The sequence below is a fragment of the Epinephelus moara genome, chromosome 2, assembly GCF_006386435.1.
Source record: "Epinephelus moara isolate mb chromosome 2, YSFRI_EMoa_1.0, whole genome shotgun sequence".
Classification (NCBI taxonomy): Eukaryota; Metazoa; Chordata; class Actinopteri; order Perciformes; family Serranidae; genus Epinephelus; species Epinephelus moara.
The window spans coordinates 9,311,930-9,363,117 of NC_065507.1; the positions used below are offsets into that span (position 1 = coordinate 9,311,930).

General features: G+C 41.0%; 2 protein-coding genes across 3 annotated transcripts in view; both read right to left on the reverse strand.

The window, feature by feature from the left end:
- Positions 1–3,258: 3,258 nt before the first annotated feature.
- slc6a4a (solute carrier family 6 member 4a) lies at positions 3,259–27,010 on the reverse strand. 2 transcript variants are annotated; one of them, XM_050058930.1, is made up of 14 exons: positions 26,871–27,010; positions 16,512–17,444; positions 15,029–15,163; positions 13,804–14,026; positions 10,526–10,664; positions 10,146–10,280; positions 9,915–10,018; positions 9,521–9,648; positions 9,177–9,289; positions 8,286–8,417; positions 7,303–7,402; positions 6,956–7,056; positions 6,662–6,829; positions 3,259–4,987 (listed from the first exon to the last, which is right to left on the reverse strand). In XM_050058930.1, the coding sequence occupies exons 2-14, from the start codon at positions 16,981–16,983 to the stop codon at positions 4,913–4,915; spliced, it is 2,025 nt and encodes a 674-aa protein (XP_049914887.1). In that variant the 5' UTR covers positions 16,984–17,444; positions 26,871–27,010; the 3' UTR covers positions 3,259–4,912. The 2 variants fall into 2 exon arrangements, with proteins under 2 accessions (XP_049914887.1, XP_049914878.1); XM_050058921.1 differs by lacking the exon at positions 26,871–27,010 and adding an exon at positions 19,534–19,701.
- A 4,775-nt stretch (positions 27,011–31,785) lies between these two features.
- The window catches only part of blmh (bleomycin hydrolase), a 25,421-nt gene continuing 6,018 nt past the window's right edge, over positions 31,786–51,188 (reverse strand). Inside the window, exons 4-12 of the mRNA XM_050059070.1 lie at positions 49,924–50,065; positions 49,616–49,704; positions 49,414–49,506; positions 40,239–40,394; positions 39,962–40,120; positions 39,790–39,857; positions 38,703–38,820; positions 38,354–38,420; positions 31,786–32,094 (exon numbers count right to left, since the gene is read on the reverse strand). Coding sequence (XP_049915027.1) covers positions 31,946–32,094; positions 38,354–38,420; positions 38,703–38,820; positions 39,790–39,857; positions 39,962–40,120; positions 40,239–40,394; positions 49,414–49,506; positions 49,616–49,704; positions 49,924–50,065 — 1,041 coding nt within the window. The 3' untranslated portion in view covers positions 31,786–31,945. The remainder of the gene's footprint in view (positions 32,095–38,353; positions 38,421–38,702; positions 38,821–39,789; positions 39,858–39,961; positions 40,121–40,238; positions 40,395–49,413; positions 49,507–49,615; positions 49,705–49,923; positions 50,066–51,188) is intronic.

Below are 51,188 nucleotides of genomic sequence, written 5' to 3' on the forward strand. Positions count from 1 at the left end.
GGCTGTGCCACGCTGTTTAATATAGATCTGCAGTGATAAGGCAAGACAGAGAACACAGGATGTGTCCATCAGTCAGGGGAAAGGAGCTCAGAGGAAATTGCTACAATAAAGCACACACACTCACATATAGGAGCAACTCCTGGCACACAAGTCAGTGTGTGGATGCACACATGGAAAGGTGCAATTAAACCCCAAAAATCTCCATTCTGAGTTTCATCTCAACACTGGCAGATAGAAGTGCTGATGTGTGGAAACGAAGAACTGAAATAATGACACCTTTCTAAAAGTTTCTTCTCGCTACCTCACGTTATAGCCCACTGTGCTCTCTGGCTACATAATGTATGACTGCACATCTGTTGTACATTGGCTACAGCTCAGATGGGATGAGCTGAAGATCATCCTCTCAGCAAAACTAAAATCAAACGCTCATGCACCTTTTTTTTTTTACCTCACTCTCTCGTGTGTGTGTGTGTGTGTGTGTGTGTGTGTGTGTGTGCGTGACCACAAGACTGTTTGCTGAAGCTGCTGATTGCAGATTTCAGTTGTGGGATTAATCAGTGGTGACAAGGAACCATTGTGCACACACATTATCTACACACACACACACACACACACACACACACACATGGATGCAGATACACTGGTGTTGACAGAGAAACAATGATTGCCCTGACAGGTTGTGATAGCCAGCATTTAGAGAGACTCAGTGCAACACGTGATTTCGAAGCCTCTGATTGAGACAATACTCACTTCATGCTGTTGAGTCAGTCTGCTTTTAAATCAGTCGAGTCATAAAACAGAGCAGTTCATGATGCGGTCACTAAGAATGTCATTATTGTCTGCAAACACAGTATCAGTGACACACAGAGCAGTCTCACAAAGGGCCACATTTCTGCCACTTGGATTAAAACCTATTGATCCTGGTGTAGGTCCTTGTTATAGTGATCTAGTTGTGTTGAAGCTCAACATTTTACCACGTCATTATAAAGCACTGAGTCCAGCACATTGTAGTACATTTTGTCGCAGATTATCCAACAGATTCTGCTTGTTTCTGTCAAGTCTTAAATAGTAAGTTCACCCAAATTGCAAAAAACACAGCAGATCTAATGTCGTGGTGGCCATGTTGATAGTTTCAGTTTTATTTCCTGAGGTTTTGACATAAAAAAGACAGAGAATGAACTGACACTTCAAAAAGCTGCAAAGACTATGAAGAAATGCCAACATTATGGGCCTGCTGCAGATATAATGACAAGAGCTACTGTATCAGTGCAGCAAATCAAAGGTTGATAAGAGGGTTGTTTGGAGGCTGTCTCACTGTTACATAGTTTGACCAAGAGTTTTTTGGGCTGTGGGACATCCTGTGTGTGCATGTCTTGGCTGCAGTTCTTAATAGAATACATCTTAAGAATCCTTAAAATATGTCTGAGTGTGTCATATGTTGTAGAATCCTGTAAAGGTCATTACAGCATCGGCTCAGGCCTTACATGTATGTTGACGCACGCTTTCTGACATGGCTGGCCTGTAGATTATCAGTAATGTTGTAGGTGGGACTTACCTTAGCTAAGTCCCGCCCCCGGACGCAGGCTGACCAATCACAGCGGCCGGCTCAGACCAGGGTGCGACAGTAACACAGCTGTGCTCCATTTACTCAGATTTCCTTCCTTTTCAGGTTGGGTTTGTGGATTTGGAGCTAAATGTTGTACCTGGGGCACGTCGTGTATTAATGATACTCATTACCTGGAGAGGTTGGAAAAAGACATATGTTTCTTCCCTGTTCCAAAACCAAAATCAAACCCTGAGAAGTGTAGGGTTAGCTAGCTAGCTACTGAAGATTTAGCCTACTGAACACATGCTGCTTTTGCTTTTTAATGATTATAACAGTGGAAAAAAGACCGACCCTGCTGTACAGGAACCAGTGAAGAGAAGCTCCTGGAGATCCCTGCTTAACTTAACCCACAGCTTGTTGGACCAACTCAAAAGGGCGGGGCTTAGCGAAGGGCCAATTAATTAGAGTCCTGAGTCAAGTCCAAAACTTTGAGATTAGATTCCAAAAAAGTCATTAAGCACTCTTAATCAAATGCCATGCCATTTTAACAATAGTGTAATCATGTTTAAAATTTACAATATCATAAATGCTTTTGTTGTATTTCAGCGACTTATTAGAACAAGTGGGTCGAAACGTTACTAAGCCGTTAAACTAATGTTTGCTACGTGTTAGCTTGCTATGATAATATTGGTGTTGACTTGCCATTCTTTGCACAACTTAAAATGTTGCATGAAGTTGGAAGTAGTTGCGTCTCTAATTTTCAAACCCACATTTTGCATACTGCAGTTTGCTTTTTGTAAACATGTAGTTTTTGTCATAAACAAAATTATCCTGAGTTTAATTTTTTCCAACTTGTGCTCAGTTCAGTGTGCTCTGCAAAGTGACCTTGGGTGTTTTGAAAGGCACCTTTTAAATAAAATATATTATTATTTTATTATATTATTAGTTGGCTTTCTTCTGCACCTTGATTGGTTGCTGTATAAGAATAATGAATGTAGTCACTGTGATGTCACCCACTGGTTTGTGGAGCCCCAAGCTCGCCATATTTGGAGCCAGAAGTGACCATATTTGGATGAGAGGGTGGATCTGACTGAGGCACACACTCCTGCTGATTATGCCAAACATTAATAAAACATAAACAGGTGAGTTATACAAATATTCATCCCCTGTAAAATTGTCATGAACAAGAAAATAAGCGAGAGACCAAAATTATTTTTGTACCAGGAGTCTATGGGGATTGACTTGCTTCTGGAGCCAGCCTCAAGTGGCCATTAGAGGAACTGCAGTTTTTGGCACTTCCGCATTGGCTTTACTTTTCAGCCTTGGAGGTTGCTGCTGGGTGCAAAAAAAAGTGGATCACTTGGGGCATTGGTGTTGACTTGTTGGGATAAATAGGGTTAAAATTAGTTGTTTCAGGAAATAAACAACATACTTTATAATATTCGGGCTTGGGGGAGTGTAACAATATTTTCAAGTCAACAGGTTCAAGGCCAAGTGAAGTCCTGAGTCACTGGTGTTAAAAGTCTGGTGGAGTTGTAAGTCTTTTTTTATTTGTCGAGTCTAAAGTCATCAACGTTGTGACTTGACTCCGACTCAAGTCACAATTCAAGGAAAAAATAAAATAGTATGTTGACCTTTTAAAGGCTGAAATACATTAAACAACACTGACAAATTAAAGAATCAACTAACAAACAACAGGGGTTATTTATTTCCATATATCTTTATTATCTGTTATTATTATTTCCCATATATTTATATATCTTTATTCTATACAGGTGTATTTCTCAATACAGTCTTTTATTGACATACATAGATCTTACATAAGCTTGAGAGGTACGAGAAAGAGAGAGAGGCAAGACTTCCTTCATAAGATATTTTGGCAGTTAAGACAACAGGAGATCACATTACAGACACACACGCACACGCACACACACTTGAAGTACAGTACACACACACACACACACACACACACACACACACACATCACGGCATGCACACATAGGTTGAACGCCTCTAATCCTTTTTGCACAACCATCCATTCGTGCACCGACTCACTAAGGTGCATGCACACATTCACACATGGAGAGAGGAGACAGGTATTCACAGGATAGATTACACCAATACCAGACTGACTAGTAAATACACATGTAGTTGAACAGTACTCGCCCATATTTTAACTCCTGCTCCTGCATACACTCTCGGAAACACACACACAGGCACATGTGCACACACACACAAACGCACTTGTTTTTTTTTTTTTGGTAGAAAGTAAAGAGCAGTAACGCTGATTTTCAGACTATGCCATTGATAATGTTATTAGCTCTGATCCATATTTGGTTTCTATTACTGACAGTTATGCGGTGTGACAACAGAGTGAAGAATGTCACTGTGATTAAACAAAGACCATCAGCACGATGTCGTGAAATGTCACATGTGATGTTTGTCATACTGAAGTGTGGGAGGTCAAAATGACAGCAATGATACATTAGAAAATAAATACACATTTTATATTGCAGTTATAGGATGAATACACTCCGGTGGTTCTGTCTGTGATCCATTTTATCCACCTGACATTATAATAGTCTTTTTTTTTCCTCACACGCACACACATACACTCAGACATACACACACTCATGTCACTACCAGACAGTGCTTCACAGTGTAGGGAACTCGTTGCAAATCTGTCATCCATCCGAGATGCCACCAAATAAACACAGGCTGACAGTGAACACAACGAAACGACAGCTACAATATTGAAACATCTTTAGAAATATGAACAGAACAGATATCATATATTTGGCTTCAGTAACAGATACCTGAATTTTGCTACATATTTAATGCATAACTTAACAGCATAATATGGAAATGTAAAGAGTGAGAGGGTTGAAATGTAACTAGTCTTCCTTCTTCAACTGATTTCACTGTACAGTATCTGCAGTTTATTGTCTACGTGGACATAGATTGTATCATACTTTCTATAACTGTATAAAATATTTCCTACAGCTGTATAACCTGAAGAAAAGTCGGTCACTTAATAACTCAGGTGACAATGGTGAGTGGACATATAGAGAGAGGATGCTGAGGATATGGAAGCTAAACTCTGAGTTTGTAACACCAGAGAACTCAGAATCAGCATGAAGGAACCAAACTAAACAAAGCTAAGTAAAGTTACTGCAGCCTGGCTCCACCTAACTCCACCACTATTTCTACATCTTGGTGCGAGACAGCTAAAAACGAATGTAGGCGATGTCTGAAAAAGAGGCAAAGACGGTGAAAGGTAGCCCCCTTGTCCTGTGGTTGTGCAGTTTGTCCAGAAGAGGGTGCTCTGTGTAGCTACAGTGGCACCGTCCTTTGGGCAGGGTTTGGTCAGACTGCGTTGGTGACAATGAAGTCTCTGTGTTGGTTGTTGCTGGGCTCTGGAGTGACACTCTTTAACAGACGCTGTGAATACAGAGACAGAGGCAGACAGAGGGAAGAGATAACAGGCAGAGAAAGAAAGTGAGGAGATTAAAATGATATAAACCGACCACTTTAACTGGAAACTGGCAAGAATTAAACCACAAAGCAGGTCAAAATATTCCTGTGCCACTAATGTTACTGCAATTTTGGCTGACGTAGTCTTTGTCGGGTATAATAGTGACAGGAGCCGTTGTCCTTTTGAAGATCTATGTATCAAATATTGAAGGACTGATGTTGTATTTGACCTCAATAGAATGAGGCCACCTGATGTCCACACATGCCATTTGAATAGCTTGTGGGTACTATCTCATATAAGGCTGCAATTAATGAATATTTCCATTACAGATCTATTTGCCAACTCTATTTTTTTATCTGTCGATTCATTGTTTTGGTCTATACAATGTTCAAAAATAGTAAAAAAAATGTCCATTGTGATTCCAATACTTGTCTTGTTTTGTCCAACCAGTCTCAAAGATATTTGATCTGGCAACATGTCTGAACCCAGCATTAGAAAGAATTCACATTTTAGAAGCTGTAACCATGAATGTTTGGCATTTTTGTCTTAAAAACATGACTCAAATGATTATCCGATTATCGAAATTGTTCCAGATTATATTTTGTTGATCTAATTATCCTTGTGGTTTAATCTCAAACACACCTCACTTGATCAAAAGCATTACAGAATCAGAAAGGAAGTTTACAGGAAAGTAAACAGACAGATGACAAACGCACAACCAACAGTCTTGCTACAAAGAGACACTCTGACATTTTGCCCTCGCTTGGCCTCATCTGTCCGTATGAGTAACACTGACACCGTCTTCTTTCACACTTACACGCACACAAAAACACCACTCCCCTGTGTTGACAGTGTGTTTCAGGGTCATTGTGTGCCCTGGCAGCAGTGTCAATACTGGACAACAGCCAGAGACGTCTGTCTCCCAGCCTCTTTGATGTCCTTCTACCTTCTGTCAACTCTAACAAAGAGGATTGCAAGATAATTATGATCTTTATGATGACGACATTTTGTATTTGATTTTATAATGTAAGAAAAATTTAGGTGATGCTTAGCAGACAACCTGTCTCTTGAACACATTTTAGAGAGTAGTTTTGGAAGTGATGCTGCTTTGCTTCACTTAGTTTGTTACGCAGGGTGTTCTGATGCCAAAGCATCAGATGACATAAGCCCGGTTTCCGTCAGTTTAGCCTTCATCCTCAAATCTGGCAACGTGACAGCCGACATGTGTTGCAGACTGTGGATGTGTCTCTTTAAAAGTGAGTGTTAGGTGCGTGTCAGGTAATGCCCTACGTGTATGCATGTGTGTGTGTGTGTGTGTGTGTAACATCTATGGTGCCTGGAAGTTGTCACGACTTTTTTCCTCGCTAATCTCTGGCCTGTGCCTTCTCCGTGCTCCTTTGATCCTGATCTCCAGTCATGTGTTCGCTGCAGAGGGTAGACCCTGACGGTGCATGGAAAGGAAAGGAAAGGAAAGGAACAGAGGCAATCCCTGTTGTTGGAGAGGTGTCAGCAAGAGAACAAAGGTCTGGTAGGGATATGGGTGAGCAGCAGGAGCGCAGAGCAATGGGACATGTGGGATGAACGAGGGGAAACTCAGAAGATACACTTGAATGGAAAGGATAAGGAAAGAAATGTTGTACCTGTTTGAATGTGCCCTTGGCATTCAGCAAGTGGTAGACCATATAAGCAGGCACACAGATGAATGACGACACTCCGATGCAGTAGCCCAGGACAGTGGTCCATGGCGGGTAGTGGTAACTGAACAACCTGACCTCTGGAGGGAAGGCCAGGAAACTGATGATGATGAACTGCACAAAGGAATGGGAACAAGAGCAGAGGTCAGATATAGCAAGGATCATCAAACATGAGAATAAATATGACAACAAGTGTCTAAGTTAGTATGTGTGTGTGTAGATATTGTACATGAGCCTCACAAGCAGAAAGCAGGGGCAGATGGCCACCCAGCACACCCTCCAGAAACCACCCGGGTAGAAACCAAGCATGAGCTGGATGTCATCACAGAAACGGTTGGTACCTGGAACACACACACACAATCACAACAAAGTCCCAAATATCAGGAGTGTGTCTTAATGCCATTTCTCTCATGCGTCTGTGACTTGAACTGCACAGAGAAAACAGACACAGAGCTGAGGAGATCACAGTATCACTATAAGTCTGCACCACCACAGCTTCTAAATCTCCAACCAACTCTTTTGCTGTAATTTGCAATGAGGTTACAACTTAGTCATCACTATCATCATGCTCAATAGCTCAAACTTACCATAGAACCAGGAGACGGCGATGACTTCAAGCAGGACCACAGTGATGACTGCAGGGCCTGTAGCATACTCCTCAAACAGCTTCACCACAAACGCTCCTCCCTGACACGGAAGAGAGGAGACACGGGGGCATCTGTGAAGCTATTCAGAAATCACTCTTGCGCAATCTGAAAGGTCTATGACAGTGACACTCAACTTACAGCCTATAAGGTGCCAGGTGGCCCCCCAACAATTTTCTAATTGTTAAATTAAATTTTGTTTATAAATATCAATATCACCAATCACAATTTGCCTCAGAGGGCTTTACAACAAATTACATCCCTGTGTAAATGTAAATAAGGTACCAGAGTGCATATAAAGCATCAAAATAGAGCTTCTTCATCCAAAAGAGTGCCAGGAGAGGATCCCCCCCAGACCCCCCAACAGAGATCCAGGCAAAGCCCTGAATGTCCTCAAATCCTAGAAACGCCCCTGCATACATCTAACCTGTGTGGGGCCCCTTTCATTTTACAAGTTGAGCATCCGTGGTCTTAGTGATTAGGGAAATTTGTTTTGGATTGGAGATAAACGGTTACTGCTCAGGGACTTCTGATTTCAGCTTATTGTCTACTGCAGTCCATCACATTACTTAAAACACAACAATAACATTTAAGATGCTTTTGATCAACACAAACAACATTTTTGGTCAATAATATAATTGAATAGACATTATATGAAGTCTTGAATTATTGTTTCTTATTTATGACAGATGATCACAATATAACCATTTAACTGCGGACAGTCAGGTGGGATAAATCACAGATTTACATGTAATATTAGAGGTATTTTTAAATCTAATTTGGCTGAGGATGATGTTTTCATGATAGACCTCATTTTGATATTGCAGCAAAGGGCCAGGATTGGAATCAAACCCGCGGCTGCTGCAGCAAGGACATAGCCTTTGTACTTGGGATTTGCATGCTCTACCAGCTTACAAATAACTTACATATGTGAGTGTGGAGAGAGCCCCGAGGTAGCAGACGCACACCAGGCCGAAAACAAACCACTCTCGTCTCTTAGCCAGGACATCGGGGAACTCGTCTAGCATGGCTGTGATCACTCCCTCCAACCCTGCAAACTGGAGAGAGGAGGACAGCAAGGAGGTGAGGGAGAGAAAAACAATCAGAGAACTCATCAGAGGGTGCATGAGAAAAACCAGAAGACGTTATACTGTACATATACCCTCGTCTGAGAGCTTTAGGAATCTAAATGCTACGTGTTGCTAATCAGTGATTTGACAGTCCCCATTACACTGATGAAAAACATCCACAACCGTTGCACGATGACAAAAAAATGAAGAGACAAAATATTAAGCCAATCCTACATGAATCCAAGTACAGCGACACGTTCTGCTGTAATATCCTCAGTCATAAAATCGAGGAGCATAGCAACCTCCAATGCTGATTCCACACTGATTATCAGGACGTGATAAGAGCCTCGTGGGTCTCTCCAGCTGGCTGCCTCAGAGCAGATAAACACAGGCTTATGGAGACAAGATCACCACACAACAGTGATATGAAAGTCCTATCACATTGTTTTTCGCTGACTGTTATCCAGCGAGGACAAATAATACCCGACACCTTTATGGAGCAACGCGTACAACAAGCAAATGCAAGTCAAACAGAACAAGGCTTTTGCCTATATGACAAGGCAAATATGAAACATTTGTTTCTAGGTTTGTGAGAGCACACAAGAGCCGGGGACGGGGCAACAACAGAATCAGGTAGATTACAACGAGGAGACAGGAACATGTGAGGACATAAAGAACATTTAGCAAGCCAAACATTGACTTGAGTGTCCTAACTTTTTCACTGAAATACGTAATCGACGAACTAACCGTGCTGTCCAGACCCAACATAATGATCATGAGGAAGAAGATGATGGCAAAGAAGGTAGCAGCAGGCATATTTGCGATGGCTTCTGCATAAATGATGAACAGCAGACTGGGGCCTGGAGAGGAGAAAGAGGCAGTTAAATCTGAATCATCTGTATTTTTGTCCAGAGCAACAAATGTGTGCAGTAGGTCCTTCTTTCAATACTCTGTGCTAACTCAATGTCAAAGCATATCCTATGTAAAAATTCAGATAAATTAAATATAGGCTGCACTATTCTTATTTCCCCAATGATGTGAGACTGAGTAAAGAATTATTTATTTGGGATTGTGTTGGTGCGTTTTTCTACCAGCATCCCTGGCCACATCATTCACATCCTGCTGCCGCATCTCAGCCATGTAGCCCAGCACGGTAAAGATGACAAAGCCAGACAGAAAGCTCGTCAGACAGTTCACAGAGCTGGTGACCAAAGCATCTCTGAGGTAGAGAAATGAGAGATTTGGGGTCAGGAAGTCTACAGAGTTAGGGAGAATGTATGTACTATTGGAGTCTTGTGATATCGGCATGTTATTGTTCCACCTGGATGTTGACACAGGTATTTCTAGATTTACTGATAATTTTGTTGAAAGATTTAAAGGAGTTTTGGGAAGGTGGAAAAACCCCTGAAGTAGCATTTGGCTCATTAAGCAAGTAGGTGCCGTCTTAGTATAAATTATATAATAGTGTGTTTAAAGGGTTCTCACTTGTAGCAGTTGTTGTGAAATGGGTTGTAGCTGGCGAAGGCAAGGAGCACGCCGAAGCCCGGACCCAGTGAGAAGAAGATCTGAGCTGCTGCATCAATCCAAACCTTTGAGCGAGTGTAAGGTTGGACGGTCAATGTTAGGGCAAGAAGTTTGCACAAATATAATAGCAACACAAACATTTCACACTGAGAGATCAAGGACAGCCTTGCCAGATTGCACCCACTGACTTACTGTTGTGCTAAGCAGTTTCTCCCAGTCAGGTTTGAGATAGAAGACCACACCCCTCCAGGCCCCTGGCAGAGTGGCCCCACGGATGAGCAACACAAAGAGGACCAGGTAGGGAAAGGTAGCAGTCACCCAAACCACCTAATGCAGAACAGAGGAAGAAGGATTCACTCAGTCATATCAGCTGATATCCACTCATACTTAATAATCACTCTTTGACTTCCTTTCTAAGCAAATTTTCTACCCATGATGATGAACGATAGTGAGGGCGAAGAGATGACAGGAGAACCAGCATCTTTCTGCCTCTCTGGCTCCATCAATCCATCCATCCATCCATTCACTCTAACTGACACTCCCATTAGCCATGCAGGCGCCCCTTCGGTTACCTTTCCAGACGTCTTGACTCCTTTCCAGATGCTGAAGTAGACGATGGTGAAGATGAAGAGCAGGCAGAGGGCCAGCTGCCAGCTGACAGAGCCCAGCTGGTGCAGACCCGGGGAGAGGTGGACCTGCAACACCTGGCGACTGGGGGGAAGAAATGAGGCAGAAGGGATGTTGGGATTTAGAGGTGAGGTCGGAGGGGGCGCAAAGAGGGAGACATGGTAAGGAAGGAGGGGGTGGGAGAAGAGGAGAGGAAGGAACAAGGGGAGGAGAAGAATGTGCAGAATAATAAGAAGTGACAGAAAAGATAAGAGAAAGTAAGAAAGGATGTTGGGAGATTTGGATAGTAGAGAAACAGCATAGGGTATGGAAAACAGAAGAGGTGATAGAGGACAGAACAGCAAGAAAAAAAAACATCCAAAGGTAAGAAAAGGTGCAAAGAGGAGGGAAAAATAAAGGTATGAGGAGGGGAAGGAGTAATAAACAGGGCAAAATGGGAAATATAGAGGTATAAACTCTTTGTACAATATGAGAACGATAGAGTCCAGACAAGTAAACATACAGACATGACACAGATTAAATAAGAAGTAATGAAAGTTCATGTAAGGGAAACAATACAAAACGAGAGAGCCTTGACTGACTTCATAGCAAATTAATGTCAATAAACAAAGTTTACACAAACCTAAGTGAAAAAAGGGAGACTGAAATGAACAGCGAGGTTAAAATCTGGTCACAGGTTAAGCACACAGAGCTTGGCCGATAAAACAGAGACGTGATTTATGTTGAAAACAGGAAATTCTGGCGCCAGACTGAGTTGCGGAATTTGTTACTTTAAAACCTGTATTAGGAAAAGTCAACTACGGATAAACCCTGAATCTGTCTCAGTGGACAGATACAGGCATGGTCTAGTGAGCAGCTGATAAGACTGAGCCAGTAGGCTGTAGAGTCCCAGAGCTGTCAGGAATAAGGAAGACATTGTTCTGACACAGCTCAGGTTTTACGTTTCGTTAAAAAACAAAACAATACCAAGCTTGACTAAATTGAGTGACCTAATTTCTGTGAAAGCAGCTTGCCAAAGATTGTTTAACACTTTGGATTATATAAATAATCAGTTTAAATTTCATGTCAGAATTTTTTTAATTTTAAATAAAAGAGCATATTTGTATCTTGAGGATTCAAGGAATGAAAATGTTAAATTCTGATCCAAAGTTGTCTCACTACCTTCTTATGTATTATTTTAATCCTCTAATAATCCAAAAAGCCTCCAGCTCTTTCTCCCTCCCTCCTCCCTCCTCCTAAACCTGCTTCTTCAAATAAAGGGCTAGTTCATATTTTTGGCACGCTAATTTAAAGTGAACTGAGAGCATTCTTTTTTTCTTCTTCGTAAAATCAAGCACACATTGTTTGCTACTCAATAGAAGTGAAAACAGAATCTCACTTGGCAACTTACAAACCTGTCAGTTAAAAGTAAAAAGAATAATTTTATTAATTTTTTGCCATTTAATTTGATAACACTGTAGGACATAACTGACCCCTGATTATCTGCATACTAATGTTCATATATTTTACATGCTTCAGGTTTTCTGTAAAACTTGTTATTACGTATGATTCCCTGAAGCCGTTGTGGGAGCGTGACCTGGGGGTAACACTTAGCTCTGCCGACAGAACCAAAATCTGCAAGGGGATCTTTCCGAAGTGCACTTCTCTTTACATGTGCAAATTTAAATTTTTTTCATAGGATTTATTATACACCCGTCCACCTCCAGAACATGTTCCCAAACAGCTCAAACCTTTGTTTTAAATGTATAACACACAAAGGTACATTTGTATATTTGTATAGGTACATTGGTTCTGGTCATATCCAAATATTTTGGAAAGAGGTTCATTCTGTAATTCAGGAGGTTACAGGCAAACAGTTCTCACTGACTTTGTTCTACTTGTTTTATCATATTTCGGACAATTTCTTTGATGAGGATGTCAAATCTCTGTTAACAAAAGTGCACCTTGCTGCGATGGTCTGCTCCACAGGTCCCCATGGTTGACATGTCGTTATCACAGATATCAGCTGTCCTTCCTCTGGAGAAACTGACTTATGATCTCAATAATAAATTGGATAGGTTCTGACAACTTTGGGAACCATTACACTTTTTCCTCCAGAAACTCTGACTTGCTTATCCCTGGAGGGCAGTGACTGATTGCTCCATCAGTCGATGTCAATATCACATTGCTGTACAATCTCTCTTTAAAAACAAAAAAAAAACCTTATCAGCTTATTCATTTTTAGTTGTAAAATACTGCAGCGTTTGTTCTTTTGGGGTGTTTTTTTTGTATGGATATTATTTTCAATACTTTTCTGTCTTGTCTGTCTTTATGTCTTAGTGTTGTTTATGTTGGTTTGCTTTGTTTGTTTATATATCTATATACTTCATTTGAAAAATCTAATAGAAAGAAAGGGAAAAACATGTTATTACTATATATTTAATATGGCATAAATGTAGTTTGCAAAACATAAAATGCTTTAACCACAAAGTTAAACAGAAAGCTTTCATCATTCTATGTCACCGTCACACTGAGGCTCCACCTCCTAATTATCATCCAAGTGATTTCTCTGGGATTTGTTTACAGGCTTTCCTATCATATGATCATCATCTTAGCTGAAGAATATGCAAACCTTATCTGTCATTTCAGTCTGTGAAGCTACTCAGCTTTGCTCCTTCCACCCCACCACCACCACTGGTGTCGAGGCCCTATCTATAGCTCTTATTGGCTGCTATTTATAGAGATGTATTCCCACAAATCCAATTGACAGGGTCAACGCTAAGGTCTATCAAATAAAGTCTATCAGATAAAGCTTCTGCATTCTCATTAACTTGTGTTGTCTTTCCTGATTGAATGAAATTCTATCATCCATATGAACTCCTCCACTGGTACAAATCTTCAGCTTTGAATTTTGTGTGTATCTTCAGTTAACTATCACAGTAAATATTATGAGTGAGGATATTTTACATTTTGTTCTTTACGTATTACTTCTGTATCACTCCTGTCCTCCTCCTGAACAATCTCAGATGAGATTAGTGGTTCTTATTATGAAATCCTGATAAGGTCTTCCTTGATACAAGTGGATTTTGCAGAGAGGGCTGGTGGTAAATCTGACAGGACTCCTTAAACACCAGAACCAACCCTGTAATCGCTCTCTGGAAGTCATCCTCCCTCCTTCACTTGACGTCTCCCTCCTGCGTTAGCTCTCCCCCTACGCCTCTACATCCGACTTACATGCACTTACGTATAGAACTCCTCGGCAGGAGAGGTGGAGGAGTTGGACCACGACACATTGTGGTCGGTGGACATGTAACGGTTACAGTTGGCTGTGTTCCAGCTGTTGGAGCAGGTGGTCCAGGGCAGTGTGGGACGAAATGATGATAGTAGATAGTACAAGGCCCAGGCCATGATGGTGTTGTAGTAGAAGGCGATGTAGAGGGCTATGATGCAAATGGCAAAGCCAATCCCTGGATGAGTGGAAAAAAAATTGAGTTAGCACAGAAATAAGAGTTAAGGGACCGTACTTTATTTGTCAGAGGAGGGGGTGGCTGGGCTGTGACTTTGTATTTTTTTTTATCTTGAACCTTCCCAGAGCTAATAGCAAAATGTGCGTTTAATGACCGCTTTCCCAAATTAATGACAACATACACAACAGTGGCAGCAATTGGTGGAAGCATTTGTTGCACATGATGTGTTTTGATAGTTTCTGTTTTCACTATGGTTATATGGTTAAATTTTAGCAATTTATTAAAAAAAACCCATACATTTCAAACCCACTTGCATTTTTTAGGGTTCTTAAGTCATTTAAAATAAACACAAAATACATTCATTTTAAGTTAAATGTGCCTCCTTTAAGCCAAAAAACAAAAAAAAACAAACGACATAACTCCCTCCCTTGTGCTTAAAAAAATGGTTTGGAGTGCCTCCCGTTTTGCACCACCCGCTCACCCTCTCATAAATAACAAACAGTCCCTAAAATAAACTATCTTGATTATAAACGTTACATCTGCGTTTTATTAAGAAGAAATTATGTTGCATAGTATGTGGCACCAGTCAGTCAACCCCTTGAAGAGACATCAGTGGTGTTGTCGAGCTAATTCAAGTTGCTATTGGGTAAGTAGGTGACATTTCCCAACAACAACAACAACCAGCACACTATCACATTTCTGAGCATCTGGCATTTGGCATGGAAATGTGACAATTTCCATAACAGAGAGTCAGTATAACTCATTAGATGTACAAGACGCTCGGGATGCTCTTCAAGGCAGAGTACCGAGGGGGACAGGGAGGTGAAATGAGCTGTCTCTTGACTTGACACTGTCCTTCTTTGCCTTTTTTTGTTCTCCTACTGCCAATTTTCCTGATAGTAAGCGCTGTTCTCTCATGTTCTCGTCTTAGCTTTTAATCCAAGCTATTGCTATTGACTCATTTCTCCATCTGTTCTGTTTTCTCTCCGCTCTTCTTATTACCTTTGAAGATGGGGCAGATGTGTTTCCAGATGGAGATGCAGCCGCTGCGGTGGAACTGGCCGAGAGCCAGCTCCATGTAGAAGAGAGGGACGCCTCCAAACACCGCCATCAACAGGTAGGGCAGCAAAAAGGCACCTGGGCAGAGACACAAGGACGGACGATGTTTGGGAATGATAGAGGGAGAATATAAGAGTTGGAAACAAAAATGTGGGGATTTGGATGTGGAGAGTATGAAAACAGTGGGGGGGAGAGAGGGGAAAATAAGTTATGGACGAACAGTAAAAAGTCAATTACACTCCTGAGAAATGCTGCTCGTTCACACTCCATCTGTAGTCTCAATAGTCCCCTTAATAACTCCCGATAAACAAGAACCGAGAACATTAAAAAGCACTCTGTAAAAATCATTAAATATTCTAAGTACCCTATCATTTACATAACCTTAGTCCATTCAAAAACAACAGTGCGTGCTTGCCCAGTTTCATATAACACTCAATTTAATATGTGGAAACACGCAGTGAGAGGGTCATTGTGTTTAAATTCTACAATGACAGATTAGGACTACTGGGATGTTGGCTGCTAAGTGAGGAAAGTATAAAAGTGATGGAGGAAGAATTAGAAAGCCAAACACTGAGAAACAGCAGGATGGCAGCCAGATCTTTGAACTCTCCAACCTAACGTGCAGAGTTTGATAACACATCTTTCTTTCTTTCTTTCTTTCTTTCTATCTGATTATCAACTTATTTTGCATGCGTGTGTGCATCTGTGTATGTCAGTGGGTCGGTGTGTATCTCGTGTCTTTGTGACATGAAATCAAAGATAAGGGTTGATTGAGCAGCTGCCTGGGCGACAGGTTATTAAGCAAGGAGAAAGGGACTGAAGGCGTTCTCATAAAAACCCACAATTAATAGTGTTGCCTCTATCAAGTGTCTCCCGGTCCCCATCTCTACCTCGCTCCGTGAGACACACACAGAACACAGGATATTGCAAAGATTTTATTATTGCAAATTCAATAAAAGTGGAAAGGGAGGCCCTGTTTGCCGCTAGGTGAGGGTTGTGTAGTAACAGAGCACATGCAGACCACACAGACTCTGCGAAAACATACGCTTTCCTTTTTGTACCTTGAATTGTGCAATAAAAGAGCTGAATCATAAACAAGTACTTTACTGTAACTGCAGCATTCCTTATAAGTCTACGCCCTTTTTTATTTCAGTTTTGCAGAAATTATGATGTGCAGAGATAGTCTCCATCTACCTCCATCTTTAATGATGGAAAAAGTTACAGGGCAGTTAACGGACTCACTTTAGCTGCTGCATATACTTTAAATTATTATTAATTTACCGTACATGCTGCAGAATAATTAGAACCACAAAAGAGCCTTCTCTTCTTTCTAATCCTTGAAATCCTGTTTACTCTAGCATGGGATCTACACCCCTCCCCACTCCTTATCTCCCGCTACCTTCTCAAACATCTTTTGCCTCCTCACCTCCTCCATTTTGGTAGCAGATGTAAGGGAAGCGCCAGACATTTCCCAGGTCCACAGCATAGCCGATCACAGAGAGCAAGAAGTCCATCTTCTTGCTCCAGGTTTCTCTGGGCCTCTCCAAGCTGGTTTGTTGGACCACCAGAGTCCTGAGGCCTCCCAGCGGCACTGAGGATCCAGTGCCTCCTCCAGGCCCAGAAGCTGTGCCTCCAGAGCAAGCTGCGCTCCCCGGCCCCTCCCTGGGGCTTTGAGGGGTGGATGTGGTGAAGCCATTGGACACCTGTTGTCCAGAGCCGGAGGTCAGGTTCTTGGGTCCCCTCTCTGCGAGACCGTCAGCCAGCACCAGTCTGCCATTTTCCTGCTGTGTCCCCTCCTCTTCTCTCCCCACATCCTCTCTCCCTTTCTCCCTCTCTCCCTCATTCTCCCCTTTGTCCATTGTCAACATGCTTGTCAGCATCATATCTTTTGTCTCCATTGGGTCGTGTTGATGTTGGTGTTGGCGAGGTGGTTAGGGGTGGAGAGAGGTTCTCAGTGACGATGAAGGGAATGTGGCACTGCTGTCTGATATGGCGCCCATTAGGGGAACAGAGGGGTAAGGAAAGCAAAGGAATAGTGCAGTGGTGTTGTAGTGACAAGTTTGGCAGAAAACAGGATTGTCCTTCTCGGACAGGTAAAGGAGACGGGGAGCAGGGGGGCAGAGCTAAAAAAAGAGAATGAGGCCAGAATGAGGGGAGGCGTGTGTATGTGGGAGAGGACCGAAATGTTTAAGAGTCTGTTGAGCAAGAAGGAATAAGAGCAGGCGGCTAGGACAGACAGAGGAGGATACACGAGAGGAGAGATGTGTTTGAACAGGATGTGGCCAGCAGCAAAGTTACAAGAATTTTGGATCTTCTCCACAAACTGCTTGTCCTCTGAGACACTCAGTGATGGAGCAAACTGCAACACACACAGAAAATCCACAGATAAGTCACAGGAAAAGAGATACTTAGCTCAAAATGACTCTTAAGTGAACCCATGATTATCCTGTCTCTCCTTCCACATGACAAAAAGTCTTGTTTAACATGTTCTACCTAAAGTTTTATTGTAAATCAAATTAAAACAGACATCATGGGAGATTGTAAAATATATTTGAGTGGTACACATTGAGGGGATTGTGTTAGGACATGCTGATTTTCTCAGCTTTTCCTAATGTTTCTCATTTCACGCTATCTCCCAGTTGCATAACTTGTTTCAGTATTTATCAGATCAAAGCCGTTTAATGGGCAGAAATTAGAGAATAAACACACGCAGCAGCATTTTCAAGGCAGGAAACACAAGAGAAAACTTGAAAGACAGAAAACTGACCCATGCGGATAAAGAGGTTCTCTATTTTTGATTGTTATAAAATAGAAAATTCTAATGCAAAAGATTTAAAATTAGTCAATTATGGATCGCATACAAGTTTTTTTGCTCAACAGGTTAGCCCTCATTTTTTTCATGCACTAAGAAGACAACATATAAGTAAAAAAAAAAATTATTTTAACTTGTGGCTTTGAATAAATTCCAAAAAGGCTACGTAAAATGTATATGCTTGACTACTTTCAATGAGTATAATTAGACTTCAAAGTTAAGACGAATGCAGCACATTTAACCCCCTTATTTCTTAATAAAATGGTAAGTTCTAATTACTTGATAAAAATATAATTTAAACACAAAACCTTTGTAGAATTATACGTCTATCATTTTGCCAGTTTTGTACATTATGTGAGAGGTAAATGAGACGCTTGTGCTTTATATTAAATACTTTTTATACTCGGTACAAATGTTCTATAGCTGCTTTTTAAAACACTTAAATTGGTTTTAAACTTAGCAACTAAGAGAGCTGCTATGTATGGATAAAAATTAAACTTTAAAGAACAGTACAGCCATTCAACATACTCAACAATCCAAAATGCTATCACATGAGTAATGGGTCCAACTGTGAGAGCCGTTTAAAAGTGGATTAGATTGTTTATAGTGCTAGTTCAATTAGTAATGAATGCCAGAGTATAGGAAGACACAATTTACATGGAACCCCATTATCTTAATTAAGAACGAGTGTCCAGCAGTTTTACACGGCACGGCATTCACTCCACACTAACATCTGACTACCATGCAACCGAGATCCTGTCATGTACCTGGACTCTGAGGGAGAAAAGAAACACTGGCTAACCTTATGCTCAACACAAACATTTTTCTCATACGAACCACACTTTTATTCTTTTGATGAAAGCGATCATGAGTTCAACAATGACTTCATTTCCATCTGAATCCTCAAGACTGACAAAAGTAAAGTACGCTCCTCCCGGTCTGACAAAACCTGTTGAAGATACTTTAAGAGCTTAAACTTGACAGAAATCAATTTCTCCTTGAAAGGTAGCAGCTTTAAACAAAGTTAAAGTGAAAAGTTCATTCACTTTGACAAAAACAATTATGCCACTGAAAAATATTATTCTCCATATTTTACTCACGGTTATCTATAAAGCACACAATGTGTCAGCTGTCCCGCTGGCTTACAATTGAAGGTCGAGAAAAACAAACAATGGCTATTGGCTTGATTATAATACTAAATCTGACCTGTGTGTGCAGACACACTTAATCACTGCTTTAAAAAAAACTGTTTTTTCTATGTTCCGTTAATGATACTGCAATACTGTGATATAAACTTTGAAATTACTGGTCATTACTGTATATCAAAAATTATTTTTTTCTTTTTAAATCTTTAAGTGTTAAACTTTGAGGACTTTAATAATGAAACCAAAGCAACAACAAGATTTAGGCAAAGATAAACTGAAAGAGGACATGTAATGAAAATACCAGTGATGCATTTTAAAACAAACCAAATTAAAAATGTTGACACTTTTCAGCCAGCTCCTAATGTAGTGAACTCTACTTAAACTTAAGACAAATCTTAAGTCGCCACGCGCTGACACTTTTTAGAGAATAAACAGCAAAGTAAAGACAAAAGTAGTATTTAATCCCACCTCACATGCATCCCATACTTTACCTGAAGAGATGGTAAACAAAGACAAGTAGAACCTGTGGCAGCTAAAAGAAACCAAAACTTAAAGAATCCTGCGGTGTTGCAAAAACTTGCCAGAGAAACAGCGTGCACTAGCACATCAGGACACAGTGTTTGCCCATTGAGCTCTCAAACCTCTCTCATTTCTCTCTCTCCCTCTCCCTCTCTCCCTCCCTTGTTGTCCCTCTCTCTCTGACTTGCAACCACACACTCTTACACACATGCCGCGCTCAGAGACGCACAGCCGCGCAGACGTACAGTATGCAGAGATGGATGCATGGATGCATGCGCTCAGACAGAAGATACTGGGGAAACATTATGCAAGCGCAGACATGCACACTTTGAAGCCTGGTTTGGCACATACAATAACAACATGAGCGGCAACAAATAATGAACTGAGTGCAGCTCTGACACAGTATGGTCATGGCAGAACTCTCATTAAAGCAGACACACACACGCACACACACACTGTGGACAGGGGAAGTCCTACCCTTGAGTAGCTGTGTGCCAATGTGGGGCTCTGTGTCAGGGTGCTACTTGCTACTGTCTTGCACACACACAGACTGAAACAATGCCTGGTAAATCCCTGCTTCTCACACTCCCTCTTTTTCCATTTTCCTCCTTAGCTCTTTATGCTTTTAAATTCCCCTCATCTGTCAATCTGTGGTCCCCTCCTTCAATTTCTATCTTCTACTGTTCAAGTTCTTTCCTTGTGTCACCTGCTATGGAGAGATTACACTTTTGCTGCTTTGACTCCTGTTGCACATAACATTTGAGTCTTGTTCTACATGAGCAGTACATGCATTATATTCAGATGTTAGAGTGTGAGGTATGTTGTCAAATAATCTAAAAAAAAAGACATTTTCATCAATTTACAAGCCGACTTCTGCGTGTTTATAATGTGTTAAGAGCTATACACCCTAGTAGAAAACCGAGCTTGCTGCTGGTGTTGCTGCAAGGTCAGACATGTAAGTCCCTGAATAATCTTGCTCAGTGCAAGGCTGCGGTGCTGGGCAGCTCCCAGGTCGGACTGTACTCCCCCAGGTCATTGCTGCAATCTAAGCATTTTTTGCCTGCTTAAGTAAAGTTTAAAAATAAAAGCGTTCTATATACTGAATAGATCAAATTGTCACACACTGAACAGTAAAATGTTTGTCAAAATATTATTCAGTTCTAAAGAAGAAATACAAAAAAGTAAAAGCAGCTCGCAACTCTCCGTCTATGGTGCATTTTGACTTCACTTCATACATCATGTGTGCAGGCAGGCACTGAGGTCCAGAAAGACACAAGCACAGCCATGCAAACACTTTCTCACGCTACCCATGTTGCATGAACTATATCTGCAATCACACGGTTCAGTGGGAGCAATCCTAAATTGCCATTTATAAAATGTTGAATGAGTAATTAAAGCAAATGTCATGCTGGAATTTAAAAGCCCTCCCCATCATGAGCCGTAGATCAGCTCCTGAGCATTTGCGTCTGAAATCCCTGAGAGATCCCGAGGGGCGCCTGCTCACTGTATCTCTTACTTTAAAACAACTCGTAAAGCTTTGGGCTCAGTGCCAGCTTTTGTAAGCTCGCTGTTTTTGAACACAGACCAACACCCTATAGTGTGGGCTACAGACGTCAGGAATGGTTGAGTAAAAATAATGTGCTTATCAGAGTCTGCTTTGGCAACTCTCAGGGGGTTTCCTGAATAGTTTTGGACTCGAGACAGTGGCAACTGGGAAAAAAAGGAAAAGAAACAAGACCAAGAATTTGATAAAATACCTATAGTATCTATGTGTCTTTCTGTCTGGATCTGAGTCTGCCCAATAGGCGATTTTTGGAGGGTGATGTAGCAAGTTTAAATTTGAGAACTGGAACTTATCAGTGCTCTCTGGTGGACAACCTTTGTAATGGAGACACTGTGTGTTTCTCAAATTCGAGTGTGCCATGGGATTCTGTGATAACCACACATTATTATGGCAATATTCAACTGGGCCTATACAAAAAGTTTTGAATGAATTTTCAATTGACTGTATCAGTAGATTTCCTAATAAAGAGGCAAACTCTAACTAAAAAATGTTTGCCGTTCAGACGTAGGAATCATAAGTGTGTCACACATCAAAAGGCCTGACTGGCAGCCAGTGTGAGGGATGGTAACATCTAAAAGGAGAAAGCCATGAATGGGACAATGGGTCGCTTCATTGTACAGAGCAAATTACAACAAAGCACCAGCGACGACCACTGAACGCTGGAAAAAAAAGAGCCAAAAAAACTGTCAGTAAAAAGTATCATGAAAGCTACCTGTCTTATTTTTCTTATGTCATGATAAGAGTGAAAACACGTTGTAGAAGCTATTGTGCACAGATATAAATACAGGTGTGCCTTGAGATTTTGGCTCACCCTTTGATGTACCTTGGGCACAAAAAGTTTGAAAACCACTGCCTCAAACTATACTTTGCATTTCAGGACTGCACTTCCTTGTGACCTATTGGTCGACATTTACACTGATTCAGATCTGTGAAAAGATAATATCGGCATATACAAAAGTGGGTATCTACAGTATCTGTCATTATATAAATTAAATTTTGTTATTATAAAAATAATTTCCAAATGTACATAATCAAATTTATAAGGACAATCTCTGCTGATTACCATATTAAAAAACCCAATAAAGGAATGAAAGAGACATCTTTTGTTGGGCCAGCTCTTAAGGTATGCATAATCAGATGTCTTTGCTTTGCTATTGCAGCTTAGCAGACAGCGTGGATTAGAAATTCTCCATTCTTTCATGAATAAGGCTCTTGAGGGCAGTTGGTAGTAAGAAAGATCATCCGTCAGCTGGAGAGCTTGAGTCAAATCCTCTTTGTCAACAGACACCTGTCCTGATAAGATTGTCTCTGAGCAAGCTCTAGATTCCTGAATGATCATTATGTAACTTGCTGTGGCAAGTTAAGTAAAGTATTTATGATTGGCAGCCCGTATCATTTCACGTCTTTAAGGATGTTTTATACTGATAAAACCAATATGACTCATGTATCTTAATCACACTTTGAATAAACTGTTTAACGTGGGTATAAAATACCGCAAATACGTGCAGTGTTTTGGATACAAACATATTTACAGTATATTATTAACAGATGTCTTCTCAGCGAATCTTTTGCATGGATAAATGTGGAGAATTTCTATTCTTCAACTGAGCTCAGGGATTTTTCCACAGTAATGTGCTTTCACTCAAACCTCAATAATTTGGGAGAACAGGCCCACCACACATACGCACAGGTGCTTTAAAAAACACAGGAGCGCTCTCACATTAACCTTTTGTCTCATTCGCTCTCAACGGCCCCCTCTTTTACTGACACAAACTCTTGTTTTGTACTCTTAGACACGCACACATACTGTAGGAGAGAGGGAGACCAACTTGACAAAATAATTATTGAGTCCTAATTCATAAAATCCTTGCTTTGCTCTGCAAGGTTTCTACTGTGCTCCACAAGTGTGGCCTATAGTTTCCCATGCCCACCTGACATCATGCCAACTCAAGCCCTGGCTAATTGAAAAATAAACAGTGTGGGCAGACAAGGGTGGGGAACACCGTTCAGTGCATGATAAGTTGCTAGTGAGAGCCTCAACACTGCCGCTGCCACATCTGCACAAACAACACTTAACTAGTCAGTGAAACTTGTAGTGCTTCAAGAGGGAACTACTCCCGGGAGAAAAGAAAAACACTTCTGGCTGTTACATGTCCCACATTGAGGGGCAGCCTGATAAGTAGACACACAAACAAGTTTTAAGTGGCAAATTGTCAAGACACGCACAGTAACCTGCCCCGAAGGAGAGATTTACTTCCATCCGCTGTGCAGTGGTTGCAAATGTGGGAAATAAAAGTGGGCATTATTGAATTATGGCGATTTTGCTTCGACCGTGACTGTGTAAAATCTGGTGGCTCCATCATGCACCCAAGACAACTCAGACATACACAAACAATAGTCAGTCTCAGGCAGTGGTCATCATTAACCGTGGCATGTTGTTGTCACAGCCTACAGAGGGGCTCAAACACGTGTGGTAATACAAGTAACTATCTACACCATGCTCAGCTTTTACTTATTTAGCTGTTACGTTACATATTGCGGTTTATTATCATTAGATTTTGTTGTACTCCTGCGGTCCTATCTTACAGAAAAGGAACCTCAGTTTCAGATTCATAAACCCACGCCTCACTTTCACGCCATCATCTTTCAACATCAATTCTCCTACAACATGCAAAACATAACTGCAACATATTCCCTCATCCTCATCAGTAACTAGTACTAATCTAACCTCCTCTGCGTTTGAGCATATGAAATAGTTATCCAAATCATCCAGTTGAGTTACAAGCAGTCAGAGCGGAGAGAGGATGCATTGGGGCCAAACACATTACCCACGTGCACAATAAAGACTTGTCTATGGACTGAGAAATATCCATAATGATTAATGACAGCTTTCTGTAGATAAATTCCTGTTTGCATCTTCAGTGACACCTTGGTCACAATGAAATGGTCTGAAATAAATCACGTGTGTCACTGAGAGATAAGCAGGAATGTTTAAACTGTTCACACATTTTCATATGAAAATTGAGGAAGAAGACAATGGCAGAATAATTTAACCAAAACCACTGGACTGTAGGCTTTAAACAAATTTTGGTGCAAGGACAAAAGGGAACATGGAAGTTGAAATAATTTGCACTTTTTATCGCAGTAGATGGTGCACATTTGTGAGTCTTATAGGGACAAAGCAAAGATCTGCCCTACTCTCCGTATGATTGGCTAGTGCTCATTGCCTTTGTTGGTTGGATTGGTTAGGTTTAGGCAAGAGGAGTGCGACTGGTTACGGTTAAGGTTAGAATGTCGGGGTAAGCCAATCAGAGGTTTACAAAGCTCTTTTACCTTCTTACATCAGTTCAATGCTTTCTTTTAATGTGGGCTCCTCTTACCAAACTCAGTCTAGTGATTGGATTACACTCCAGGTGCCGGCTGCTTTTACCGAACTCGGAAAATTCCGTTTTTCATATTGTGCACCAGGAACAACATGCAGAACAATGAAAAATGTTCCTCTTTTTAATCTACAGGGCAATTCAAATCTTCAGCTGTATCATATATTACTTCTAGGTGTTCCTGTTTTACCTGATAAATGTGTTCTGCATTTTAACAGTTTTCATTCATCATTGGTTTTATTGCTTCTTACTTCTTGTTGCCACCTTTATGTAAGTTTCTCTGCTTTTTTTTTCTGTGTTGAAGTGCTTTTATCTTGCATTGTTTTACTCAGCTACATTTTAAATGAGGTCTCTACTAATGTATTTCCGAGTTAAAATAAAAGTTGAATGAAAGAATGAATGAATGAGAGGCAGAGTAAGGCAAACTTGAGTGGGCAATTCCTTTGCTATCATAGGATTCACAAAGTCTCGTAATAATTGGTGGTGTATGCACACCATATTGCCATTTCAACATTATATTGGGTGCCATTAAGAAAAAATAAAATAAACATTTGGGCACCTATACGCCCAAGACTATGCTACCACAGACTGCTTGACTGCCGTATTACCACCTAGCAAAACAATGGGATGCCAGCATACATTGGGGGCTTGAAGTCTTACTTACACCCTAATTACTGACATAAACTCTCATCTGAATGGACCAGCATCTTCCAACACTTTGTGCAGTCACCTAAAATAAAGACAGCCCATCAATCATCCGAGAGCATATAACAGCTGATTATTCAACAAGGGCTCAAACACTCCAGGTTCAGCAGGACAACCATCGGTTGCAAGCACAGAAATCATTATACAAAACTGTTAACTAAAAAAATCTCAGTCAGTCAGTTCAGATGATACTGACACAAATGTTGTCTGTGTTCATTACAGAACAAAAGTTGTTTTCTCTATTTAACACGTGTCTAGACATCACATAAGCGAGGTTATCGAAACATCAGAGCATCTACTTACACAAGACATCACAGTTTTTAAAAAAGCAAACATGACATGAAATGGCTTCAGGCAGAAAAACTAACAATGGCAATGAAAACAGTTCATCATGAGGCAAGAAGGAATGGTGTTTTTGCTCTTTGGTGTCAGATGATGTTGAAATGCACTTGGCATGATGCTAATGGCCTTCGCATAGAACCTGTTGCATTTTACGGCTTTACAGAGATGCTGTGCACAATGTCACTCTGGTCTATAAAAGGCGGGAATAACATTGTACACAGCGACACTGAGATGTTGCAGTGGAAAGATATTTTCCAGGCCACGTTTGCTGCAAACATTAACACCTCATTAGTCATTTGATAAATGATTATTAGGGCTTAGGCTATGTACTGTAAATATTCCCCTTTAGAGCTAATCGGATGTTCTGCCCAATTGATTTCTGAGAGGAAAATAAAACAACAAATACCGAGGTTTCATTCAACACATGTTGGAGGCATGAGGTGTTGGGTGGATGAGGGTTGTGACTTACATTGTGTTAATTATTTGGGGATTTCTTGAATACTGAATGGCTTTATGTGCTTAAGTGAGCAGTAGGAGCTGAGCTGTGAAACACTAATATGAAAACAGTGTTTAAAAAGTCACGACCGCATACAACTCTGCCTTGAGTGTTAACAAAAAAAAAAAAAAAGGGATAGACAGACAGATGACGGACAAACAGTCATCAAAAAAGAAAGCTTTTATATGGTTTTCCCTGTTAGAGTCTTTCTTGTATTATATAATAAATACCTTTTATTCCTAACCTTACTAAACAGAGGGAAAGAATCATAGTGCCATTTATATTTATATTTACGTATCTCTTTGCTTTGATCCAAAATAAACTACAGTTAAGTCAATATGTAAAATACTAAGGACTTGGATTTGGCCTTATCTTATTTGTACAAACTTATCAAGTTATAGATTAAGATAATAAAAAATATCTCTAATTAAATGGCTTATCCCCTCATCTTGAAGTTTGTCATTTGTTTTCCAGATCTCACAGATTATCACCAGTCTGATTTTGAATGTCTAGAGGTTATGGAAATAATACAGATGAGGATAAATAGGCTAATAAAAAGTAGAGTAAAGACAATAAATTGAAACCACATAAAAGCTTACACAGAAAAAAAAAACACCTCTCAACTATTAACTCGTGATGTGTCATTGGTCCCTGGTTTACACACATGCACAACATATGTACATGTCTTACAGAGATGGTTATCAATATAAATTTAAAGCCGAGAAATGATTGGAGTAAACAGTGATTGTAAACGATGAACGCGGCGATAATAAAATTAGGGGTTGTTACAAAAAAAAAAAAAAACAGGCAGTGTGGTCTTACCTTGATATTTTTAGCATGACAGCTTGCGTTGTCCATAGAGCGTCTGGTCATCTCGCGTCCAAGACGTCGCCTATCAACGCAGTCTAAACCCAATCACACAAATCACACATGCCTGGGCTTACAGCAGGCCATATTCTGCTCTGCCTGGCTTAAGACGCAAACACACATACTCAAGCATGCATGCGCCCACTCACACACATGCTCTCACCCAAACACACACACGCTGAGCTTTAGAAAAGGATCCCTGCCCCTAATCCAAGACTCCTTGATGCATATTTATAAGAGGGCCAAAGAGGGACAGGAGTGGACCACGGATACATAAATTATGTTACAAAATGTAGGAAACCACGAAGGTGAAATTCTTACGTTATGAAGTGCGTGTGAGATTTAGAGAGAGATTACAGCCTGTCTGTGTTGTGGTCTAACTAACCCATTTACAGCCACTCACAACTTACCAGGCCAAAAGGCACCATGCCAGGTACAGTCGTGCAGTCAGTCTACTTAGTCTTTATTGTGTGTGTGTGTGTGTGTGTGTGAAGGGGGACTGGAGAGATATAAAAGAGGGCAGCCTGGGTAACAGCAGACAACGCAGTCCACGTCATGCTGACATTAAAATATAATCACTATGTCCTCTTTCTTTCTGTCTCACCCAAACACACACACACAGCATCCGGTCTAACCTTCTTGTTAAAAGCCAGCCTGTGTGTGAGTGTTGAACGTCATTCCAATCAGCATCAGCTGAAGTACTAGGTTAATCCTCATTGCAACACACAAATCCACACACACGCCCACACACGCTCCCACACACACACACAGCTGAAAAGAGGAAGACGAGAGGAAAAAATGGAAGAGAATAATGAGACCAGGTGTGTGATGAACAGTCCTGTATGGTTCAACTGTGGGCTAATTCCTCCTGTCAAAGACAAACATGGAAACTATCATAAGACTCATTTTTGACGTCAGGACTTGTAAGCCACAGTGGATGGGTTCGTAAGTTCACAAACCTGCTTTGTTCTGCTGTTATACCTGAAAACATATCCACAATAAGCTGCTTCACAGGATGCATTTAGGATCTTCAACAGGGGGTCCATGTTCCCTTGTGGTCCTCAGAGTTACTGCAGGGGGCCGAAAAATTTGTTTGATAATTTTTTCCCCCCAAAAAGTTTTACACAATATATTTTGTAGGGCAAGGGTGTCAAACTCATTTTAGTTCAGGGGCCACATACATGTGATTTTTTTCATAATTTTCCACTAAAGTGGAAGTTATTGAAGAAGCAAGTTAAGTCATCCCCTGCCTTACAATCTGACCTTTTGTCAGTGCCTGTGAAGCGGGGTTCCACTAAAACTGTAAGACAGAAGTCTGATACAGAACATATGTTGATTTAAGCAAACATAGCCTACATAGTTTATATACGTACAATACACTGATTGCACCTACAGAAATAGCAGGAAGGGGTTAAATATGAATCTGACTGAGAGTTTAAGACCAGTGGTTGGCTGGTCAGCAAGCAAAAAACACTTTTCATGTCCAAACATAAACAGGGATTCACTATTCAAGGATTTAGCCTATAGCATCTGTGCTCCTATGGCACTTCACGGCATGCAATGAGCAGCAACCATCAAAGTATGTGGTACACAGTGAACACAGTGATATGCCCTAACAATACCAAGACAAGAGCAATGCATTTTCTGTAGTTGCTTCATAATAAAAGTCTTCATCAAGCTTTGCCATGGAAAGCTTTTAATGTGAAACAGAAGCAGCATGAAATGCTAACTTTGTCTTGCTAGGTAGATGTACACTCATTGGTGAAAATGTACAAATTATTATTCTATCCCAATTTAGACACTACTGGGAAATTCATTAGTATTATCATACGCAACCACACAAAATAAAACAAAACGTTTTTGGTTTATTTTTAAGCTAAATTGTAGCTAACCCTAGCTACTGTTGTTACCGCTACTTTAAGGCACAAAAGTTAGCTCAGGTTAGCTAAATTGAGTTAACTAAATGACATTAACTTGACAAAATACGACCCATTTTGGTGATAGCAGACATTACAGATATAAAGTGTATAGAGAATATTACACAAACCTTGATTTATCTTTAGGAAACCATTAGTGTTGTCAACGTTTTTTGACATTTTCAGGAGCTAACGTCTTTAGCCGTTATCCCAGAAGCCTATCGTCTCCTCTGTCCTGATTGGCTGTCAGATCCGCGCAGTCAAATATAATAAACCAATTAGAGCACACCTGTGGCTCCTGAAGCAAAATGGCGGCTCAGTGCTGCATTATACCTGGAACACTATTACATTTTAATGTTAGACTACTAAAAATATTAACTACCCAGATGCAATCCTTTTATGGATGAGTTTATAATTATAGCCCATGTGGATCCTTTTCTTAATACATAAGCAGCTTGTTTGTTCAGGAAGTTGTAGGTAGTTGAACAAAGTAAGGGGATTTATTGGGAAAAGCAAGGGTGGGGGGCACCGGAGAAGGCAGGGGAAAGGCAGGCAGATGAGCTGGGTAGATGAGTGGAGGAATGAGCAGCAGCGGTGTTTGTAGATGGCTGGTTGTGGTGTTGTCTGCATTGGAATTTTGAGGCACAGGTGAAGAGACTTTGGATTAAGAAGCACAAGGGGAAAACACTGCAGTCTCTCAATTATACACAGTATAGCTCCTGAGCAGGCTCAAGTTTACCATATAGCTGGCAGAACAATCTGACCCTGCATGGCTGGAGAGCTGGTTTCTTAAGCAATTCCACACCACTGACAGTTCACTGTCTTGTAGTTAGAAACACTTTCTCCACCATTTCATCTCATATCATATGAAGCAGTCTACTTGGTTTTGACGATGTCGCTCGCAATTAACAAGCCTGCCTCTTTCAGATGAAGGCGCTTGTGGCTGGATAGGAAAACCCAGAGTTGACTGAACTAGTTGATGACCAGCTTTGTAGTACCGGTTATCCAGATGGACAATGTTAAGTTTAGTCAAACCAGATAGCGAGAAGATATCCTGGGTAAGTTGAGCTGGCTTCGTAGCACAGGCTTCAGGCGAGCTGAGGTGATTAATTGCTTTTTATGCTGAGCACACAATCTGCCAATCATCTGAACACAGGATAAATAAGCTCTCCATATGTTTTTTATCTCATGCCAGATACAATTTAAATGCAACCAGGGCTTTATATTTGTACAACTGTTTTACCCGCTGTGTTTATTTAACACCACTGGCCTGTATGCAGACAAGAACACACACACGTGCAGAGATTTATTCATATTTACATTTCTTTTATCAAACATGGTTACTTTTCTTTGTATAATGACTTTAATATCAGTCAATCAATCTACATCTTTTGATTGACATGACAGAGACTTAATATAACTTGACAAAGACAAAGGTAAAATGCGATCATAAGAAAATCCCCCATTTCCTCTTGAACATATTATGAAACCAGGGTTTTGCCAGAATGCCAGCTGAGATTTACTGCGCATTTTCCTCTAAATGAAACCCAGATAAAAGAAAATACCATTCCTCTGACAGAAGACTTCTAGGAAAGAAACTGTTGGTCATGTTATCATTCAGGATTTAAATCTCACAACACCAACTATCTAGCTTCTGTAGCAAGTACATTTTTCAGACCTGCTTCACTGTCATCATAATCAAATCTCTGGGTTTGAATCCACTGAGAAGAGTGGCACAAGTCCAGTCATTTTGTAGATGTAGATGAGATAGATGTGGGGAAACTGGGACGAAGTAGAAGAGTATGACAAGGTAAGCTGCAGATGAAGTAAAGAAAATAGAGTGCCAGGCACAGGACAGGCCAGAGGAGGTAATAAGGGGAGGAGAAGTTGAGAGAGTAAGGAAAAAAATGCAGGTTGATGGGTAGGAGTTAATACAGTAAGTAGGCTTTACCTCTCTGTTTGCATGTTTTTAGGATTACGCTAATGCTGATTCATCTCTGGCACAAAGTGCAATGTGGCAGGAAAGATTTATGTCACAAAGCCTGAGTTACTGAAACTGCAATAAAAAAAAGCCCTCTTCACCTCTAAATTACGCTTAAATCCACCCAATTCACACATTCCTGTCAAAATAAAAGCCATCCTGTAACAGGCCTCCCATCCACCTTCAGCCAGTGATGCTGAATGGGCACTTCTTGCTCTTAACAACCAGGCTGCGAAGGACGAACAGCAATAGCTCAGCTGACAGACCAACTGCCGGGAGGTCACAGGTCATCCTTACCACGACAGGAGTGTTTTAAAGCAGGAAAAGTTGGTACGTCACTGAGGATTGATTACAGAGTCTGAACAGGAAGTGCTCAGATTTTCACCTGGCTCGGCAAAGTGGCTGTTCTGTGTAGAAATGAGCGAGTATTGTTAAAATATGACCCTTTCCTGCTTTTAACATTCCTAGATACCCAATCAGGGGGAATACAGGCAGAAAATATGAAAACAAAAACATATACGCACGTGCGTACACATGCACACCTATGCTGCTTCTCAGGTTTACATTGTGTTGTTTGCAGAAAGAGGAAGTTATGGGAAGATAGGGTGTTATTGGAAATCTGTAAGGGTTATTCCAAAAACAGTAAATCACTTATGTTTTGCTAGTGTCCAAGAGGTGAAAGAGAAAGTGTTTTAAAAACTGCAAACCACACAGGAGTGTAAGTGGCTTTAAACAGCCCTTTACAGTATTTGTTGGTATATACAGTATAACCTTCTGTCTGTAATCTGCTGCCTTGTCTAAAAATGAAAAGTGTTTATGATGTCATAAACCTACTTCGTCACTTAAATGCTCAGGCCCAGTTTTAGTATTTTATATTTCTTAAACCATCCCAGAAAACAAGAGTAGAAAAAGGTGTGGCAGTGTAAACCTCCACTCTGCGGAAGAAATAAAGACAGACAAAAGACACAAGCAGTCCAGTAAAAAAAGAAAACAAAATCTTTATTATTTTTTCTAGAAGAACAGGCTGTTTTGGAAGGAGCTGTGGGGGGGAATATTGGAGAGGTAAAAGCAGCCGAGATTTAGGGCGGAGTCAAATAGACCAGAGGTTGGGGCTAAAACCTGGATTTCTGTAGTTACGCCAGGGCTCCCATTGGGTCCCAGGCAGGAAGTACAATGGGCTCCTGTTGCATCACTTCCAGGATATCAGCGGGAAGGAACTTCTTGTCTACCACCACCTCGTACACATATTCGGAGAACCAGTCGTCCGTCATGATCAGGTAACCTACAAAGAGGGAAGACAGTCAGTCAGTTGTTAAAGTCGCAATAGATCTTTTTCAACTGAGATGATGGCAGTCAAATGAAGAACTGGGATTGCAGGAAAAAAAGGGAAATCTATCCAAATTAGGTCAAGCTGGATCACTGTCTGGTAGTTTTATTACTTAAATGCACTTCATGTGGGGTGATGGGAACCTTATCTGACTAATCTTAAGTAACCCATTTGCAAGTAAAACATGTACTAGGCATAAATAAATCTAGGCACAATTAACAGAAACAGACGTCGACCAAATGACAATAACTACAGTGTATATTGTAATCAGGTGGATGTGACTCTGTATGAGTTCAATGAAGTATATGTATCACTGCTATGGCTATATGCCTGATTTCAGACGGATCTGCTCATAAAATTTGGGCAAAATGTTGAAAATAGCACCTCAATGGATTCTGACAAGTCTTCTTGTTGACCAGATTTTCAACATTCTTACTGTAACTAATTTTATGAGCTGATGCATGACTGAATCGTCCAAGTTTCGCAGTCTATGGGTTAAATACATTCTGGGCTGCATGGCTGGTGATTCAGACAAAATGGCAGCACAGCATCCAACTCACTTAATACATCAATGGTCATCAGCCTTAATGTGGTGACACCCATTAGGCCTCTTCCAAGGTCATGCGGGCCAAACTTGCTCTATGTCTCCCTGTCTTATAGACTCCAAATGTTCTGGTTTTGGTTTGTTTGACATTTTTCTGCATTTTCCCACACACATTTGTCTTTCATCCATGCACATAAATCCTAGCTGCATCCAAACTACTGATGCAGTTTAGATTCACACTCCATTCTTATCCCTTTGTAAAAAAGTTAAGATTGTTTAGTTGAAGTATAACATTCCTTGGAACTTGGCTTTTCTCCGCTCCATGTCACACAAACCAGTTTGTGACTGTATCACAAAGAACTTTGGGAAAGAAAAAAATCATGTTGAACTGTGTTGGACATGTTTGTAGATTGTTAGCAATCTGATAATTAAACTTGCCAGTCTTAATAAACAAGACCATGAATGCCTCTTTGTTACAAAGTTCTATATGAAGCATAAAAGAGTGGTGCTCCTCCAAATTTGAACACAGTCATGTGCAGAGACAGATTCCTCATCTCTGATGTCCATAGACTGGTCCAGACTTTAAACACGTCTTTGCTAAAATAGCAGGCTTTGGGGGAAGAAAGCCAAAGTCAATCCGTCAGTTCACAGAAAGCCTTAATCACAACACATTCTTTTCGAGAGAAATACTTGATTCAAGCACACATCGTGTCACTAATTAAGCCGATTACCGTTAGTCCTCTTTCAGTGAAAGGGGAGGAGCAGGGAGTGCTGCGAGGAACAGTTCAACAGAATGGTCAAACATACTTTGTCTATGCATGCACATTTTAATTGCTCATAAGTGCTCTTTTTCACTGAACTCTATTGTTTCGACAGGCAGAAGGGTGGAGGACCTTCATGGTTCACAGGCCCCCACCCTGCAGTGCAGTATGCATTCAACACTTCTGCTATCACCTCTGCACGCCCACCCTGATAAAACTAAACAATGTCTGCGTCTGTCTCCCTCAGTCTGTGTTCACAGTCATACAAGGTCAACATGGCCCAATCAGGGCCGGTTATGAAAGCCAACCTTGAACTTACACTGACAGAAGACATGTTGGGATAACCTAATCTCTTTTTGGAGGAGGATGTAGCCCCATACTGAAATGATTAATTAAAATGAAAAATGTCTGTGTGCGTGTATTCTACTTAGATAACAAAGACTTAAAGTTATGTGAAGCCAGAGCAGCTCAGATCTGTTACTGAACTGACACATATGGGAAGCTGGACGAGAACTGGCAACTAGATCTTAGAGTGAACGTTATTTTGTTCTTTTTCCCCGATGCCACCTCTCCCCCCTTCTCTCTCTTTCCTTTCCCTTCCTCATGTGTTCAGAGTTGAGCAAACGAGAGCATCCCTCCTACTGTCAAGCTGACTTATCGAAGACGTCAGGGTAACCGCAAGAACGTGCCACAGCTCAAAACAATGTATCAGGGGATGGCGTGTCTGGGTGTGTGTTGTGTATGTGTGTTCTTCCAAGTACGCAAATCTTACATGGCATGTTGCCTGGTTCTCACTGTGGTATCCATGTGTGTGTGTTGATGTGGGCTTCCTGGAACCCGCGTGTTGGGTGGCATGACGGTGTGTGCGTGTGTGCGAATATTGGGTGTCCTTATTTGTTTTTAGGGATAGGCTGACTGTCCTGTCTCAGAACAGATGGATATACGGTCTTGAAGAGTGTGCAGCAGGCATCATGTGGAGCAGGCCTCCTGCTTTACAACCTCAGCAGCAATCCCCAATACAGGACAATCACCGGCCAACATGGGCCATGACTTTCATATAAATTTTGTTAACAATAATTTGGACACAACAAAACAAACAAAAGACTTTTTCTCATTTAACAAATTTCAACAACTGAAGTGAACAGCTGAATGCCTCAAACAACGGTCAACAAGAGACTGCAGCCATGTTAGTTGCTCTGTCAGGCTGCATTCAAGCAGAGTGGTGCCCTGAGCTAATTCAGCATGCTGACAATAATATTGTTAACATGCTGATGTGAAGTAGGTCTCATTTTACTATGCTGGCCATCTTAATTCATTTAAGTCATTAAGTAATATCATCTGGGCACCATGAATGATGCCAACCCATCTGGTAGTTGTTGGGATATTTCAGTGTGTGGACCGACCAACTGACAGACACTGGTGTCCCCTGAGCCATGGGTTAGCATGGCTAAAAGCAAAGCTTAATATAGAAATGATGAAAGACCATAGAAGTCAATCAAAGGTCAAAAGAAGAGGTTTAAGACTGCAGTCATCCCTCACAGTTTTATATGTTTTTGCATGTTAAATAAACTCAGGGCAGGACTCGTATATGATTTAGACTTGGAAATATGTTGGCTGAGTCTATGGTTAGAGCACAAGATGCATCTGTAAAATAACAGACACTTGACAGCACAAAGGAAAGAGTCGTATTTTAACATGAGGAAATAAGCATAGAGCTGATACATAGTAGAAGGGGAATAGTACACCCACAGAGTTGTGGTAAGACCACAAAAAAGGCATTTTTCATTTTATGGGAAATGAAATGGGACCTTTAAATGAGGTGAGGGGACAGATATGTAACTGTGGTTTGGGTGCAAAACAATGGCAGTGGATTAGAAACATTCTCCAGAGCTAATGGAGCTTTTCCTCCCAAGATTCTGTTATGTCCGCTACCAGGGAAATCCTTCCATCCACATTTACATCATCTTCTTGTGTTTACTTAACAACAGAACTACGTTCGTAGTAAATCAGTTTCTTTCTCCACGTCAAACTCAGTCAGAGCTCAAACAAAACTCGTGACAAATGTTCAGGAGTCCACTTCAGGCTTGTGTCCTATCAAACTGAAAAACCTCAAGGCGTGTTGCCAAACATTTGTCTGAAATGGTGTAAAAGTATGAGCAGTGGAGTGAGCAGAGCCATAACAGCAGCTGCGTGAGGGCTTAAAGATGGAGAAAACAAAAAGTTAAACCTCTTGTGAGAGACTCCTGCGGGGTTAGGAAGAATATGAAAAGGCCTGAAGGGAGATGTATAAGCCTTTATAAACCTTATAAACACACTCCACTTTCTCCCTCTGCTCCACAGCTATTACCACTTGTCTTCCAATTTTTCTTTTGTCATCTTTCCAAAATCATCTCCTTGCCTTTGTTTTTCCTTCTTGTAACTAATTCTACCTGCACAACGTCTCCATTTCTGTCTCAGCTCTCTCCGGCATGCTCTCCTCTCCTTTTCTCCACTTGTGCCTCTTTTTCCCCTCAGCTTCTGTCAAACAAACAAAGTCCCTGGATTCCCATGTGAACTCCACTCCTCGAACTTTTGTTCTCAAAAACTTTATTAATTTGGCTGCGGACGAGCTGGGGGCCCTGGCCCTCTCTATCTGCTGCTGTTTATGGAATAAGATATGCGTGAAATACATTTGATTTGACTGAGGGGTTTTCACATGTTTTCCCAACAGTCACTACGGTTTGTGGGTTCAAGCAAATATTGTGAGTATGTGTGTGTGTCTCTCCATGTGTATATGCCGCGCTGTATGTGTGTGTTGCCAGACGATGCATGACTGACCTGAAATACTCTCATATAATTTGCAGTGGAATGTGGAGCCCAGAGATGGAGAAGAGAGGCAGAGGAAGATGAGAAACAGAGATGAAAGGATAGAGGGAATAACAACAGTAGACAGTAAAGTCTGGGGCGGTGATGTGGACTACCTGCTGTGTTGTGGGGCCTGTTGCATAAAGACAAACCGACCTTACTTACTTAATGACAACATTTTTCCCTCATGCACCAAAATGACCTGCTGGTAGCTAGCCCGAGACTGACTTAGTTTGTTAAATTCATTTTGAATTTGTGGTTTAAAAAAAAAAATCAAAACAACTCCATTAGCTGACCACTAAAAAATATGGTTCAAAAGTTCCCAGAAAACAAAAGGCATGTTGCAACTACAAGTCATATGTCAGTGTTGTGTCAGAGTTATTCCCTTGTCTGAAGTCTAAAGGCCTGGTCACACAGGCATTTAAAAAAAGAGACATTTAATGGCATATCCAATTAATTCTAACAGAACTGTCACGATTAGTGGATATGCTCCAAGGGGGTAAGTAAACAGAATTTTTTTTTACGTCAAGTTCAACTTTGGTGACCTTTGACTCGTGAATATGACGTGTTGACCAACAGCAAGCGGCCTTGACAGAACCGACGTTTGAGGCAACAAACAGCAGGAAAGGAGGAAGTTATCATAGCTTATTTGCTGTGTTAAACCATCAAATTTTATTTCTCCTCTTCTGCCACAGTCTACAGTGTTCCACTAAAGGGTGACTGTTTGCAAACAGTTATGAGATGCAAGTCTATCCATCCATTTTCATCTGCTTATCTGGGGCCAGGTCACAGGGGGCAGCAGGCAAGGTATTCCAGACGTCTCTCTCCCCAGGAACGTCTCCCAGCTCCTCTTGGGGGATCCAGAGGTCTTCCCGGGCTAGGTGAGATATACATTCCCTCCAGTGTGTTCTGGGTCTACCCAGGGGCCTCCTACCCATTGGACATACCTGGAAAACCTCTAACAGCAGGCGCCCCAGAGACACCCTGATCAGGTGTCCAAACTACCTCAACTGGCTCCTATTGAGCCCCCTTCAGATGTCTGAGCTCCTCGCCCTATCTCTAGGGCTGAGCCCAGCCACCCTTCAGAGGAAACTTGTTTCGGCCTGCTGTATCCTTGAGCTCATTCTTCGGTTACTGCCCAGCGCTCATGACCATAGGTGAGGATCGGAATGGACCATTGCCTCAGACTTGGAGGTACTGACTCTGAAACTGACGGTACAAATATGTCTTTTGAATAAACTGTGTGATCTGTGTCCTGTTAGAGATAAAGCAAAGATGCGGGCTAACTGACTGTTTGCAAACTCCAGGACTTGGAGAGCTTTTTGTCCCCTTCAATTAAACTCTTTATTAACTGAAGTACAGTATACTCCTTAAAACAAAATACCAGGCGGTAGGAAACAGCGTGGTACAGAGAAAAAAGAAACAGACTCTGGGTTAGCAGATCAGCCGACCAGCGACAGTTGTTCACCAAATAGCCCTCTGAAAAGTCACCATGTCACCAAGCCCACAGAATCAAACATTTTACAAAAACATTTGGAGGAATTTTGCTGTGCTACTTTCTGCCCTTAAGGATTAGCTCATTCTGGAACTACGTTTATGCAACTTGACCCAGAGGCACTGAGTCTAAAGACCACAAAAAGGGGCGCTGTGCTTGTGTGTATGTCTGTGAGTCTTTATGAAACAGGACGCAGCCAATTATAAGTTCATAAAACAGCAACACAGGGGAACCTCTTGGTCTAATCCTGTTTTTAATTCAATAGACACAAACAGGAAGATGATGATATATCATAATATACCGCGGTGTGAGAAAGATGTGAAAGAGAGATGGGGAAGCAGGAGGACTGCAAAAACATGACTATGATTTTGGGACAAGATCCAGGTCAAAGTGACAGTTTTAGATGTTGTCAGCCAGCTACTCCTCTGTGACTTGACAAAAACCTGGTTAAAATACATTTTTTTTCTGGTAATGCAATACAGGTTACGTCTAAAGAAAAGAAAGTCACCCTAAAGGAAAGGACTGTAAGTGGGAATTGTGAAATAATGCGTTATCTGTCTCTCTACTTACCTTTGTTCCCACGGTCATCGCCCCAGGAGTTTTCCACCCTCCACTTCTCATAGCCTTCTTTCCCATCCTGAGAGAAAGAAAGAGAGCAGACGATGGGGAGATAAGAGCGAGGAGCTGAGAGTGGAGGAAAGAAAGTGTCCTGACAGCTGGGGTTACTTACAAGGGGGGAAATTGACATCACTATGAGAAACTGCAGCCGATTAAAGCAGCGTAAACACGCAGCAAGGCTTTGATGCAATAAACCCTGGGAAACTCTGAATGTGTGTATTCCTGTCAGTCTGCTTGTATACGTACTGTGTGAGTTTACTGAACAGTCACCCACCTGTGTTGTGTGTTTGTGTGAGGGTACCTTGTCTGTGACAGCAGTGAGGATCATGGCGTGGGTCATGAGGGAGTCTCCGTATATCAGTCGCTCTGCCTTTGAGAGGTTCTTCACTGAAACTCCAAAGACAAGCTCATGGTTGAACCTGTGCGAGCAAACACACAAAAATTACATTACACTACCTCCTCAGATAAAAGCAGCACAAACTCTGCCCCTAATTTCATCTACACACTGATCATTTCAAGTTTCGATAGCTTCATGGGTAATTTTCCATATCATATCCAACCAATCCTAAAAATATCTTTTTCGTAGAGGCAGGGAAAGAGGTGTGATGACCATAAAAAGCCAAAAGCAAAATCTTCACAAGTCTGGGAATCTGCACAGGCTGACTGACAGCTCACCTTTTCATTCCCTTCTTGAACATGACTGTAGAGATGAGGCTCCATTTAGCCTCGGCCTTATTCCAATTATAATCTACCAGCACAAGAAAAGATCTGTCTGAAGGATGAGCTTCAGCAGAGATGGTACCAGACATTCGGCACCACAATGGTTTGGTTCAGTGGGCAAATTTAACCCTGGCGCCAGCAGCTCAGACACAGATGCTGCTGCACCTGAAGGGCAAAGATAAGCAACTTTTCCCCTGTGGAGAGACTGACACCTCTTGTGGCAGATAAAGTCTGCTCTTGTTGTGAACCCTGCAGTCATAGCACAGACAAGACTCGGATACAGGGATGGATATTTTACATTAGGATGAGTGTTGGGCTGCTTGGGGTTCAGATGCTTTAAGCATTTCAGAGTTGTAGGGTTCAGTATAGTGACAGTGGCAAACTAAATTTTCAGTGTGTAGGATGTTTTATATTCCCTTGTTTTATTCTCCTAAAAGAATTGTAGTAATCAAGTCATTTTTCAAAACAAACCTGCAACTACTTTTCCAGACAATACATCTCTCCTGAAGGGCAGTGAGGCGTGAAATCAAAAACTTCACTGCATTCCTTTCCCTTCATTTCATAAACTAAGAAACTAAAACCATGCCAGTAACGCTGAATGCATTGATTCTACCAGACTAGATTCCAATATTGTTGCAAATAACTTTGACATGATGCGTTATACTCACACATTCATGTCATTAATGCCCAGCTTGCCGTGGAAATGTTTCCCGACGTCACATCCAAACCACACCGCCTGTGAGACAAAAAGCAGCCATTTTCAGATTTATGAAGTTCCCACATGCAGACACCCTCAAATGTGGATAAACAAAAAATGTTACGCCCTTTGCCCCGACATACCTCTCCCTCCTTGATGGACTCAGCCGCAGCCTTTTTAAGCAGCTGGATGGCCTGGTTGTTGTACAAAGTGCTGCGGCCATTAACCATGTTACCTAGGAACTCAACACTGTACAGCTTCCCATAAGGATTCTGGGGTCGAGGATCGTTCACGAGGCAGACCTGAGGATAGAGAGTTACCATACGAGCTCAGGAACAGCACAACCTCTCATAGGGAGTCAGAAACTGAGGCCAGCAGCAAGTTAGAGCATCTGTCTGAAGCATTTACTGGGTCACATACTTTGTCCTGAATGTTGTATAGAGGTTTGACGTGTTCCCTGTAGAACTCCTGGGGGGTGAGGGGTCCCATGCGATGGAAGTTCTTGTCCTTGTCCCTGTACTCCCAACAGATGGTCTCAGGAGGGCTGCCTAGACAAACGCTGGCCACCCGGAACACCTGCACAGCATACACAGTTTAAACATTAACTTTTTTACCAATCTAATCTGTTATATTCACATTTAACATTTTCAGACAGTCAATCACTGTATCACATAAAAGCCTGAGGTGATTCCTGCACCTCTACTGTAAAAGGGGAGTCACTGCAGGTGAACAGATATCACCATGAGACTTCCATTAAGACAAATATTAAATATACAAATATAAAAACTTTGGACATCTTTTTAATCACTCCATAAATCAGAAAATACTGTCAACAGCCATTTTTGCCATGTTTTTAAGAATGAAATGTTACATAAATCAGGCTACGAATGATATGTGAATAAACCCTTCTGTGAAAACCTTCAGAATATAGATAGTCATAAAACTTAAGTTTGGTATATGTAAGTGCAACTGAAGTGAAGTTTTCTGGCTCAGGGTATGACAGAAAATCATTACTACTGGCCTTTAAAGATATGTATTGAAAACATTCTACACACTTTTAGACAAAAATTAAGACAGTGCAGCTGAATAACTTTCCAAGTTGATTACTTACATTAAGACAATTATTTTTTGTGTTGCAAGTTTTCGGAACTTTTAGGTTTAAGTATGCAAATGAGCCATTGTCTAATTAAATATGCACATTTTGCCTATATTTCCAGAACAGATATCTAAACTACAATAAACATCTTAATGTGTGTTTTGGACATTTTCTTGCCACTAGTCTGAACGAGGACATGTTATGGAAGCAACACTAAAGAGGACCACCATGAGTCAAACTGAACAGACTTTTGTACTTCCTTGCCTTTAGGAAGGTTGTCGGAGATGTTTCTAAATCTAATTTCTAGCTCATATTTTTAATGTGCGCCCATGTAACCTGTCTGACCCCATGTCTGTCCTTGCATACAATCATCCATCAGTGCCTGGGCCTCTCTCAACTTTCCCCTCTTTTTCCTCTCTACAGTGCTTCACTCTCCTTCATCTTTCTCATATCCCTCCATTTCCCCATTTGCACCCCACACTCTTTCCTCCTCTCTCCATGTGTGCCTTCCTGCGGCGCTCAAGTTCAGACTCAGTTCCTGTGGGCTAAATTGGGTTGTTTGGACTGGGCCGTCTGTCAATCTGGCCCTCCTAAACTCTGATATAGTTATCTCAGGAATTTCCCCTTTTTGCTTTTCACCTCTCCCATCCTCTGCTCTGCTCTCGTAGGACCCAGCAGTTGCTTTTCCTATCAAATACAATTAAAAAGGGGCTGAGAAATTAGGATGCAGCGCAGTCCATTGTTGGTGGTAGATAACAGTGTGTACTACAGCGAATATTGTTCTTATTGTGTGGATGAGTGGTGATACATCACACTCATTGCTTCAACTACCGGTGTCACAGAGGACACATTTCCAATAGATTTTAACACACTATTTTTATTGACTTCTGCCACTGATATCCAGACAAATTAAACATCTGTCGAGTTGAATATAGCTGACAGGGGGATTATTTTAGGCTTGGCCTGGAGAAATACAGCAGCCATGGCAGCAGTTTCCCATGCTTAGTCGACACATATTAAATGCCCCTACATAAAGATGACATTCTTGCTCTCTGGTTCGTAGACACGGAGCCCACTGAGCCCACTATTCTCTCCCCAAACATCACCGGGCACATTCTCGCACGGAGACAAACACGCAAAAATGCATAAATTCAGGCCTGGCTTACACAAACAAACGATCCCCCTCGTCATTGCAGAAAGTCAAAAGTACAGACACACACAAAAATACACACATGCGCAGAGTCAACAAAGGCATCTGTTCAACTCCTCATCCCCCCGAGCCATTTTCCTCCTAATTCAACTACTTTGTTTAGACTGCCCTGTGGGCAAGACGACATGCCAAGGTGTTCATCCCCTTGTCTAGTCTGTGTTTGCCCAGATGCCCTCGGCACTTTGACAACACATCCCTGTTAACCCCTTGACCCTCGCCATTTTCGCTTCATTCCTCCTATTTGTCTCGTTCTTCCAAGAACAACTCTGCTCTCCCTGGTAACTTTAAACCTTTCTACTCATTTTACAATTTGTCTTTTAGACGCCCTGAGACCTAGTATAAGCGTGTCCCTTAATGCCAGTTGAGCCTCGCGCCCACTCAACCTGCCCTGGCAAGGTAAATAAAGTAGGTGTGAGGGAAAGGCAGCGCTGAAAGAGACCTCAGTCAGAGAATAAACAGCCACAGTGACATTCGAGCAGGATCAATATTGAAATACCTGCCGCCTCAATGACAGATGTGTATGAGTGACTGAGAAAGAGGGAAAGACAGAGAAAAAGAGAAGAGGGATACAGGGAGGCTGACACAACAGTACAATATTACTCTACTGCTCCTACTCCTACTCCTACTCCGACTACTCCGACTACTACTCCGACTACTACTACTACTACTACTTATGAACTGTGTTTATTGCTGGTTATATTTGATAGATATCCAAATGCATTTTTTCCTCACACATCAAATTATATACATGATGTTTTTCATTTAATTTGACTTTAATTCACACACAGTAACTCCTTTCACAAAGCTGGAGGTGTTTAAAAAACTGAATGATAAATACTGATCATACTTTCAGTCAGCAGTTTTTTACTGGCTGCATTTTCAACGCAGAATTTACAAATGATCACAGCTCAAGCCCTCGGGGCAGACTTCAAGTTCTTCATGACGTCAACCAGCGTACCTCATAAATTCTACTCATGTTGTGGCTGAAACTTCAAACGACCATCTCATTCATATCTTCATATTCTAAACATGAACATTTTAACGGAACCAGCTGTTAGGAGAGTTCGTTAACAGGCATTTTACTCTTCATCTCATCAGTGTCGAGCAGAAGTTCCACCTCAGGTCACTCCATTCAGTGACATATCGAGTTTGCGTGTCTTGCAATAAACAGTGAGCTGACTGACTGCACGCTATTGGGGCTGACTGGGGTTAATGTTTGATAGCATCTGCGCTCCAGTGTTGACCGGCTGGCATCCCCTCTGCGTGTTTATTTGCTTTACGCGACCCAAACAAACAAATCACCTGGAGTTAAGAGTGTGCCTAACACATACTGTAAGCAGACCATGCCAGTGGCAACACACACCACAGTATATCTAGATATATGGGTAACCTTGAGCAAGGCACTCCTGTTTTCAAGGTTATGGTGGTGCTGCACATATCAAGTTCAAACTTTCCTCTCTCCTGTACTCTCTGTGTGGTCCATAAACAGCACTGACAAAGTAAAAACACTATTTACTAGTAGGACATTTGATTTTTAGCAACACTGGAAAAAGAAAGTCCAAATAGCAATTTACATTGTTTTTGTTATCTTGTCTTGTACTGAATGGTGTTAAGACTTTTTCTTGGTCCAGTGCAGCAATATGTGCACCTGTAACTATATTGTTTAATTAATGAAGATTTAATACTGGAATTACACATCAAATAATTGCTTCTACCTAATTGGTCCTTGAAATGAAGTAGATTAAATGCCCCTTGGAAATTAAAAATTTAGCATATAAATGTGATTTAAAAAAGAAATTAAAGCAATACAGGTGTAATTAAATTAATTTTGCAGTGGAAAAAAAAGGCGCAGGCAAATTAATTTAAGCCTTTAGTAGAAACAGTTTCGACTAAATTAGCGTCTGAAGCTGGCTCTCGACCAGTTAATGCTAAATTGAGGCAAAGCATGCGCCTCCACGCTACTCTGAAGTAAATTTATAACTATTGTGTAGAAGCTGGACTTGTGAGTGTAAGCAAATGACACCATGCAAACAGTTTGGATAAAAATGAGCGAGGTTTTGATTAAACTTCCATGTTTTGTAAACATGCAACACATGTGGTCATTGTTAAATTCTAACAACGGTGCAGAGAAATTCAATAAATGTGAGTGGACGTCTCTGAACTGGAAAAGCTTTTGTTGCAGCCCTTAACAATGACAAATCCACAGGAACCCACCCACATCGAAAAACAAATCAACTGAGTCAATAGCCAGCAGCGCTGACCCTCTGAGCTGCAGCAGGAAAGTTCCTCTGTGATTTGATGGCCGTCTCATAAATTAGACTTGTCTTAAGAATCACTCTCCGTGCACTCAGAGCCAAGAGCAGAGCCGCACATGGTGTTTCTGATTCCATGACGCAATGGAGCATAGAAGGGCTACAGTTGTGGTGTGAGGGATACCATCTGTGTGTGTTCTGGTACTGTACGTGTATGTACAGTTACCAGTGATTGTCCCTTTATTTGTGTGTGTGTTGTCTACTTGTCTATGGAGAATAGAGGAGCATGGACAGACGCCAGATACAACATGAAAGAGTAAGAATGGCTTTGAAACTTAAACTAATCCTCTCTGCCTCAATGACGCAGCGTATGGACACTGTCATCCTAACAGCCTCCACGGAGAGAAACAGTGCATGAGATTAGTTTCCTCGTTCTTAGTGCAGGTGCAGCTTAAATTGGGTCGAGCTGCTGTTGCAGAAGTTTTTAGATCAACGCGATGTGCAATGTGCCTGACCAACGTTAACAAAGAGAATAGATTCTTGACACGCAAGGGGATCCTGTTAAATCAAGCGCACCCCGAGTACAGTAAGTGGAAGCAGAGACGTTGACCCCGGTTGCCTGTCATGGGAGTGTGTGTGGGGCTGCCGTGATGAAGACCAGTGCACAATCACAGCCGCCACGTAGGGAGGGTGGACAGCATCACATCCACACACACCAAAGTAAGACTGACATGGCGCTCTGATCCTGAGAAACACATGTGCACACGTAGATGCAAATGACGGTGAACATGTCGAGGAAACACTCGTTTCCCATTTGTAAGAGTCCAAGAAAACCCACTATGTGAGCCTACACACACACACACACACGCGCACACTCACACGGCATACATGTCTGCAAAAACACAGTTGTGCACGTGGACATGTACACATCAAAGAAGTGACTGAAGACGTGTGCCACTAACATAACTGGTAATGAAATTACCACCGTTAGTTTCTAATATACACAAACAGTTCCTGAACCTTCTTTCCTAAAACAGTGCTGTAATACCAACATACTCATACATACTGAGATGCACAAAAGTGCGACACCTAGCACCATCTTCAATTGTCTGCTAAGCCGAATAAGTCGGCAGTCGAAATGTCATGTCGATGGACCATGGCTTACTGTCAGTGTAACACATTTATATAAAGAATTGTGTAATTCTAATTTTTCTTAAGTATTTTTCAATTGGTAAGTCGTCATTTTAATTATATAGCACATATTTAAAAAACAGGAGTCGACCCAAAGTGCTTTCAGGCAGAAGGGTTAGGATCAGCCTCAATATACACAATTACACACAATTAAAGAAATAAAATGTGCATAACATGCAGTAAAACATAATACATCATTGACTAGTAAGATTAATTTGATGGCATGATTTTAAGAGTCTGCTGGTGCAGTGACGATGCCAAGTATTAACACATCCAACATACACTACTGTACTTTGGAATAAATCTAAAATGTATGGCATGCATGGTTGCACATTTTAAATACCCAGGAAGCCTAGACATCACAGGTTTTTAAGATGGCGACTTTACCACAAGTCAGAGGCGCAAAACATTACACAGCATCAAAATCCAGCACCCACTCCACTGGACACTGAGATGTGGGTGTCTCTCTCTCTCTCTCTCTTTTTTTTTTTTTTTACTGTTTTTACATTTCTTGGAATGACTTTGTGGATTCTCTGTACAATTATGGAAATATCATCTCTTTAATTATTTGATCATCACCTATCTGTTAAGCTAATGAATTCATTCTGTAGTTATACAATTAAGAATGAAGAAGAAGAATTACTGTTTTATAGACAGCTAAAAATAATAATTGCCGCAGCCTTTTTTAAATTTCGCTGCTCAATTTGGCACAACTGTGATGCTTACTGCTGATGAAAATTGACACTTGTGCACACATAAATGGAATATTTTATATACTTGATATATTGGTCATAATCTTAATGTTGACCTAATATATTTCTAGCAAATTCAAAACTATATTTAATGCATATTTAATTTATATCTTTGAAGTAATTAGTAGATTTTGATCCAAATAGCTCTTGTTAATGAAAATACAATGTAAAACATGCCCTATCCATGTTCCTATCCATAATTACTCTTGTCAAAGTTATCAAAAGTATGGAAGGGTTAATAAAACACTTGATTTGTAATTCAACTAATTCACAACTTCAGTAATTTGGGTTTGTTGTCAACAGATTTGTAAGATGCAAATTTTCTGGACTGAGGTGGGCGTCCTATCATGAATGATGTTTTTTTTAGTAGCTGGTCAAATGTACGTGTGACAATGTCCATGAACAATTTGGCTCGTTTTACATCAGCCGTTCTTCTGACATGACCGCATCCTCCATCACCACCGGCCGTGACAGAGTGGTGTTTCGCAAAACAAACCACTTCCAGGTGGACAAACAAACACGCTGACAACCCCTCGCCCCCCCACCCTGCCGTGCAGTGCGGTGGGAGCACTCTTTACTGTTGCACAACATATGTTCGTGTGTGTACTGTACAAGTCTATGTGTGTGTGTGTCGTGTGTGATCATGGCCGGGCATCCACTGTGAGATACAGGCGACTGTTTAAACAAGCAACCAGCCAGCAGCATAATGCAACAGCTGACAACAAAGGCTGCATGACCAGACCCCCTCCTCTGTGTGCAGCCGTCTCAATGGGAGGCTGATTGACTGACTGGACACTCGTGCATTCACACTCACAGACACACGCACACAGGAAGCGTAAATAAAGCCTCGTATACGTACACACCTACATAGGGAAACCTGTCCGCGCAACAAAAAACACACACTGCAGGCACATGACTGCATTTCACTGCACGCATGCATGAACATGATAACGTGTTCCATTTGTTACAACGTGAAAGAGTTTGTTTACATGTGCATGTCCACCTTTTTTTCATTTAGGAGGTGAATTTGTCTTCACTTTCCAGCCTCAGATGCTCCGTGGTAGATGTGATTGTTCCATAAACAAGATCACTATCTTAAACTTTGTGACATGCGGGCAGTGGGCAGGTGATTTTTGTTGTTTGGGGTTTTTTTTTATTGGTTGCTTTTACACACTGTGTAGTCCAGAAATGACGTGTGCAAATTAATTAAAAATGCATATGTATATTTTTCATGTGTATGTTTAGATTACATATGCATCTTAAAAAGGTAAGTTAAAATCACAGTTCACTGCAGACACAGGTAGATATTTTGAGCTTAATTTTGGAAGCACAACAGTAAATGGACCTGCAGTGAGCAAATGTTTAGCTCTTGTTCACTACTATAGAACTATAGTACGTCTGCAACTAATGATTATTTTCATTGTCGATTAATATGTCGATTAGTTTCTCGATTAATCAATTAATTGTTTTGTCTATAAAATGTCAAAAAATGGTGAAAATGTCACTAAGTATTTGGCAATTAATTTAATAGTTGACAACTTATCAATTAACCGTTGCAGTTGTGTATACAAGAATTACTTCTCCCTGTACTGCACATTGGTTGAAATGCAAGTTGTTGGCATGTCTATGTGTTACCTGCTGTTAATGTAATTGTTTGTTGAATGAAGTCACTCTGATATTACATTCTAATAGTGCCCTGACAGTATGTGTATTATTAAATATTCATCATGATAAAGAAACTGCTTTAATTTAGGCTCTCAGATCTTTGGATGGTGTAATGCTGACACTTACTGATCAGAGGTCAACACTGATCAAAGCATCACTACATTACTATTTGTTGTATCTCTTTATATTAAGTAACACTTTTAATCTGAACCCTGAGCGTCTCACACTTATCTTAGCCCAAGATTAACTCTAACCCAAACACTGATTACATGAAGGCTTCTCTGAGGAATCAAACCGGGAAGATGTTTCCGCTCTGACGTTAAATTTTATTTGACAGCACCCTCTTCTGGCAGAAATGAGACAATGTTACAAAGGTAATGAGGTGTGCTCTATTTTTTCTATGCACTCTATTAAGTACTAGGGCTGCATAGTTAACTGAAATATTATTAAAATTGCAATGTGGCCAAGTGCAAGATACAAATTGCATGAACTGCAATTTTTTGATAAAGGTCAAATGTGTCACAACATAACTACAAATCATATTGCAGACAGAAGGGAACATACTGGTTTGGTGCAGAACCCAGCAAAAATCCTATTGTCAAAGAAATTAAAATGTAAAAACTACCATTCTCACTAATATTGCGACTCATGTCCTAATCTCAATATCGCAATATGATTTATTTATTTCTTATTTTGCATATCACGCAGCCCTATTAGTTACACCCATACAATCTACTGCAACAAAACAGCTCGTCCATAAACTCTACTTTTTTGAAAACTGTACATTTTAGGCATCATAAAAATAAACTTTAAGGCCGAACAGATGAATGGAATCGCATTAGACAGCACAGGTGTGCCTATAAAGTGGCCATTGCATGTATATCCATAAACAAGTCTGCTGTTCATTGTTGTTTTCATTCATGTTTTTGCTGCAGGTGATGTTGGAACAGGCGAGGAGTAAATCTGGGACGCTATTCTCCCTTTTCCATAAAACAGTCTAATAAAACTATCTGACCGGAGAAACTAAACTCAAGAACTGCGAAGAAAAAGCAAATTAGACCAATACTGGATCAAAAAGTGACTGCACTGTACCTTGTCCTAATATTGATAACAGAGTCACCCAGTGCTGCCTCATTTGCGACTCAAGCTGTACTCGGTTGAAGCAACCGCAGGTCTGTGTTTGATTAGTCAACAACATCCAGTCCTACAAACTCTGCCCTAAAAGTTCCTGAACTTTTGGAGAGGACTTCCCCCTAAGTAGGGACTGTATATGGCACAAGATGAAACTACTCTGGAGGAACTAAATTTAGTCCCTAGTTCCTCCATTTAAAAATGAGCTATATTCCTGAGTTCCTCAAAAGGTTCTTGGTGGCCTGTGAAACTTCCTGTATTCTCAAGGAAACAGCTGTATGTGCTCTATCACTCTCACCTCCTCGATCATGTTGTCCATAGCATCAGACAGTTCAGCCTTAGTAGCATCACTGGCCACCATGTTCCTCAGTCTTAGGCAGTATTCTCTCAGCTGTAACAGAGTGAGACGAGAACAACAGTCAGCAGTGCCTCACCCATTACGTGACTCACCAGTAAGTGAGCTTGATTAGTTTTGAAGTGAAGGAAATGTGTAAGCACACCTTATGATTAAGGATGTCATTCATTCTGCGTGAGGCCTCTGAGCTGTGTGACTCTGGAAAGCATTTCTTTGGAATGACGCCATACTTTTCTAAAGACAGGACAGCATAAAAGACATTTTTAAACAATATTCTCAATCCAGTCAAATAACTCCAATGTTCTACCAGTGTTTTTTTTCCTTCTGTGAGAAGATTAACATATTTAAAGTGGGTACCGTTAATTTTCCTGATAACCAAACGGCTGTTACGGCTCAGTCAATCATTCAACATTAACCTCCTGTTAATGTGTTTGTTTTATGGTGAGAACTAACCAATGAGGTTGACCAGCATGTCCCATTGTCCTCCGTCATTGGTTGGATTGGAGAGCAGGAACTGGACCAGGCGTCCGTCCACCGGCTCCTTCCTCTGTGCCGTCTCCACACAGGCCTGGAGGAAGTAGTAGCAACGCTCAACCTGTAGAAAAAACCCCCAAACACAACAGAAAAACATGGTGACCAAATAGACAAACTCTGAGAGGTTGTACAGTCTAAAAACGTGATATAACTATAGACCATAAACATTCTAAAAGCAAGTGTATTGTATTTCCTGTTGGACCGACTGTTAATGCAGTAGCTGACAGGAAGTAAACAGGGATCAAAGCTGTTTCCAGAGCAACAAAACAGCAATGAAACGTCTACATTAAGTGACAAAACTAAGACATTGAGACTTGACTTCTGTAAGACTTCAAACTCTGAAGCACAATTTACTCAGTGCTTTACTTGGGGACCACTGACAGAAGGCCGGGGGCAGTTAACATACAAACATTAATAATATTTATCAGTATACGTAATGAATGAATTGCCTGTTATCAACCTTTTGACCTTGGCTGTCACATTCAGCCAGTTGCAGCATCCCTGCACAGGTCAGGTGTACACAGGGAAGTTTGGGGACATTAGCAGGGACACTTAGCCTGAACCTCTGTCGGGGGGTTTTAGGCGATCCTTCCCTGGCACTATTTCTTTTTTCATAAACCAGCTCTACTTGGATAGAGTGAATAGATTTATTTTCATTGTTGATTACAAAATTGTCGACAGGCCACCCAGCACCAGATTACGGGCCAGATGTGGCCCACAGGCTTTAAGTTGAGTATCACTGCTCTAATAACTTCACTTGACCTGAGATTTGAAACCAGAAACATACAAGCATCAAGTTATTACCTGGCAAAATCCCAGAACCAAAGACAATAAATAAGACAGCGCATTAATTATTAGACCTAAAAGAACACTATTGACAAATTTGAATTGAAAACACTGTGCCTGAACAACTTGCTCACGAAGAGATTGCTACATGAGACCTGCTTTCATGTCCTTTAAATTTAGACTTGCAACCACTCTGCACCTCTGATGTAATGTAATACAGTCAGGTCCATAATTATTTGGACAATGATACAGTTGTCATCATTTTGGCTCTGTACACCACCACAATGGGTTTTAAATGAAACAATGAATACCTGCTTAAAGTGCAGACTCTCAGCTTTCATTTAAGGCTTTTTTCAAAAATGTAGTATGAACCGTGTAGGAATTACAACCATTTCTTC

Excerpts from the sequence above, each read along its gene's own strand:
- slc6a4a (XM_050058930.1), bottom strand. The coding sequence starts at position 16,983 with ATGGAGACAAAAGATATGATGCTGACAAGCATGTTGACAATGGACAAA. Across the intron at positions 10,019-10,145 it reads AGAAACTGCTTAGCACAACA|GTTTGGATTGATGCAGCAGC; the intron begins GTAAGTCAGTGG and ends ACTCGCTCAAAG. Across the intron at positions 7,403-8,285 it reads CTCTCTCCACACTCACATAT|GGAGGAGCGTTTGTGGTGAA; the intron begins GTAAGTTATTTG and ends CTTCCGTGTCAG.